The 72,089-nt window shown below is 40.5% G+C and overlaps 1 protein-coding gene and 1 non-coding gene across 4 annotated transcripts; both read left to right on the top strand.

Annotated features, from left to right (window-relative positions):
* Window positions 1-30,975: 30,975 nt before the first annotated feature.
* On the top strand, window positions 30,976-62,147 carry NDUFAF6 (NADH:ubiquinone oxidoreductase complex assembly factor 6). Of its 3 annotated transcripts, XM_047783575.1 has the most exons (9): window positions 30,976-31,192; window positions 40,472-40,571; window positions 42,990-43,112; window positions 48,309-48,365; window positions 52,263-52,365; window positions 53,584-53,717; window positions 54,613-54,714; window positions 57,657-57,713; window positions 62,005-62,147. In XM_047783575.1, the coding sequence occupies exons 1-9, from the start codon at window positions 30,996-30,998 to the stop codon at window positions 62,131-62,133; spliced, it is 1,002 nt and encodes a 333-aa protein (XP_047639531.1). In that variant the 5' UTR covers window positions 30,976-30,995; the 3' UTR covers window positions 62,134-62,147. The 3 variants fall into 3 exon arrangements, with proteins under 3 accessions (XP_047639531.1, XP_047639532.1, XP_047639533.1); XM_047783576.1 differs by lacking the exon at window positions 30,976-31,192 and having other exon boundaries at window positions 40,472-40,575; XM_047783577.1 differs by lacking the exons at window positions 30,976-31,192; window positions 40,472-40,571; window positions 42,990-43,112 and adding an exon at window positions 44,110-44,228.
* Window positions 55,284-55,418, top strand: LOC125130162 (small nucleolar RNA SNORA14). Its single transcript, XR_007135663.1, has one exon. It is a non-coding gene; the product is annotated as a small nucleolar RNA SNORA14 (small nucleolar RNA).
* Window positions 62,148-72,089: the final 9,942 nt, after the last annotated feature.

The raw sequence follows: 72,089 nt of genomic DNA, 5'->3' as shown, positions 1-72,089 counted from the left end.
ATTCTACAAGATTACCAAGGCAAGTTAGTGACTTCAGACTGAGAAACATGCTTTAAAGGTGCAAATATTATATATTTTAGATATGCATCAATAGGCTGGAATGGTAAGACTCCTGGAAGTCTACAAATTCAGCACGGAGGAAAAACAAAAAAGGTATGCACCGAGTTTTCGTTTGATACATACAACTCATTCTTACAACTTCCATATTTCCAGATTTCTTAGTCCTAGTTCCTTGGGCTTATATGAAAATGCTCTCCTGCTACCTCATGGGAATATGTGCATTCTAACCAAATAATTTCAGGGCTTCTCAAAGGCTGAGGGAGATCCACGCTGCCTCCATTATTTTTGAGGTTCCCAGTTATATTAACCTTTTTAAAAATGCTAAAATAAAGTTGGAAAATTGGCAAAAATAAAAAAGATAGTTTACAAATTGGTTAAACATTTACATTTTAACAATTGATGCTTTTAACACACAAAAATTACAACACAAGACAGTTATGCTAGTCAATAGATAATTACAAGATTTAATTTAGGAGTCCCCCTCCTGGCTCAGTGGAAACAAATCTGACTAGTATCCATGAGGATGCAAGTTCTATCTCTGGCCTAGCTCAGTGGGTTAAGGATCCGGCGTTGCCGTGAGCTGTGCGGAAGGTCACAGACGTAGCTTGGATCTGGTGTTGCTGTGGTGTAGGCCAGCAGCTACAGCTCCGATTCCACCCTCAGTCTGGGAAGCTCCACATGCCATGGGTGTGGCCCTAAAAAAAGACAAAAAAAAAACAAAAAAAGAAAAAACAAAAAAAACGACTAAATTAAAAAAATCCATGGTACACTAAAGATGATGTAGTTTAGTCAGGGATCTCAATTTTCAATATCTAAGGGGGTGTCTTCTTTCAATCCCATCAGAATGTCTTTGTGTAACTTCCTTTGGAGGTATGTCAAAAGCCTAAATTTTAGGCCCTTTATAAATGTGGGGCCTGAGCCAGGGGGCCTTCCAGTTGTATTCCCTCTCCTCCTCCTCCTCTCCCTCAAATTATTATTTAGTAATACATCATGAAATAACGATGGCCATCATCAAGTCTTATCCGAAGCAGCGGTGTAAAGAAAAACTGAATAATCCTAGCTGGGGTAAATGCAATAAAGGGCAAATTCTAAGAGCAGTTTCTACCCCACATGCTGAAGCCTAGGTTTTTCTGAGCTAATTTTTATAGCTATCAGTTTGATATGTCTTGTTTAGATTTCAAGCTCCTTACAGAGAAACTCTATCGAGCTCTTGCTAAAAATGGTAATTGATTTGGTGATTCCTATTTAAACTGTTTAAGATTTATTATTATTATTATTATTTTTGTTTTTTTGCCGTTTCTTGGGCCGCTCCCGCGGCATATGGAGGTTCCCAGGCTAGGGGTCGAATCGGAGCTGTAGCCACCAGCCTACACCAGAGCCACAGCAACGCAGGATCCGAGCCGCGTCTGCGACCTACACCACAGCTCACTGCAACGCCGGATCGTTAACCCACTGAGCAAGGGCATGGATGGAACCCACAACCTTATGGTTCCCAGTTGGATTCGTTAACCACTGCGCCACGACAGGAACTCCCAAAACTGTTTAAGATTTAAACCGAAAAACAATTTCCATTTATGATAGGGGCAACATGAACGTTTACATATGCACATTTATAGACTGAGACTATCCTGAACTCCATGCTTTTGAACACAGGCACCATCGTTGTTAGCCAACATATAATACACATATACCTACAGACATAAGGAAATATCATTCACTCAAGTCTTTGATTTCAAAAATCTTGCCTTTGATTTCAAAAATCTTGTCTCAGTTTCAGTAGCACAGAAAAGACATTCGACCATCTGCATATGATTTGTAGCTGAAACCACTCTTTTGTGTAGACAAGTTGGCTGCTCCATGGTGTCAACTGAAACCAGACAGAGCTGGACTTGGAGCATCCAGCCGTCTTGCCCTGGGAACGACTGGGTCAGTGTGTCATGGAAGAGAGAGGGTGGATGGTGCCGCAAGACCCTCAAAGCGGCAACAGGAAGGTCTATGGATGGACTGTACTCTTTCTAAGAGGCAGGGAAATCTCACCATAACCTCATCTGCTTCAGGTCGGCCCAGCTGGAAAGTGGATTAGTGAAGGTTAAGCAGCCTGGGTCTGAAGGGGAGCTTCTCCTTTTTGTGAGCCAAGCAGAGATGTCATTTCAGCAGAGGTGGCAAAAGAGGGCAGGGAACGGAGTGTTCAGAGAATAAAGGGAATTGACAAATACAGTCTCCTATTAAACACACAGAAAAGCCATTTGAATGTCAGCTTTCCCCTTGATATATTTAACAGTTTATTAAAGTAATGGCTATTCATTAATGTTCCTTTTAAAAGTTACACATTTTTAAAACTTTTTTTGCTCAGAGTTTCTGTCGTGGCACAGTGGGAACGATCTGATTAGGAACCATGAGGTTGAAGGTTCGATCCCTGGCCTTGCTCAGTGGGTTAAGGATCCTGCATTGCTGTGGCTGTGGCGTAAGTCGGCAGCTGTAGCTCTGATTCGACCCCTAGCCTGGGATCCTCTGTATGCCGAGGGTGCGGCCCTAAAAAGCAAAAAAAAAAAAAACACACCCCAAAAAACCAACCATTTTTATTCTTCTTAACAAAACACAGAAGGCCCCTCCCCCAATAAGTACACTACACTGAATTCACATGACTGCAATTTCCCCAGCACACAGACCTGAAAGGCTAAGTGGCCTCATGTGTTGTTTTTCTGAAAAACTAAACAGTTCTTTTAAAAAATACAATTGGTAAGCTGAAAATGATGAAAAGAACAATATATCCAACTGAAAAAAAAATTAGTCCCTAAACAATGAACTTTATCATCTACTAATGACGTAAGTGCTAGTTTATCTGGATGGGTGTTACCACCTTGTGTTACAGGAACTCTGAATAATGCAAACATGAGTTGCAATTACTTGGAATGCTTTTTTTTTTACTAAGACAGTTGCAAAGTTTTTGTTGTTGTTGTTGTTGTCATCTACTGGTTTACTTTTGTAACTGGAGGTCTAGATTATAATTTTCAGGGGCTCTATGAACCAATCCTCTGATGCAAAGCTAGGGGTTTTCATTAGAATAATCCAGGAGGTCCTTTCTTATACTGAAATTAGGATTCCATGGCTCATAAAAGTTAGAAAGCTTTTGTATCAACATTTGCAGGTTTTCTCCCCTAGAATTTCTTTTGTTTCTCTTTAACAACAAAAAAGAAAAGGAATGCGTTCCTGACAGAATTTGAGATTGTTCACTCAAAGCCAGCCACTTAAACAGTGACTGCGTGGCAGAGAGAACAAACTGGCAATTATTTGGTTTTAATTCCTGAACTTAAAATTAAAATGAAGAATAGTTTATATCAGAATCTTTGTCTCTTTTTTTCTTTCTTTCTCTTTTTTTGGGGGGGTGGGGGTCTTTTTAGGGACACACCTGCAGCATATGGAGGTTCCCAGGCTATGGGCTAAATCAGAGCTGGAGCTGCTGGTCTACACCACAGCCAGAGCCGAGTCACATCTTTGACCTACACTGGTCACAGCTCACGTCAATACTGGATCCTTAATCCACTGAGCAAGGCCAGGGATTGAACCTACATCTTCATGGATGCTAGTCAGATTTGTTTCCACTGAGCCATGATGGGAACTCCTCCTTTCAGAATCTTTAAAAAAAAAAATCCCACTGGTGTGAAACTTTAGCAGTGGCAAATGAGGGTGTCTCTGGCTGTGCCAGTCAGGTTCTGGGGGCTGGGGCTGCTGACAGAGGAAGGGGGTGGGAAAGGTTTCTGGGGAGTAAAAGCGGAGAAGACAAAGGGGAGGGGGGAAGCTGGCTGGGCAGGGGGACCCAGGCCGACTTGACAAAGGCTTTGTCAAAACGAGGGGTGCTCAGGACCCAGCTTGCACATGAAGAAGTCCCCTATCTGGTGGCAATATCTGGGCCCTCAGTCACTGCTTGGGGGCTGCCCTGGAAAGTACCATATCTCTCCTCAAAGGCTGGAGGGCCAGGGAAGGAGCTATGAGCTGGCTGCTGTCAGCCCGCCATGATGCTCTGGGCCAGGTGGGCAGGCGCATCACCCCTCCCAGGTCTCCAGTATCCTAGCATCACTTTCACCACATTTCTTTTCTTTTCTCTTTTTTTTTTGTGTGTGTGTCTTTTTGCCATTTCTTGGGCCGCTCCCACAGCATATGGAGTTTCCTAGACTAGGGGTCGAATTGGAGCTGTAGCCACCAGCCTACACCAGGGCCACAGCAATGAGATCCGAGCCGCGTCTGCGATCTACACCACAGCTCACGGGAATGCCGGATCCTTAACCCACTGAGCAAGGCTAGGGATCGAACCCACAACCTCATGGTTCCTAGTCAGATTCATTAGCCACTGCGCCATGACGGGAATTCCTCTTTTACCACATTTCTAAGGAAGCCTTTCTTTTCACTCCCAAATCCCTCAAACCTCACCACCCTGACCCTCATCTCCTCCCTACCCCAGGGAGGAGACTAGATTCTTCTCACTTTTGTGATGTGGAGCACTGCAGTTAAGATAAAGAAAACTTTCCTTTCTTAGTGGGAGGAGTCACCTTTTCTATTCACAGAGGCCTACCTGGCATTTTCTTTGAAATATAAATATAAAACATGAAGCCACTCTCTTAGTATGAGGAAAGGTTGTGGCAATTTTTGTTCTTAGTAGCACTTTCCCCTTCTTCTTGTCTCTCTCTCTTTTTTTTTTTTTTTTTTAAGGGCCACACGTATGGCACATGGAGGTTCCCAGGCTAGGGCTCCAATCGGAGCTACAGCTGCCGGCCTATGCCAGTGCCACAGCAGTATCATATCCGAGCCTCATCTGCACCCTACACCACAGCTCACTGCAACACCAGATCCTTAACCCACTGAGTGAGGCCAGGGATTAAACCGGCAACCTCATGGTTCCTAGTCAGATTCGTTTCCATTGTACCACAATGGGAACTCCTCCCCTTCTTCTTATAAACAGAAACAACTAAGGATGGCGAGAGCACAGAGTGAAAGTTGGGAGCAAAAGCTGAGTCTTGTACAGCCCTAGGTACACGTTCATTTTTCGTTTTACCTTCGAAGCCCACCTTTGGAACTTTGGAGCAGGTTATACATATCAGAGACTATTTTAGGGTGGTTTAGACTGGTAGAAGCTGAGGAATTCTTTTCTTAAATATTCTTGACTCAACTCCTAAAGGGGAATTTTAGGGAATCAGACATCATCCTTGACTCCAAATGACATTTGATAAATGTTGTTCGTGCTATTTAATTGACAATTAATTCCGTAGAGAGCAGAAATTTTACTCCATACACTCAGAAGTACAAAACATATATTCTTGATTTGTTTAAAATGAAGTGGGCATCCCCTATGTCTTTCCCATACTGACATTCTGGAGCCTTATTGATATATATCATTTTTTCTGCTCTTTTTTTTTTTTTTTTTTTTTTTTTAGGGCTGCACCCATGGCATATGGAGGTCCCCAGGCCAGGGATCAAAATGGAGCAGTAGCTGCCGCCCTATGCCATAACAGACGTGGCAACTCCACATCTGAGCCACGTCTGCAACTTACACCAAGCTCATGAAAATGCTGGATCCCTAACCCACTGAGCAAGGCCAGGGATGGAATCGGTGTCCTCATGGATACTAGTCAGGTTCCTTACCACTGAGCCAGGATGGGAACTCCAATTTGTATCATTTTGAAGGCTGCATTCTTTGTAGGATAGATTCCTAAAGGTAGGATTTTTAGGTCAAAAGGGCAGTCTATTTTGAATTTGACCACAGAGTTCTACATACTGTCCCACAACCTGAAGTAAGAGGGTGACTGATTATCCACACCCTCACTTTTCCAGTTTCAACAAGCAGATGTGCAAATATTCAATTCTGTTATTATTTTAATTTGCATTTCCCTGGCTACTGGGAGGATTGAGCAACTTGTTAGGTTTACATGGCACTGCATTACCTTTAATTCAATGGGTCATTTGTTCTCTTATTGATTTCTAAAAGCCTTGTGTAAGTAAGGGTTCTACTCTTTTTGAGTGTGGCTGCCACAAATGCACGTATACTTATCACTTGTCTTTTGACCACCTATGGGTTAACAAGGACACACACCCTTACCTCTCAGCTCACATTCCAATGGGGGCATCAGATGAAAGACAGAAAATGACAATACAACTTGATAAAGTTGTGCACTGACAGTACTCTCAATAAATGCCAGAGGGGGCACTTCTAATATCTGCAGCAGGCAAATTTGTTTTCACATTAAAATTACCTTTCTTTGCTTTTTTAGGGCCACACCTGTGGCATATGGAAGGCCCCAGGCTGGGGTGGAATGGGAGCTGTAGCCCCCTGCCTATACCACAGCCACAGCATGCAGAAGATGAGCTGCCCCTGTGACCTACACCACAGCTCACAGCAATGCTGGATCCTTAACCCACTGAGTGAGGCCAGGAATCAAACCCAGATCCTCATGGATAATAGTTGGATTAATTATTGCTGAACCACAATGGGAACTCCCTAAAATTACTTTTTAATGGGAATGAAAACAGTGTGACTCCAGTGAAGGCCAATGGCATACCTTTATCATGAAGTCAGGCAAAAAGATCACTACTTTTAGATTTTGCCAGAGCTTGCCCACTCTTAACCTTATTCTAACTTCTACCACTCCTCACATGTCCTCTCTCAACCTACCACTCCCAAATTCCATTCTTCCCCAGAGTGTTTCTATCTACCCTTCTATTTTCAAAGGAATGGTATTTGTTAGTTTGTGACAGAGATTTTTAAAAATGGATCTCCAGCGAGTCTTAGACTCTAAAGATGTACTTTAAAGATGTCTGAGAAGCCTTACATCCTTTAAATAGTTGACTAAGCAAAAAGAAGTTTTAGACTTTCTATTTTAAAATAGGAGAGCCCATAGTATTTACTCGTTTAACAAATTTTGATTGCATACCTCCTATATACTAGGCACTGTTTTAAAAACTGTGGATATAACATTACACCTAGGGAGTTTTCGTTGTGGCTCAGTGGGTTAAGACTCTGACTAGTATCTATGAAGATGCAGGTTCCATCCCTGGCCTCATTCAATGGGTTAAGGATCCCGCACTGCTGCAAGCTGCAGCATAGGCTGCAGATGTGGCCTGGGTTTGGCATTGCTGTGGCCATGGTGTAGGCTGGCAGCTACAGCTCCGATTCGTCCCTTGGCCTGGGAACTTCTATATGCTGCAGGTACAGTCTAAAAAACAAAAAAACAAAACAAGAACAAAAAACCCCACCCCAAACCAAAAAATAAAAACCATTACACTGGAGTTCCCATTGTGACTCAGTGGGTTACAAACCCAACTACTATCCATGAGGACACCGGTTTGACCTCTGGCCTCACTCAATGAGTTAAGGATCCAGCATTGATATGAGCTGTGGTATAGCTTGCAGATGAGACTCAGATCTTGCATTGCTGTGGCTTTAAATGACCCCTAGCCTGGGACTTCCATATGCCATGGGCATGGCCCTAAAAAGCAAAACAAACAAACAACCCTTACCAAACCAAAAAAACAATAAAGAAAAAACATTAAACCTACGTGTTCATAAAATTTACATCCTAGTTGAGGGAGACAAAGAGATTAAATCAGTAAAAACGTGAGTTTATAATATGTCAGATGGTAATACATACTATAAAGAAAAATAAGACAGCAATAGTGGAGTGTTATGGGTTGAACTGCATGCCCCAAAAGATGCTGAAGTCCCAGTACCTGTGAATGTGCCTTATTTGGAAATAGGATCTTTGCAGATGATCAAGTCAAGATAAGGTCATTGGAATGGGTCCTGATCCAACATGAATAAAGTCCCTATAAAAAGGGGAAATTAGGACACAGTGACAGACACACACACAGGGAGGATTCCATGAGAAGATGAAGGCTGAGAACTGGATGATGCTTCTATAAGTAAAGGAATACCAGCAATTGCCAGCAAACCATTAGAATCTAGGAACAAGGCATGGAAGAGATTCTCCCTCACAGCCTTCAGAACAAACCAACTCTGCCAACACCTTGATAGACTTCTAGCCTCCAGAATTGTGAAACAATAAATTTCTGTTGAATCAGCCACCCAGTTTTGGTACTTTGTTATGGAACCTTTAGGAAACTAATACAGAGAGGGGAAAGTAAGATTTTTAGATGGGGTGATGAAAGAAGTTCACAAATAACAGAGAATAGAACACAGGCAGATAACTAACTAGGAGGTGCACATCAGGCAGAGGGAACACCAAGTGCAAATACCCTTTGGTGGGAGCATGCTTGGCAAGTGTAAGGATCACCAAGATCAGGATTCCTGATGCACAGTGGGCAAAGCGGGGAAAGTGGGAGGAGATAAGGTCAGACTCTGTAGGGACCTACTGGCCATGTGTGGACAGTTGGCTTTGTCTCTACAGGGTTAAGACGAGAAGCCATTGGAAGGCTAGAGGCAGACAAATAACATTATCATTGTTGCAAGTGCACATTCAGTGTTCTGTCAGGCAGTAAACAAAGTTCAAGTTCCTAATTTATGGGTTTGCTTGTGCATCTGTATTAGCCAGGACTTTTGGAGCAGCAAGTGACTCAGCTCCCAACTTCTCTCCTAAGTAAGGAAGGGAACTGATTAGCTCACATGGCCAAAAAGCCCATAAGTAGTTTAGGCAGAGCTGGGGAATCAACCTCTATCATCAAAAAAATCTGTTTCATTTTCTCCTTCTTTCAGTTCTGCCTTTCTCTATGCCAACTTCCTTTGCAAATATATTTTTATTGCTCTGCAGCAAAAGAACCCCTAGCAGCTCCAGACTGTCATGCTGCTTTTTTTTTTTTTTTTTTAAAGCCGCGCCAGAAGCATATGGAAGTTCCCAGGCTAGGGGTCAAATTGGAGCTACAGCTGCCAGCCTACACCACAGCTCACAGCAATGCCGGATCCCCAAGCCACCGAGTGAGGCCAGGGATCGAACCCGCATCCTCAGGGATACTAGTAGGATTCATTTCTGCTCTGTCATAACGGGAACTCCATAGACTGTCATGCTTCTCAATACTGGAACTCTCAAGAGAGATTCTTTCCTACCATTTACATAATTACCCAAGGGGTGCTGTTTGGCTTCCTTGGGTTTTGTGTCTAGTCCTACAATAAGCAATGGTGATTTCTAGAGATAGTTTTATGATTTACTGGCCTGGATCACATGTCTACTTCTTCAGTAAAGGAGCTGACCCACAGGTTGGATGATGTGGTGGATAAGGAGCGTTTACCTACGTCAGGGCCACCCTTTATACAGCTTCAGAACTGTAATTCATGTTACAGTGAATGTGAGTAGGACTTCCTGGAGTTTCGAGTGCGCAACCTCTGAGAGGCCATAGACGGTGGTCCTTGGTTCTGTAACCTAAGGAATTTGTGGAAAGGAAGTTGTGCAAGCAAAAACAGCAGGCATCCCCTACTACATCTAATTATAACCCTAAGTAAAGACTTATTTTTTAAAAGACTATTTATGGCAAGGTCTTGGCTGGGCTTTTGCCTTCCTGGAGCAAAACATGACTCATAAAATGCAAATCTACAGTAAATATATACATATATTCATTTCAATTTATCCTGGCAACAATATTCAATAGCCCTATTTGAGACATACTCATAAGGGAAGCAAATAATTCACCTTTGATAACAGTATTATAAATGGAGTTAGAATTCATAAATGCAATGGCTCTTCCTAAGAACTTTGTGCCTTCACTTATTTTGTGACTACTGGCTAGGCCCCTAATATTGATAGGCACTGTGGTAGGAATTGCGAATACAGTGGGGGAACCAAACAAACCTGGTTTCTGTCCTCATGGGTGAGATGGACATTGGACAATGAACACATACACAAATATACTTTATATTGTGCTAAGTATGGAAAAGGAAAAGGACTAGGTTCTATCAGGAGGTGGGTGGTTATTTTAAACTGAAATCAGGGATTTATCTGAGGTTGTGACATTAAAGCAGAAGGCTGAAGAGTGGGAGAGGCAGGGAGAGTGCTCCAGGCAGAGGGAATGGTATGGGTGAAGGCTTTAAAGAGTTTCAGGTGTCACCAGACATCTCTGGCTAGGCCCAGGGACATTATTATCCCAGACACTTATATATATATATTTTTTTATTTTCCCACTGTACAGCAAGGGGGTCAGGTTATCCTTACATGTATACATCACAATTACATTTTTCCCCCAGCCTTTCTTCTGTTGCAACATGAGTATCTAGACAAAGTCCTCAATGCTATTCAGCAGGATCTCCTTGTAAATCTATTCTAAGTTGCCAGACACTTATATTTCTCATTGCTTTTTGTTTTCCATAATATTGCAAATTAACTAAATCACACACACTTCCCTTTTCCTTTTTTAATTTTATTTAATTACTCAAATGAATTTATCACATCCGTAGTTGTATAATGATCATTCACAGGATTACCATCCCATAACCCAAGCACATTCCCCCACCCCCAAACTGTCTCCTCCGGAGACCAAAAGTTTTTCAATGTCAGTGAGTCAGCATCTGTTCTGCAAAGTTCAGTCTGTCCTTTTTTCAGATTCCACATGTCAGGGAAAGCATTTGATGCTGGTGTCTCATTGCATGGCTGACTTCTCTTAGCATGACAATTTTCTAGGTCCATCCATGTTGCTAAAAATGCTGTTATTTCATTCGTTTTAATGGCTGAATACTATTCCATTGTGTGTATGTACCACATCTTTTTTTTTTTTTTTTGTCTTTTTGCCATTTCTTGGGCCGCTCCTGCGGCATATGGAGGTTCCCAGTCTAGGGGTTGAATCGGAGCTGTAGCTGCTGGCCCACGCCGGAGCCACAGCAACGCCAGATCCAAGCCTTGTCTGCAACCTACACCACAGCTCACAGCAATGCCAGATCCTTAACCCACTGAGTGAGGCCAGGGATCGAACCCGAAACCTCATGGTTCCTAGTCGGATTTGTTAACCACTGAGCCACAACGGAAATTCCTGTACCACATCTTCTTGAGCCACTCCTCTGTCGATGGACATTTAGGTCGTTTCCATGTCTTGGCTATTGCAAATAGTGCTTCAGTGAACATCAGAGTACATGTGTCTTTTCGAGTCAGGGTTTTCTCTGGATAGATGCCCAGGAGTGGGATTGCTGGATCAAATGGTACTTCTACGTTTAGTTTTCTGAGGAATCTCCATACTGTTTTCCACAGTGGTTGCACCAAGTTACAATCTCACCAACAGTGTAAGAGGGGTCCTTTTTCTCCACACCCTCTTTAGCATTTGTTTGTAGACGTTTTGATGATGGCCATTCTGGCTGGTGTAAGGTGGTACCTCATGGTGGTTTTGATTTGCATTTCTCTAATAATGAGCGATGTTGAACATTTTTCATGTGTTTCTTGACCATCTGTATGTCTTCTTTGGAGAACTGTCTGTTTAGATCTTCTGCCCATTTTTTGATGGGGTTGTTTGTTTTTTTCGTATGGAGCTGCAGAAGGTGTTTATAAATTTTGGAAATTAATCCCTTGTCATTTGATTCACTTGCAAAGATTTTCTCCCATTCTGTGGGTTGTCTTTTCATTTTGTTTAGGGTTTTCTTTGCTGTGCAGAAACTTTTCAGTTTGATTAGGTCCCGTTTATTTTTGTTTTTATTGTCAAGACCCTAAGAGGTGGATCTGAGGAGATGATGCTGCTGTTGTTTATGTCAGAGAGTGTTTGGCCTATGTTTTCCTCTAGGAGTTTGATAGTGTCTGGTCTTATATCTAGGTCTTTAATCCATTTGGAGTTTATTTTTGTGTATGGTGTTAGGGAGTGTTCTGATTTCATTCTTTTCCATGTGGCTGTCCAGTTTTCCCAGCACCACTGACTGAACAAGCTGTCTTTTCTCCATTGTATCTTCTTGCCTCCTTTGTCACAGATTAGTTGGCTGTAGGTGCATGGGTTTAATTCTGGTCTTTCTATCCTGTTCCACTGATCTGTATTTCTGCCTTTGTGCCAGTACCATGTGGTTTTGATGATTGTTGCTTTGTAGTATAGTCTGAAGTTCTGGGAGCCTGATTCCTCCAGCTCCATTTTTCTTTCTCAGGATGTCTGGCTATTTTGGGTCTTTTGTGCTTCCAAACAAACTTTAAAATATTTTGTTCAAGTTTTGTGAAAAATGTCCTTGGTAATTTGATAGGGATTGCATTGAATCTGTAGATTGCCTTGGGTGGTATAGTCATTTTGATAAACATTTCCCTTTTCATCATTACATGGTAGAATGAATGTTTAGATGGCCCTCTCTGATTATTATTTACATATACTACTATATTAATGTATGAAGATCACAAAGTGGCTAAAAATGATCAGAAAGTGGAATTTATTACAGGATGATTATAATTATTTCATACTGATGATAGGTCTCCAAAATTGGAGCTATAGCCGCCAGCCTACACCACAGCTCACGGCAATGCCAGATCCCCAACCCATTGAGGAGGCTAGAGATCAATCGAACCCACAACCTCATGGTTATCAGTTGGACTCGTTTCCACTGCACCACAATGGGAACTCCTAGCAGTAATTTAATATTTCAGTTTCTACAACTTTGTGGTAGGAAAGAAAGGTGAAAGGATTTAGAAAGAGCTGAGAACACCAGGTACAGACAGGAGTTTGTGTTTAAAGACAATTTTCTGAAGTTCTCTTCTGACAGCTGCTAAGTTAAGGACAGAAAACCTGGGTGCTAAGGTAAAGCTTGAACATCATGGTCCCAGCCCTTTTTTAATCAGTATTCCAAAAGAAAACCAATGACATCAAAGAAGAGGCTAGTTTGCAGTGTTTTATATACAAAGGGACTGTTTTTTCTTTTTTCTTTCTTTCTTTTTTTTTTGTCTTTTTGCTGTTTCTTGGGCCGCTCCCACGGCATATGGAGGTTCCCAGGCTAGGGGTCCAATCAGAGCCATAGCCGCCGGCCTATGCCAGAGCCACAGCAATTCAGGATCCAAGCCGCGTCTGCAACCTACACCACAGCTCACGGCAATGCCGGATCGTTAACCCACTGAGCAAGGCCAGGGATCGAACCCACAACCTTATGGTTCCTAGTCAGATTCGTTAACCACTGAGCCACGACAGGAACTCTACAAAGAGACTGTTTTCAAAGGTGCATATGTGCAGGCATTGGCGTTTATTAATGACAGATGAGGAGAAGAGATGTTTCCTGGACCCAAGAGACAGGGAGAGAGACAGAGACACAGAGTCGTGTAGAGGAACAATGACCTTTAGTTAGGAACACAGTCAGCTGGAGGCAACTTCATAGGAAGGGAACAAAGGGATTAAGCAACCTAACCTCCCCCCCGCCTTCTTCCCTTTCTTTGACTTCTAAGTGATCCCAACTAGAAGGCTGAGTCATGAGCATCCACTGATGTGGTCCTTGCAGGTCCATTCCAGGAAGAGAGTAGGATGGAGAAGAGGAAGAGCAGATCTGACCCAAAGGAGCAGAGATCTTTTGCTCTCAAGAAGTTTTTTACAAACCCCCAGGTATTTAGTGAGCCAAGACCATGCTGCCTAAATTCATCCAGTTCTTCTTGACCATATTTCCTAGTTCACAGAGGCTGGATATACATTAAAAAAATACCAAAGTGCTTATCTGCTGATTCTGAGGATACCCTGCAAACCTGGACAAGTTGTGTCATCTTCTGCTTTTCCAAGTTTAGTTATATGCTGCTTTTTTATAGCTAGTCAGTCAACTCTGAAAAATGTACAGCCCAGTAGACCTCTACAATCATTGGAACAATTCTTTAATTAAATGATGAGATCCTTGAAGAAAGGCATTTTTATCATATTGCTACCACCTTCATTACTCATTTTGGTTTTTAAATGTTACCAAAATTTTCAAATACGAAAAATTGTATGGAGACTAAGATAATGAATACTCATACCTACCACCCTGAGTTAGAAAATCTTAATATTCTGACATGTTTGTTTCAGATTTTTTTTTTCTTTTTTTGTCTTTTGAGGCCTGTACCCATGGCATATGGAGGTTCCAAAGCCAGGGGTCCAATCAGAGCTGTTGCTGCTGGCCTATGCCACAGCCACAGCAACACCAGATTTGAGCTGCGTCTGTGACCTACACCACAGTTCATGGCAATGCCAGATCCTTAACCCCCTGAGCGAGGCCGGGGATCGGACCTGCAACCTCATGGTTCCTAGTTGGATTCGTTTCCGCTGAGCCATGAGAACTCCTGTTTCAGAAATTTTAAGTAAACGATGTATTTACCAGGGGTAGGCTTGTTACCTCCATTCATTCACTAATGCTTTCATTAACTTTCATTTTAAAAGATGCATTGAACAACCACTTACTCTACTATACATCCAGGGAGTAAAAACAAATAAAATCGAGACTTGTTTCCTTTCCTCAAGATGCTCCCCATCCGGTAATGTGGGAGCAGATAAGGAACACCTGAGAAGAAGGTGCGTGGGCATTCAAGAGACATCCAGATAAAAACACGTGTAAAGATGCTCATTAAATACAAATTCTAGGAGTTCCCTTGTGGTGCAGCAGGTTAAGGACCTGGCGATGTCACTGTAGTGGATCAGGCTGCTGCTGTGGCATGGGTTCGTCCCTGGCCTGGGAAGTTCCACATGCCTCAGGCATGGCCAAAAAAAAAGTTGTAGGTGACAACCCAGTGTGGGTGCCAAAAGAAGAAAGAAGAAAAGAAACAGGAGGAGATGAAGAAAGAAGACAAGAAGAAAGGGAAGTGACATCATAAATCCTTGAGCTCCTAAGCTTTTCCCTCTACAACACACACAGTGGGCGCTGTTCACTGATATGCAGTTCCCCCCAGGGTGCTTGACTTAGGGGCTGTGGCCTAGATAAGGTATTTGCAATTTCTGGTGCAAAACCATACCATTCTTTTCTCTTCCACATTGGAAGGCCATTGTCATAGAGAAAACCTGGAGTCATCTCTAATATATACGAAAAGCAAACTATTTTCAAACTTTGGTTCTTCAATTCCTATTCAGAGCAATTTGCACAGAAGTAACTCACCATAACCACATGACAACTATGACAGGTCTTGTCTGTGCCTCATGCAGGGGCCACCATCAATCTTTCTTCTTCACAGACGTGATTTTGTGGAGCATTTAGCAGTGTTATCCCCAGCATGGTTGATGGTCTATTTTTGGTAGGTGAGTGGCAACAGAGAGAAAAACAAACTCAAAAATCAGCAGCTTCTGCATTCAAAAAATTGGCAATACAAGACCAAAGTGGAAAGTGGAGACTAAAGAGTGAAAAGAATAAAACTGCAATTGTGCTAACATAGTGACTACTGTGCTTCTTCTTGTTTCCAATAGAAATGTATGATAGATCCCTTTTAGCAAATAAGAAACCCACCACCAGTTAGATATTTCACATTGGCCAGTTTTATTACAGTTTCTAGGGCTTAGCCCATACTCAAAGCCAGTATTATAAGAAAAAAAAAAATCAGTAGCTAACTTTCTTTCAGGTCTAAAACTGTATACTTGTGTATTTAGAAAAACAGTAATTGAGGATAAGTACACTACACTGAAAAGCATGATGCATTCAAGTTCTTCTCACTCATAAATTGACAATAAGTTCTCCAAAATCAGGTAACTGGGAGGCTTGGCTGTTAAATGAATAGTGGAAACTTTTCATGAGGGGAACTATTCCTTTCAAGCTTGAATCTCTTCACATTCTGCCATTCTTAAAGTGGCTGGTTTGCTCTTCCAATAGGGTGCAAGCCTAATACAACATCTTGGTGCAAATTAGGAAGGGCCCCTTAGGGATCACGCAGCCCTGCCAACTTGTGGCTCTGTGTGAAAAGGAAGGATCCCCTCACTCTGGGCCCCAGGCCACCGAACAGCAGCCCTACTCACCCCATGGGCACCCAGGTGCCTTGATTCCAGTGCCAAAAAATATGGCTTCCCAAACAATACACCGAACACCTCCCAATGCTGGGCACTTGGCCAGGCACTGGAAATAAAAAGAGGAATAAAACAGAGTCTACTTTTGGAGCCTGGGAAGAGGGCCATGTAAACAGATTACCACAATGAGAAAGAACTAGTAAAGTGATCAAAGAGAAGCACACACAAGTTGCTACTGAATCACAAAAGAAGGAACCACTCATTTCTCTTCGATGTGGCCTGATCAAGGAAAATTAGAAAGGAAGAGGTATTTGAACTGGGGTTCAACGGGTGAGGAGTAGAAGTTTATGAGGCAAGAAAAGGGTAGTATGCCTTTTGGTGACAAGGACAAGCTCGAGAGTTTCTTCCGGTACCCCAAACTCAGGGAAGCTTCAGTTGCAGCTTTATCACTTTGATCTAGGTCTTGGGTCCCCACCATTCTGTTGGGTTTGTCTATGTCTCTTTTTAACTTTGAAGTGATGCAGACGAGCTCAGCAGTGGGGCTTGTATAAACAGAGTAATAAACAGTGTTCACTTGCCAGAACTGTCCCCCTGCATAGCTCTCTCGGGAGTCTGAGGAGGCAGGAGGTGACTGGTCAAAGGCTGGGGATTTGGGACTGCGGCCAGATGGCCTCCTCGAAGACACAGCACACAAGGACATTCCAGGAAGCGGGAGCAGAATAATCCCACAGTATTTTGTTTGCCAGATGGAAATATCCTCAGCGACAAACATTTAATTTGCCTGCAGGTGTGACCTTTGGTTATGCAACAGAATTGTGGATTAGCTAGAACTGACTTTTTGAAAGACCTAGACTGCTTATTTCCCTAGAAGGATCAGTTAGTTTTGCTCAGAAAAGCTGTTCTAAGACCACAGGCTGCATTCCTAACTCTAGTGAACCTTCCCCCTTGTTGGCCCGTGTGACTGGTTGCTAGAAGACTCAGGAGGGAGCATGTGCATAGCACAGGCCACATTAGCCACTATCACTCTCAGATAAGCAACTCTGTGTGTGTCCTTCTGGCAGGAAGTCAGATACGTCTTTTCTGGGCTGTTAAGGGAGAGCAGTCACATGCAGGCTTCCGATACACAGTCCTGGGGCGCAAGGGTCAGAGGCAATGAACTTTATTTCTTTCCCTAGAGGTAGGCACTCTGACACTGCTGTTATGTTCTGAAATGTTGGTGTCCTCTGAACTTATTTGTGGAGTTCAAGATGGACTAGAAGCTTCACTGGGCACTGTTCTGCACAACAGCAACATCAAAAACAAACCTGCTGACTGTGTTTAGTTCCAAACCAGCAGTTCCAGATCACACACTCATAAACCATTCTCCTTTGATAACCCTGATGTTGAAACAAAAGGTAGTGGTGACTTATGCAGCATCGGCCCCAGGAACTGCCCGAGGGCCTCGTTGCAACAATCTGATAACCACAGAAAGCACTGGGGGGGGGGGCGGTGAGTCGTGGCTCCCGCCCATGTTTGTGAGTCTCTGGTGCCCAAAACACTCCTTCAGAAGCTCCCACTGAATGGGGAGTGGAAAACTCTAGCCCACATTAGTACCGAGGAAGAAATCATCGCAGAGAATGCGTGACAAACTCTAGAACGCTTTGTAAACACAAAAAGAACATTCCCACAACAGGCACATTTAAAACATGACAGGTCAAAAATAAAGACCAAGGGCAGCCACAGAGTCAAGGGGTGTGTCAGCCCATATTTAAGGATCCTGCTAAAGGGGATCACATGTTGAATATCATTGGGAAAATACCGTATACCAAGATACCTTCGATCACCTTATAAAGACCACATTTTTCAGTTCAGGAATGTGAAAAAGATACCCCCAGTCCACTAGTTGCATATGCCAAAAATCTAGGCCATCATTTATTTCTCTTTTCTCCGTCACCTCTCCTCATCACTATCTGTCTGTTAAGCCAACCTCCAAATTATATATTGAGGAGTTCCTGCTGTGGCTCAGTGGAAACGAATCTGACTAGTGTCCATGAGGATGCAGGTTTGATCTCTGGCCTTGATCAGAGGGTTAAGGATCTGGTGTTGCTGTGAGCTGTGTTGTAGGTGGCATATGTGGTTTGGATCTGGCATTGCTGTGGCTGTGGCACAGGCCAGCAGATACAGGCGCAGCACTAAAAAGCAAAAAAAAAAAAAAAAAGCAAATTATATATTACCTGTCCACCTCTTTTTATCTCTATTCCACAATTCCAGTCCAAGCCACAATAATATTTTGCCCAGACAACCTCAACAGCCCACGTACTGGTTTCTCCATATTTGCTCTGTCTCTTCTCCACCTCTGACTTCTGTATGGGAAGGTCTTTCTAAGTCTTTCCAAACACATGGAAGAAATTAAAAAAGGAAAAGTTCTGTATATTCAACAACATAAAAAGTTTAAATTTTAAATGTCAAGAGAATCACCACACATACCCTTATCAGTATGAGAGGGTTTATTACATATATATTTAATATATACATTTAATATATGTGTTTATGTGTACTCAGTATATATGGTCTTGTATTACTTAATTTTTTCAGTGAATATATACAGCTTTTAAAATAAAAAACTACATATAATAAAACATGTTATTAATAACTAAAAGTAAACAACAAACTGGAAAGCCATTTGACAAAAGTATGACAAACACTTAAAACAGATTTGATAGATGGAGTATATATAAGCTCACAGAGCTCAAAAAGAAAAACATTAAGAACATTAGCATTAAAATGGGTAAGGAGTACTTAGAAAAAGGGAAACGATTCAAATTAAATGTAATATAAATTATAAAACATATTTTCCAGTAAGCCCCAAATTTCTTAGGTTTCTCTAGGGCTTTTTTCTTTAAAGGAAAATTAGTGGTAGCGGGATATTTGTATACGTCTTAATACTCAAAACACTGGCCCAGACTTAGGATTCTGGAACATACACAACACAAAGCAAATGAACCCTTCAGAAACTGAATCAAACATTATGACAAATAAAAAAAAAAAAAAGGAGTTCCTGTCGTGGCACAGTGGTTAACGAATCCAACTAGGAACCATGAGGTTGCGGGTTCGATCCCTGACCTTGCTCAGTGGGTTAAGGATCTGGTGTTGCCGTGAGCTGTGGTGTAGGTCACAGATGTGGCTCGGGTCCCGAGTTGCTGTGGCTCTGGCATAGGCCAGAGGCTACAGCTCCAATTACACCCCTAGCCTGGGAACCTCCATATGCCACGGGATCAGCCCTAGAAAAGACAAAAAAAAAAAAAAAGTAAATACTGGTAAGTTTGACTACCTAAAAATATATTACAAATTTCTACAGCAAGATACTACATGAAAAGTCAAAACCAAAAACAAACTGGGAAAAATCTGTGACCTACCATCATAACTGTTTTCAAGCATATAGTTCTACAACATTCACATTGTTGTGTAACCTTCATCCATCTCCAGAATTCTTTTCATTTTGCAAAACAAACTCTGTACCCATGAAACAATAATGCCCCGTTCCTCCCTCTCCATTCTACCTTCTATCTGTATGAATTTGACTACTCCAGATACCTTATGTAAGAGGAATCATATATAGTATATCCTCTTGTGCCTGGCTTATTTCACTTAACATAACGTCTTCAAGGTTCACCCATGTCGTAGCTTGTGTCAGAATTCCTTTTTATTTTGTTTGTTTGTTGTTTTTTGTTTGTCTTCTTAGGGCTGCACCCATGGCATTTGGCGGTTCCCAGGCTAAGGACTGAATTGGAGCTGTAGTTGATGGCATACGGCGCAGCCACAGTAATGTGGGATCCGAGGTGTGTCTTCGACCTACACCACAGCTCACGGTAACGGCGGATCCTTAACCCGCTGAGCAAGGCCAGGGATCGAACCTGCGTCCTCATGGATGCTAGTCAGATTCGTTTCCACTGAGTCACAATGGGAACTGCTCCTTTTTAGTTTTTTGGCAGCACCCACAGTGTGCAGAAGTTCCCAGGCCAGGGATCGAACCTGCACCACGGCAGTGATAACTCTGGGTCCCTAACCCACTAAGCCATGCGGAAACTTCAGAATTTCCTTTTTAAGGCTGAATAACAATTCCATTGTGTGTGTGTGTGAGTGTGAGTGTGTATACACACACCACATTTTAAATCCATCCATTAGTCAGTGAAGATGAGGATTGCTTGGCAATTTTGAAAGATGCTGTTCTGAACATGGGTGCTCAAATATCTCTTTAAGTCCTCACTTGAATATTTTTATATTTAAAATGTTCTGCTCCATGGAAATTGCATTAGTAATCAACTGCTGTATAACAAACCACCCCCAAACTGGATGACTTATAACAACAATGATTTATTATTTCTCCTGGTTCTGTGGGTTGGCTGGGTTGTTCTGCTGCTTGTTTACCTGGCCTCAGTCACATGGCGGAATTCACCTGGGCTATCTGGTGGGCACGAAGGTCCAAAGGGACTTCATCCACATGTCTGGTAGTTGGTCTTGGCTCTTGTCTAAATTTCTTCCACATGACCTCTTATCCTCCAGTAGGTTAAACTAGTTTCCTTAATGGCAGATTCAGAGACGTCTTCAAGAGGGAAAAGCAGAAGCTAAGGTTTCTGAAATGCAGGTTCTGGAACTTGCACAATGGCACTTCTGTTATCTTCTACTGGTCAAAGCAAATGTTAAAGACAGCTCAGATTCAAGGGTTGGGAAAAAGACTCCCACCTCTTGATGAGAGCAGCTATAAAAATAATCTGTGGTCATATTTAATCTGCCACAGGAATATATTACCTACTCAAACATATTAAATAAAATGTTTACAAATAAATCTTAATGATATAGGAAAACATAATATTTTCAAAAGCAGAGGACCAAGTTAATATGTGAATTATGATTTATATCTGTAACACCACTACTTCCTGGCTTCCCAGCTACCTCCCTGACTACTCTACTCTATTTTCAATCCTTTTTCCTGCCTCCACTAGAGATAATGGCTCAACTTGAAATCTCTTAAATTGTAAGATATACGGATTATGTCACACACAAAAAGTTCTGAGGAAGGGCAGCTCGGGTGGTCAAAAACGCATCTACTCACTAAGGTCAGCGGGAACCCAGAGCCACGTCAGCATTTTAGCTTGATCCTCAGTCCAAGCTTCCTCACCGCTGCTTCAGTTACAGATGTCACATTCAGAAATCCAGAGAAAGAAGAGGGGTTGGTTTGAAAAATTGTAAACATATTGAGAAGTTCAGAGTGGTGCAATGACTAACCATATATCTTCCACCTAGATTTAGCAACTGAGAACATTTTGCCACATGCCAAAATTGCTTAATTTCTTGCCTTTACTCGGTGGTTGACACAGGCACTCTTTCTTTTTTTTCTATCTTTCTTTTCTTTTCTTTTCTTTTCTCCCTTCCTTCCTTCCTTCCTTCCTTCCTTCCTTCCTTCCTTCCTTCCTTCCTTCCTTCTTTCTTTCTTTCTTTCTTTCTTTCTTTCTTTCTTTCTTTCTTTCTTTTTTTCTTTCTTTCGGCTGCACCTGTGGCATATGGAAGTTCCCAGGCTAGGGGTGGAACTGGAGCCACAGTGGCCGGCCTACACCACAGCCACAGCAACACAGGATCCGAGCAGCGTCTGCCACCTACACCACAGCTCACAGCAATGCTGGATCCTTAACCCACTCAGCAAGGCCAGGGATCAAACCTGCGTCCTCCTGCATCCTAGTCAGGCTCGTCAACTGCTGAGTCATGAAGGGAACTCCCTATGTACACACATTTTTATTTTGTTTCCTGTATCATTTGAAAATAAGTCGCAGATATCACATCACTCTCTCCCTACACAATTGAGCCTGTATTTCCTGAGAGTAAAGCTGTCTCGTAAAATGACAATATCATCACACTTAAGAAGAACTAAGAGTAATCCCCTAACATCACTTAACCTTTGGTCCCAAATTCAAGTTTCCTCAGCTGACCCTAAAATATGTTCAAAAGTTTATATTTTGAAGCCAAATCTAATCAAGTTTCATACAGTGCACTTGGTTTTATATTTCTTTGGTCCTTTTTAATTTAGAACATTCCCCCAATTTGTTTTTTCATTGAATTTTTCCTTTGAATTATTCTTTTTTATTACTCAATGAATTTATTACATTTATAGTTGTACAATGATCATCACAATCCAATTTTGTAGGATTTCCAACCCACAACCCCAGCACATCCCCCCCACCCCCCAAACTGTCTCCTCTGGAGACCATAAGTTTTTCAGTGTCTGTGAGTCAGTATCTGTTCTGCAAAGAAATTCAATCTGTCCTTTTTTCAGATTCCACAAAAGCATTAGATGTTGGTGTCTTATTGTCTGACTTCACTTAGCATGATAATTTCTAGGTCCATCCATGCTGCTAAAAATGCCGGTATTTTGTTCATTTTAATGGCTGAGTAATATTCCATTGTGTATATGTACTGCTTCTTCTTGATTCACTCCTCTGTCGATGGACATTTAGATCGTTTCCATGTCTTGGCTATTGTAAATAGAGCTGCAATGAACATCAGAGTACATGTGTCTTTGCGAGTCGTGCTTTTCTCTGGATAGATGCCCAGTTGTGGGATTGCTGGATCAAATGGTAGTTCTATGTTTAGTTTTCTGAGGAATCTCCATACTGTTCTCCACAGTGGTTGCACCAAGTTACAATCTCACCAACAGTGTAAGAGGGTTCCTTTCTCTCCACACCCTCTCCGGCACTTACTGTTTGTAGACTTTTGGATGATGGCCATTCTGGCTGGTGTCAGGTGGTACCTCATGGTGGTTTTGATTTGCATTTCTCTAATAATGAGTGACACTGAACATCTTTTCATGTGTTTCTCGGCCATCTGTATGTCTTCTTTGGAGAACTATCTGTTTAGATCTTCTGCCCATTTTTTGATGGGGTTGTTTGTTTTTTTGGTATGGAGCTGCAGAAGGTGTTTATAAATTTTGGAGATTAATCCCTTGTCATTTGATTCACTTGCAAAGATTTTCTCCCATTCTGTGGGTTGTCTTTTCATTTTGTTTAGGGTTTCCTTTGCTGTGCAGAAACTTTTCAGTTTGATCAGGTCCCATTTGTTTATTTTTCTTTTTATTGTCAATACTCTGATAGGTGGATCTGAGAAGATGTTGCTATCGTTTATGTCAGAGAGTGTTTGGCCTATGATTTCCTCTAGGAGTTTGATAGCGTCTGGTCTTATATCTAGGTCTTTAATCCATTTGGAGTTTATTTTTGTGTATGGTGTTAGGGAGTGTTCTGATTTCATTCTTTTCCACGTGGCTGTCCAGTTTTCCCAGCACCACTTACTGAACAAGCTGTCTTTTCTCCATTGTATCTTCTTGCCTCCTTTGTCATAGATGAGTTGGCTGTAGGTGCGTGGGTTTAATTCTGGTCTTTCTATCCTGTTCCACTGATCTGTATTTCTGTCTTTGTGCCAGTACCATGTGGTTTTGATGATTGTTGCTTTGTAGTATAGTCTGAAGTTCTGGGAGCCTGATTCCTCTAGATCCATTTTTCTTTTTCAGGATGTCTTTGGCTATTCTGGGTCTTTTGTGCTTCCAAACAAACTTTAAAATATTTTGTTCGAGTTCTGTGAAAAACGATATGCTTTTCCACAGTATCCTCTTTTTTTCATTTATAATTATTTTTATTTTCTCCACTATAGCTGGTTTACAGTGTTCTGTCAATTTTCTACTGTACAGCAATGTGACCCAGTTACACATATATGTATACATTCTTTTTTCTCACATTATTATGCCCCATCATAAGTGACTAGACATAATTCCCAGTGCTATACCTCATTGTTTATCCATTCCAAAGGCAACAGTTTACATCTATTAACCCCAAATTCCCAATCTGTCCCACTCCCACACAGTATCATTTATCTTATTCCTCTTTATATTTCTTGTAAATGCAAAATTAGATTTATAAGCTTAATTATATTGATGTTAAACCTTTTTTTGGCAAGAGTGTTTCACAAGTGTTTTGTATGTTATGTCTCCTTTTATTAGTGAGGAATTTTTCTGAGAAATCCCATAGCAAACTTCCATGGGTGACCTTGGCCAGGGCAGGGCACATGCAAAGCCCTGGACCACTCTAGTGATGGGACTGGAAACACCATGCTTGGCTCATTGGTTTTACCTCTGTGGGCTGAGGATGGTGCCCAGCTCTTCCCATACACACACAAAAAGGTGGAGAAAGCAAGAAGCATCTTTTTCCTGATCCTTCTGTGCATCAGCAAGTTCTGCTGCTGAAAAGTGTCTGATATGCACCCACTTTTCTCCATCTCGACAACTACACCTGTCCAAGTCACCTGTCCAACAGCTCTGGCCATCTGTAGCCATGAACTCCTAACCCCTCTCCCTGTTTCAAATCTATTGTCTAAACAGTCATTAGAGTTGTCATTTAAAAATCTAAGTTCCTGCTTTAATTCTGTCAGTGGCTTCCCAGTGCCTTAAAATCCTCCAATCTCAACCTAACCTCAAAATGTTACATCATCTAGTTCCTGTTTACCTCTCCAATCTCAGATGGTCCACCCTCTTACATACTCAGTAAGTACAGTTACACAGGCTTTCACTTTGTTCTTTGAGTGTGCTGAACCCTTTACTGATTCAGGCCTTCTGGACATGCTGTTCCCTCGGAATACCACCCCACCCCCACTGGCTGGCAGTAGAATATAGTGGTTGTTACAGGCTGAGTTGTGCACCTCCCCCTCATTCATATATTGAAGTCCTAACCTCCAATACCTCAGAATGTGACTGTTATTCAGAAGGAGGATCTTTAACAAGGTAAGTTGAGATAAAACGAGATCATGAGGGTGTGCCCTATTCTGACCTGCATCCTCATAAAAGAGAAAATTCTGATCCAGACACCCCCAGAGGGAAGACCACATGAAGATACAGGGAGAAGGGGGCCATCTACAAGAACGGAGGGAGGCCTCAGAGGAGATCAGCTCTGCTAACACCTTGATCTTGGACATCCAGAATTGTGAGAAAATAAATTCTGCTGTTTAGGCCACTCTATCTATAGGGTGCAAACTAACACAACAGTTAAGCAGGTAAGTTGTGGAGTAGCCTTCCTAAGTGTAAATCTTTTCTCTGCTCATTACTAGCAAATTATTTGAACTTTTCATGCCTTAGATTCCTTTTCTATAAAATGGGGATGCTAACAAGAGTACCAATAGAGTGAAACCATCCAGTTTGCCATAGGCCAAGGGGTTTCCTGGGATGTAGGACTTTCAGTGCTACACTGAGTATGGTTGTTGTGAGACTGAATGAATACACACAGTATACTAGAAGAATATCTAGCACAGGGTAAGCTCTCAATGAATAACAGGTATTGTTACTATTATTAATAATATTTCAAATCTCAGCTTAACTGTCACTTCTCAGAGATACTTTTCCTGATCTCATGATCTGGATTAGGACTCTCTGTTAAATTCTGGTATCTTGTTTTTTGTTTGTTTGGTTGGTTTTTTAGAGCCACATCTGGGACACATGGAGGTTCCCAGGCTAAGGGTCGAATCAGAGCTGTAGCTGCTGGCCGACACCACAGCCACAGCAACACCAGATCCAAGCCGTGTCTGTGATCTACACCACAGCTCACGGCAACGTCGGATCCTTAACCCACTGAATGAGGCTGGGGATCGAAACCTGGTCCTCATGGATGCTAGTCGGGCTCGTTAACCACTAAGCCATGACGGGAACTCCTATCTGGTTCTTTTTTGTTAATGTTTCCCCAATATCCCTTCTCCTCATTTTCAATAATAATAGGGTCCTGATTTCTAACTAAGCTCATGGCTGCCTGGAATGAAGACTATTTCAAGCTTCTACTGGAGAAAACTAAGTTCTGACCAATGGGATATGAGCACATGTGATGGGCAAATTCAGGGTTGTGTCCTAAAAGCAGAGGGCTTTTAGATCAAGGAAGCTGTGAACAGAATTCATGGGGTGGAGGGGGGTGTCTGTGACTTTGAATAGGAAAAAAAAAAACTATGTATTTTCACTAACTGCTAATTAAAACCTAGCATTAGCTTCAATTATGAATATAGCAGGAAGTATTAGGAGTAACTGTGATCTTGTCCTCACATGAAATCACAAACAGTTTTTTGCTATTGTTTATGGTCATCACCAAACTTGAAATCTGACTCACTGCTAGATCTTACTATTTAACATTTAGAGAAGCACATATATTGTTATATGCCATGCACAAAAATGATGAAGAAATTCCTGTCTGAAAGAGAAAAGCATCTTGCAACTTCCCCTTACACTATTGCTGCTGGCTGGCCACTAGCAATGGGTCATCTTGGACACGCAGGTGAGGACTACACCCCTTAAATGATGGAACAAGACTGAAAGAGCTTAGATCTCAGGTACCCTGGATTCTTCCTCCAACCCTAGACTGCTGACACCCAAACTGCGACTTGAAAAAAGAACAAATGTCTACTTCGTTTACAGCAGTGTTATTTTGTGTCTTGAACCTATATCCTTATTAATCTAACAATAGTCATCCCACTTTATAATCATATATTTAGTTGTGATGATTTTTGTGTGTTTAAATATTTTTACCACTAAGGGGTAAGTTCTTTGAGGACATGGAGCATATGTATTTGTTCTCTCTGGAATCCTAGCAACTGGTACAGGGCAGGCAGAGAGAAGACTTCCAATAAATGTTTCAAAATGAATGGAATAATGGCTTAAGAAAATGTGTATGACCATGTTAGGGGAATCAAATTACAGTGTACAGGCCATGTGTAAAAACAAGCAAAGAGCCTATGCACGGAAAAAAAAGTATGGAAGAAAATATAAAATGTGAACAGTAATTCTTTGAATTACAGGTTTTAGCATGGTTTTTTCTACATCTACCAGTACTTTCCAAATTTCCTTTAATGAGATTAAAAAATGGGTTTGGTATTACACTCTTTTAGTTTTTGTTTGTTGCAAAAATTCTTTATTTCTCCTTCTATTTTAAATGATATTCTTGCTGGGTAGAGTATTCTAGACTGCAAATTTTTCCCTTTTAGAATTTTGAATATATCTTGCCACTCTCTTCTGGCCTGTAGTGTTTCTGCAGAGAAATCAGCTGATAGCCTTATGGGGGTTCCCTTACAATTAATGCTTTGATTTTCTCTTGCTGCCTTTAGAATCCTCTCTTTAGCTTGAAATTTTGCCGTTTTTATTATAATATGTCTTGGTGTGGGCCTGTTTGGGTTTAACTTGTTTGGGGCCCTCTGTGCTTCCTGTATCTTGATATCTATTTCCTTTAGATTTGTAAAGTTTTCAGCCAGACTTTCTTCAAATATATTTTCTTTCTTTCTTTTCCCTTTTTTTTTTTTTGTCTTTTTGCCTTTTCTAGGGCTGCTTTCCATGGCATATGGAGGTTCCCAGGCTAGGGGTCCAATCGGAGCTGTAGCCGCTGGCCTAAGCCAGAGCCACAGCAACATGGGAGCCGAGCCTCATCTGTGATCTACACCACAGCTCATGGCAATGCCGGATCCTTAATCCACCAAACAAGGCCAGGGATCCAACCTGCAACCTCATGGTTCCTAGTTGGATTTGTTTCTGCTGTGCCACAACGGGAACTCCTGCTTATATTTTTCTTATTCTGTGAGTTTAGGGAAAACAACTACTATAGTCCTGGAGGGCTATTTATATGCAAGAGTGCCCCTGGGTATTTTGTGAGGGCTTAATACTTATTTCTGGTGTGAGAGCTACTTTCGGTTTGTATGCTTGCAGTCTTCTTCCTCAGTGTGTGCAGGCTGTTATCCCCTTGATAGGGTGCTGTGCATGCTTCCAAGGAGATGGAGGCAATGGGCAGGGCTGGTAGCCAGTGCCCAGTTGCTGGACCCTTGACAGTGGCAAGGACCCGCCAGAAGGTGGCACTGGCTGCTTCTAGTTGCAGGGCCCTGGGAAGTAGCAGTGACCCTCAGGCAACTGTAGGCTGTGCAGGGAGTGTTTCGTAGTGGCAGTGGCAGGGCATGTATGTTCCCAGAGGAGTGAGAGCAACAATGGGTGGGGCTCGACTGCAGCACCCTCCTCTGTACTGATCTCTGAGGTGACTGGAGCCACAGGTGGTAGCACAGGGAACTATATCTAATCACTTGTGATGGAACATGATGGAAGATAATGTGATAAAAAGAATGTGTGTATGTGTGTGTATATACACACATATATAACTGGTACAGCAGAAATTGACAGAACATTGTAAATCAATTATAACAATTTTTTTTTAAAAAAAGTAACAAAACAAAATGAACTTATGAGAAGTTAGCTGATCCCTGAACTCCATGGCAAAGCTGGAGGAGTATTCCTGTGTGGGGAGATTTAACCAGCTGTGGTCTTGGTGCAGAACCTCTCAGATCCTTTAGATACTCAAGGTGTCATATAAAAGCCAACAGGCTAGCCTGACTCTTAACATAAGGAATGAAACTCACTTCCAGAGGCCATGGAAAAATAAGAGGTGGAGAAGTATTCTGGAACAATAATGCATAATTCTTTATAATATAGCAATGAACCATGAGACAATATTTATTGGGCTAAAGCTTGGAAGCAAACGTTATTATATCTCATGACACAGATGGATCAGTTATAATTACCATGGAGAGAGTCATATACTCAAAGAGGATGGAGTAAGCAACTACAACATCTAAAGTCCAAGTTAACAAACCATACTTGTGTGGTCATTTATTTCTCAAAGTTAATTTTCTGTTTAAGCACTGAGCTTCTGCCTTAATTATAATGCTAACTGAATAAAAGTGTACACATATTTCAAATATACTGGGGTTTTTTTGGTGGGGGGGGCCTGTGCCTGCGGCATGCATTAGTTTCTGGGCCAGGGATCGAATCTCTGCCACAGTGGTAAACAGAGTCTCAGCAGTGACAATGCTGGATCCTCAACCCACTGAGCCACCACGGAATTATTTTGATACCAAGAAGTTACATTAAGGAAATCATTTCATGTGCTCATAATTCTAAAAAAATTAACTTAAAGATTAGCAAATAATAGCTATTCAATAAATGTTAGCTGGTGATAGTGTGTTATCCATAGAATAATTTTAAAAGTTCTTAATTTTTCCTCTATTGCCATTAAGTGAAATTCTGTCTTCAGGCTCATAACACTTTTAGTATGCATTTATGATTACTAGAATTACTAGATATGGCTGTATTTTTTTTATATATATATAGATTGACTGGCCTAGAGACAATAAAACAAAAGAAACAGACCCATCAGAAAGATGTGAAACTAGGTATTAGAAATAAAACAAAAGAGAAGTTAATAATAACTAACGACAGCTGTTAAAAAAATAATTTTTAACAAAACTGTACAGTCAAGACTCTCATACAGAAGTAAAAATCAACATATGTCAAAAATTTCATTGAACTCATTAGTTAGTGGGGGAACCAGTAAAATATTGCAACCAATTCAAAGAAGTATTCAAACTACTAGACTTACACAGGCGGTCAAGAATGCTTAAGTAAATCTGCTTAAAAGATATGAAAACTTGCAAAACTGGTCAGTATCCAACAGACAATAATCAACTGGCTCACCGAAGGATATAATTTGCATATTTATGGACAAGAATAATTTGCATTATTGTCAATAGTCTACCACTTATAGAATTGTAAAATAGTTCAAAGACAATGAAAGGCACAAAGACCCCACATAATTAGATAATGTGGACAATGTCTAAGGTTCCATTGAGTACCCAACAATCTTTTTGGTTATTGTAAACTATCTTTCTAAATGTTTTTTTCCTACATGGCTGACTTGTTTTGAGTGCTATTTATAGGCCAGGCACTACCTTAGGTGCCTTAAATGTATTAATTCATTTAATTCTCAACAGAACTTTATGAGAGAGGTTCTACTATTATTTCCATTTCATAGCAGAGGAATTTGAGGCATAAGAAAAAGTAAGTCTGTCACCTAAGGTCACAGAGATAGGAGGCAGAGCTAGAATATGAATCCAGATAGTGCTATATCAACTATGCTGCCACAGAATGGAAAAAAAAAAAATGATATGATCTGACCAGTTAGGTATAGAATATGAAAGGATGACTCCATAATGTTTCCCCTAGTTATGAGAAGGGGGACAGTGCCCAGAAAAATGAAGAGACTAAGAAGATTAGTTAGTTTGATTTGGTTTTTAGACATACGGACTTTGAAATGAAGGTAGGATGTTGAGATGGAAAAATCCAGATAGGCAGAAGACCAGAAGTAGAGATGTAGATACGTGATTTTTTTTTTTTTTTTAATGGAGCAGGTTCAAACTTTGGTATCAGAAAGACTAGTGTGTAACTGTCAGAGCTAAAGGACAGAAGCCCAGGGAAAAAAGAGATGCAGCAGGGACTGAGGTCCCGCATTGGCGGAAAAGAGGCAGTCTCAGGAAGTAAAATCAGAGCAGGATGAATTGGCTAGAGCTCTTAGGTCCAGACTCCAGGTCTAGCTCTTAGGTCCAGTTTGAGGGGCAAAATTAAGCTGGAGTCACAAATGCTAATAGTTAGGGGTGGGGCTGAAAGGTAAAAACAGGCTTTGAGAGGTTTTATCCAACACGCAGTAAAGTGTGTCAAGCAGGTAAGAGTCATGATCAGAGGTATATTTTAGAAAGAACTTGCGTGGCTGCAACAAGAAAAGTTTGAGCAAATCTGGAGGCAAGAGGTGTCACTGAGATCGAGAGGCAGGAAGCTGCCGGCTTGGACCAGGTCAGTTCGTGGCAACTAGACCCACCTGTAACATTTGAGGGGCCTGAGTGTAAGAGTACCAAAGAAGGCTCACATACCATGTGAATAAATATTTAAAATTTGCAAATCAAGCTAGTAAACTGTCAATTATTCTCTATCCTCCTACCTTGATAAATATATCTTCAGAGGGACCTGGAAGGGATGAGGAGAGGCCAAGATCCGTCTTAGGCGGGGCTTTCCTGGAACATATAAGGCCGAGGAGTGCGGCGGCGGCGCGTTTGTAGAGGACCACAGCGACACCTGGCTCTTCTCCGAGCGGCATTCGCAGTTCGCCTTCTAGCAACTAGGAGAAGCTAGGCAGGACCTGCTGGGGGCGTGGCGTGGCCGGGCGCCAACAGCCTGGGGTCAAAGGGCACGCGGCGTCGGTGTCATGGCCGCCTCCATGCTGGGCTCGGCGTGGGGCCCGCAACGGCTTGGCCTCCCGGGCCTGTGCCGCCGCCGGCAGCCCCGCGGCTTGTGGGCCCGCGCACGGCGGCTGCCGGGGTCCGAGGGGTCAGGGCGAAGCGTGGCCGCGGCGAGCGGATCGGGTGCCTCGGGCACGGACCGCTACTGCATGGAACTGTTGCGGTGAGCGAGCCCGGCCTGCCCCTGGTGGGAGGTAGGGGAGCAGCTGGAAGGGGCCTTGGTGGGCTCTGTGGGCCTCCGAGCTCTCCTGGACTAGCGGACCTGCACCTTCCTCGCATCACTCGGCGAGTGTGCTCGGGTTGGCCCCGGTGGGATGTATGGGGGGGAGTGTGACAACGAGAACTTTCACACCGGTGACAAAATTGTGGCAAAATTCCTCTGGCTGTCACCTTGCCTGAACCTTAGCTTTTACCTAATCGTGCACAGCTTTTGTAAAATTTGAGAAATGACCAGTAACTGATTTTAATGACAACAGTAGCTAACTTGGAGTTCTTCCTTATGTCAAGCACTATGCAAAATAGTTCACAAATAACTTATTTAATCTTCGTTATAAGGTATGACAGACAGATGTAGACCTACCACTTAAAGTTATGTGGATCAAAGCATTTAGAAAGTGCCTGGCACAAAGCAAGGGTACAATGAGTACAGTATAAAGTTTATTTCATTTAACAGACATGGAAACCAGGATTTAGAGAGATTTGGGAATTTACCTGAGTTCGGTAGAATAGCCTTATAAAATCAGAATCTTGATGACAGTTTTGTTCCTGTAACACCTGAAAGCCTGGCACCTTGGAGCACTGTTAGTCATTTGTGAAGAGAATTGAATGAATCAGGTTACCTGGCACATCTGAGGTCCAAGTCTGACTGCAGAGTTGGATGGCTTAGTTTCTTTTTTTTTTTTTTAATTTTAATGATTTTTAAAAATTTTTTTCCATTATAGTTGGTTTACAGTGTTCCGTCAGTTTTCTACTGTATAGCAGTGACCCAGTCACGCATATACACACACATATATGTATATATACATTATTTTTCTAACATTATCTTCCATCATGTTCCATCCTAAGTGACTAGATATAGTTTCCTGTGCTATAGAGCAGGATCTCATTGCTTATCCACTCTAAGTGCAATAGTTTGCATCTATTAATCCCAGATTCCCAGTCCATCCCTCCACTCCGCCCGCCCCCCGTCAGCTACCACAATCTCTTCTCCAAGTCGGTGAGTTTCTTTTCTGTGGAAAGGTTTATTTTGCCATATATTACATTCTAGATATAAGTGATATCATATGATGTATTTGTCTTTCTCTTTCTGACTTCACTTAGTATGAGAGTCTCTAGTTCCATCCACGTAGCTGCAAATGGCATTATTTTTTTCTTTTTTATGGCTGAGTAGTAGATGGCTTAGTTTTCACTTTGCTTCTCCTGTCCTTGATTTATAACAGTGGTATAAAGACTCAAAAGTACCTGGTCCCAAGGACTTCTGAGAAGTGCTAGAATAATTAAACTACCTTGGATTTGATTGGGCTAGTAAATCCAATTTTTAAAAATTCTATTTTAGCAAAATGTAGCATAACGACAAAATTCCCATGCATTTCAGTATTTTGTTTTTAACCCTTATTTATTTAGTTAGTTAGTTTTTGGTCTTTTTAGGGCTACACCTGTGGCATATTTAGGTTCTCAGGCTAGGGTTCAAATCGGAGCTGTAGCCGTTGGCCTACACCATAGCCACAGCAGCGCCAGATCTGAGCCACGTCTTCGACCTGCACCACAGCTCATGGCAGTGCCGGATCCTTCACCCACTGAGCAAGGCCAGGAATGGAACCTGCGTCTTCATGGATCCTGGTCGGGTTCATTTCCACTGAGCCATGATGGGAACTCCTTTGACCCCTTTTTATTTTTTTAAAATTTTATTTATTTATTTATTTATTTGTTGTCTTTTCTAGGGCTGCTCACGCGGCATGTGGAGGTTCCCAGGCTAGGGGTCTAATCGGAGCTGTAGCCACTGGCCTACACCAGAGCCACAGCAACGCGGGATCCGAGCCACGTTTGCGACCTATACCACAGCTCATGGCAACACCGGGTCCTCAACCCACTGAGTGAGGCCAGGGATCGAACCTGCAACCTTATGGTTCCTAGTCGGATTCGTTAACCACTGTGCCACGATGGGAACTCCGACCCCTTTTTAAGATAGTGTTCATATCCACCTTATTTACTTGCTGATTACTTGTAGGAGAAACAGGGTAGCATTAATGGAGATTGATGCATTAAGAATTGTGAAAGCAAAGTTCCCATCTTTTAGCTTCTAATTATCCATTAATCTTTGTAAGACTTGGCCTCTGAAATGATGTATGCAGAGCTGTTCTAGACAGGTTCTTATGCAAGGCTTCCAAATATTATGAACGACACCAGGCCATAACTTCAGGCTAGCCAAGCATAGCTCTTCTAGGAATCAAGGTTTGTGGGAAAATCTCAAACCTGATTTACATAGTTCTTAGGGTTTGGTTTTGAGGATCGCTGCCTCAGGCTTTGGGTTTAGTGCTGTTGTGAGATGAGGGCAGTTTCCTCATAGCTTAGTGGGTTGAAGATCTGGCATCACTGCTGTGGCTCTGGTTACAGCTGTGGCGCTGGTTCAGTCCCTGGCCTGGGATGTGTTGGACAAACAAAAAAGAGGGTGGAGGATGAGGAGGTGGTAGTGGTGATGATGTGTGGAAGTGCAGTTCTCCAACCACACTGAGGAACCACTTCTTACTTTGTGCCTCAATTGCACAGGTCCATGAAATAAGCACAGCAATCCTAGCATAACATATGCTTGTTTCTCATAGTCTGCCTCTCCCTACTAGACTGAAGTCTGTAGCTGTCTTCAGTATCTAGCAGTGCCTGGCACATAGTAAGCACTGAATAAATGTTAGAGTGAATAAATGAATGACCAAAACGTTGTCATATAAAACTGTTGCTGTATAAAGCTGTTGCTATATAAAGCCATCATAATATGGCATTTCTCACTGTTTGGGACAGTTCTCAGGTAACTGGACCTCGGTCAACCACTTATAGGATATCTTTGTACACCAGTAATTGATATTTATAACTGTGATCCTGATTGATGAGGAAATGGTTAAATAGTCAGTATATCCTATTTAATGTAAAGAAGTGGATGGTATTGTTTAGAATAATATCCAACCAAAATATTTTAAAAATTGTTAACAGGGCAAACCCTAAGCTGTGTAGAATATCTTATTTCCCAAAGACTGCTATGGGTTTTGTTATGTCTTAATTTCATTTTTCATTTGCCTGTAGGAAACTTGAAGTACTTCACATATTGGTTATTTTTTAGGAGATATGAAATACGAAGCTTCATTTTGCAAGTTAGGAAATAGATATGACTGATATCACTTCTGTCAATAACTAGTAGAATGATGGAAAGTAAGAGTGTAATTTTGATTCCTATTCGGTGTTTTCTCACTGTTTCATATTAATTTTAAGATGTTTTAAACACTTGAAATTTAGAGACTTTTTGTAATGATATCAAATTTAGAAATATTTACATTTATATATTTGTTTAAAAGTATAAGCTATAAAGCCATCTTGTCTCCATTTTCTCGCTGAAACCACATGCAGTGAGATTTTTCAGTAGAGTTTTTTTGTGATGCCAGGGTTACTATTTATGATCTCTTCCTTTTGTTTATGTGGAAGTTGGGGGAAATCGTGAAGGTTTAAGTTCTCTGTTAGCCACACAACAAAATGTGAACCAGTTGAAAAGTGGGAGTAGTCGAAATTGCAGAACCTAAACTCCATGGATTGAGGTTGGATCCATTTTATATTGAATACTGTTTTATAGGAAATACTGTTATAATAAGGTTCCGGTATGTATGTGTATATATGTATATGTATATATGTATGTGTGTGTATATATATATATAAATATATATAATTTGTCTTTTCCAGGGCCGCACCCACGGCATATGGAGGTTCCCAGGCTAGGGGTCTAATCAGAGCTGTTGCTGCCAGCCTATGCCAGAGCCACAGCCAACACCAGATCCGAGCCGCGTCTTTGACCTATACCACACTCACGGCAATGCCGGATCCTTAACCCACTGAGCAAGGCCAGAGAGCGAACCCACAACCTCATGGTTCCTAGTCGGGTTTGTTAACCACTGAGCCACGAAGGGAACTCCAGGTTCCAGTATATTAAAATGAAAAGTAGCCTTGTCAATTGGCAGTACTTTATTTTTTTAAATTTTAATTTAATTTTTTTAATGATTTTCATTTTTTCTATTATAGTTGATTTACAGTAGTCTGTCAGTTTTCTTTTCTTTTGCTTTTTAGGGCCGCACCCGTGGCATATGGAGGTTCTCAGGCTAGGGGTTCAATTAGGTTACAGATGCCAGCCTGCACCACAGCCACAGCAACTTGGGATCCAAGCTGCATATGCAGCCTACACCACGGCTCACTGCAACGCCAGATTATTAACCCACTGAGCAAGGCCAGGGATCAAACCTACAACCTCTTGGTTCCTAGTCAGATTCATTTTAGCTGCACCATGATGAGAACTCATGTCAGTTTTCTACTGTAAAGCAAAGTGACCCAGTCACACATACATATATACATTCTTTTTCTCACATTATCCTCAATCATGCTCCACCACACATGACTAGATATAGTTCCCTGTGCTATACAGCAGGATCTCACTGCTATCCACTCCAAATGCAATAGTTTGTATCTGTTAACCCCAGACTTCGGTCAATCCCTCTTCCTCCCCCTCTGCCTTGGCAACCACAGATCTGTTCTCCAAGTCCATGAGTTTCTTTTCTATGGAAAAGTTTATTTGTGCCATATATTACATTCTAGATATAAGTGATATCATATGGTATTTGTCTTTCTCTTTCTGACTGACTTTACTTAGTATGAGAGTCTCTAGTTCCATCTGTGTTACTGCAAATGGCATTATTTGTTCTTTTTATGGCTAAGTAATATATATATATATGTGTGTGTATATATATATATATATATATATATATATATATATATATACACACACACACCACATCTTCTTAATCCATTTATCTGTCAGTGGACATTTAGGTTGTTTCCACACCTTAGCTATTGTGAATAGTGCTGCAGTGAACATAGCGGTGCATGTATCTTTTTCAAAGAAAGTTTCGTCTGGATATATGCCCAGAAGTGGGATTGCTGGGTCATATGGTAGTTCTATATTTAGTTTTCTGAGGTACCTCCATACTGTTTTCCACAGTGGTTGTGCCAGTTTACATTCCCACCAACAGTGTAGGAGGGTTCCCTTTTCTCCACACCCTCTCCAGCATTTGTTATTTGTTGACCTGTTAAATCATAGCCATTTTGACAGGTGTGAGGTGGTACCTCATAGTAGTTTTGATATTCATTTCTCTAATAATCATTGATGTTGCGCATTTTTTCATGTGCTTGTTGGCCATCTGTATATCTTTTTTTTTTTTTGTCTTTTTGCTATTTCTTGGGCCGCTCCCGCAGCATATGGAGGTTCCCAGGCTAGGGGTCGAATCGGAGCTGTGGCCACTGGCCTGCGCCAGAGCCACAGCAACGCAGGATGCAGGATCCGAGCCGCGTCTGCAACCTACACCACAGCTCACGGCAACGCCTGATCGTTAACCCACTGAGCAAGGGCAGGGACCGAACCCGCCACCTCATTGTTCCTAGTCAGATTCGTTAAGCACTGTGCCACGATGGGAACTCCCCATCTGTATATCTTCTTTGTAGAAATGTCTATTCAGATCTTTTGCTCATTTTTCAATTGGGTTGTTGTTGTTGGTTTTTTTTTTTTTTTTTTTTTTTTTTTGCTGTTGAGTTGTATAAGTTGCTTGTATATTTTAGAGATTAAGCCCTTATCAGTTGCATCATTTGAAACTATTTTCTGCCATTCTGTAGGTTGTCTTTTTGTTTTTTTTAAATGATTTCCTTTGCCGTGCAAAAGCTTTTCAGTTTGATTAGGTCCCATTGGTTTATTTTTGCTTTTATTTCTGTTGCCTTGGGAGACTTTTGGCCTAAGAAAACATTTGTAAGGTTGATATCAGAGAATGTCTTGCATTACGTTCTCTTCTAGGAGTTTGATGGTGTCTTGTCCTACATTTAAAGTCTTTAAGCCCTTTTGAGTTTATTTTTATGGTGTCAGGGTGTGTTCCAGTTTCACTGATTTACCTGCAGCTGTCCAGCTTTCCCAGCAATACTTGCTGAAAAGACTGTCTTTTTCCCATTTTTTTATTCTTGCCTTTTTGTTGAAGATTAATTGACCATAGGTGTCTGGGTTTTTTCTGGTTCTCTATTCTGTTCCATTGGTCTGTGTAGCACTGGGAGCTATGTCTAGTCACTTATGATGGAGCATGATAATGTGAGAAAAAAAATGTATACATGTATGTGTAACTGGGTTACCATGCTGTACAGTAGAAAAAAAATTGTATTGTTCCATTGGTCTGTATATCTGTTTCGGTACCAGTCCCACAGTCTTGATTACTGTGGCTTGGCAGTACTTTATACTTAAGATATTCTAGAATGAATCTAATAAGGACTATATTTTTTTCAACTTTTCGTGTTAAAGTATTTTCAAATTCACATAAAAATTACAGAAATAGGAGTTACCGTTGTGACTCAGCAGTAATAACCCTGACTAGTATCCATGAGGATTCAGGTTTAATCCCTGGTTCCACTCAGTGGGTTAAGGATCCGGGGTTGCAGTGAGCTTACGTGTAGGTCACAGACATGGCTCAGATCTGGTGTTGCTGTGGCTGTGATGTAAGCCGGCAGCTACAGAACTGATTCAACTCCTAGCCTGGAAACTTCCATATGCCATGGGTGTGGCCCTAAAAAGAAGAAAAAAAATTTACAGAACTAGTACACAGAGCTCCAATGTACTCTTTACCAAGATTCCCTCATTGTCAACATTCTGAACCACTTGAGAATAAGGTGTATACCCTATTATCCCCCTTAATATTTTAGGATGTTATTATTCCATTATAACATATGTAATATATATATGTTATAATGGAATAATAATATTATATTTATATATAATAATATACACATAGCCAATTTCTTTGTCCTTTTGACACATTATTTGGAATACTATTTGGAATATTTAATATTTCCTAATATACAAGGATTCTCTCGCATATAACCATAGTACAGCCATCACAGTCAAGATTTTAAAGTTGATCCAGTATTACCATCTAATCCATAGGCTCCATTCAAGTTTTGCTGATTATTCTAGCCTGTCTTTCATACATCCAGGATCATGTGCTACATTGAGTTGTCAGATGTCTTTAGTCTTCTGCAGCCTGGAACAGTTTCTTAGTCTTTATCTTTTATCAACTTGACTTTTTTTTTTTTTTTTTTTTAAAGAGAACAGACCAGGTTACTTTATAGACTCTCAATTTGGGTTTATTTAATGTTTCCTTATGATTTATATAATTTTTGCAGGAATATTACAGAAGTTATGCTATGCTTTTCTCACTATCATATCAGGAAGCACATGGAGTTGGTTTATGAAGTAACTGTGGGGTGACTTTTTTGTTGCTTGGTTAAGAAGGTGTCTTTCAGTTTTCTCCCTTATAAATTTAATTAATAAGAATGTTAGTAAATAATGCTTATTTTGTGAGGAGATATGTTAACACTATGTAAATATCCTTTTTCTGTCAAACTTTCACCTGTTTAACATTTCCAGACATTTATTGATGGTTTCCTTAATCCAGTATTACTTTGATAGTTTTAAAATGGTGATTTTAAAAAATTCAATCATGTCTTCTAGATTTATCAAGTAGCATTGTACTGGTTGTCAAATTTTTCCTTCTCTCTGTATTTATTTATTTATTTATTTATTTATTTATTTATTTATTTATTTTGTCTTTTTGCTATTTCTTGGGCCACTCTCGCGGCATATGGAGATTCCCAGGCTAGGGGTCTAAGCGGAGCCGTAGCCACCAGCCTACACCAGAGCCACAGCAACGCAGGATCCGAGCCGCATCTGCAACCTACACCACAGCTCACGGCAACGCTGGATCCTTAACCCACTGAGCAAGGCCAGGGACTGAACCCGCCACCTCATGGTTCCTAGTTGGATTCGTTAACCACTGCGCCACGACGGGAACTCCTCTCTGTATTTATTTATTTATTCATTTATAAGGGTATGCACTCATGGAGTCCTGTTACAATCTGTTACTATAATTTTTTAAATTTATTTATTTGTTTTTTAGGGCTGCACCAGTGGTATATGGAAGTTCCCAGGCTAGAGGTCGAATCAGAGCTGCAGACACCACAGCCACAGCAACTCAGGATTCAAGCTGTATCTTCGACCTACACCACAGCTTAAGGCAACCCTGGATCTTTAAACCCACTGAGCGAGGCCAGGGATCAAACTCGTGTCCTCATGGATGCTGGTTGGGTTCATTACTGCTGATCTACAAGGGGAACTCCCATTTTTTTGATGCTCAAATTGTCCCAGACTTGGCCAATGGGAATTTTGTCAAGCCATTTTCTTTGTGCCTTTGACAAGTCCGTCTATTCTTTAAACATTGCTTTACTTTGTGCTCACGAAGATGTTTCAGGCTTATTTTATATTGTCCCTGCACCAGCTCTGGAGTCAGTCATTCTTCCAGGGAGCCTTCGTTTCTTTCTGTAGAGAAATCATGATCTAGGTGTTAGGTGTGTTCACTGACCTTGGAGGTCTGGGGGGATATCATTGCACCTAGGCTTTCTCAGCAGACACTGGAGGGAAACGCAAGTAAGTGTGAGTGTGTGTGCATACACATGAGCACACACCCCCATCCCTGAATTGTTCTTCTGTCTTTATCTTATCTATGTATTTATCTATGTATTCAAAACCATGTGTTCATATCAGTACTTGCTGGAACTGTTTTCTTGATTTTTATATCTGTAGCTCATTTAAATTCTTACTAAAACCAAAATGATTCTGAAACAATTAAAATGATATAATTATGTAAAAATAAATTAATAGAGATGGATTATTCTTTTTAACTGGTCTGAGCTTGGGGGCAGATACATTTTTTTGTAATTGAAGAGAAATAAAATATAAGAAACTTCAGGCCTATTTTGAATTGAAGCCTTGTTTTCAGTTCACTTTGGTCAGGTTTTTTTTTTCTTTTTTTTTTCTTTTTTGGGCTGCACCCATGGCATATGGAGGTTCCCAGGCTAGGGGTCTAATCAGAGGTACAGCTGCCAGCCTGTGCCATAGCAATGCCAGATCCCGAGCAATGTCTGCGACCTACACCACAGCTCATGGCAATGCCAGATCCTTAACCCACTGAGCGAGGCCAGGGATTGAACCCACAACCTCGTGGTTCCTAGTGGAATTTGTTTCCGCTGTGCCACTCCTGGTCAGTATTTTTATGTGTGCAGTTTGTAAAGTGAAAAGTAATTATCTTTTTTTTTTGCTTATTTGTTATAGGAAACGAGATTATGAAGGCTATTTATGTTCCCTGCTATTCCCTGCAGAATCCAGAAGCTCTGCCTTTGCACTGAGAGCCTTCAATGTGGAACTGGCTCAGGCTGGTATTAAAATATCTTATTTAAGTGATATAGTATGCATAGTGATATAGTATGTTTAATGCTGCACAATAAAGAAATACAGCTGTAATTCGTATGTTAGATGTGTTTAAGGTCTGTGCTGCTGATTTCTTTCTCCTGCTACTTAGGCTTAACTGTTCAGTTCCAAAAATAAAACTAGCTAATGAACTTAATGTTTCTGGAAATACCATTCTGGAATTTCTTTTTTATGGATATTATAAAACTATACAATTAACATTACATATTTGTCTGCTAGTTGAATAGGTTAATCAGAGTATTCTGCTTATCCTATCCCACGTTTGCACAATTTACATGTATATAGCAGTTTTTCAGAGCACTTTTTTTTTTGTCCTTTGAGGGCCGAACCCTCGGCTTATGGAGAGTCCCAGGCTAGGGGTCAAATTGGAGCTGTAGCCACTGACCTACGCCAGAGCCTCAGCAACTCGGGATCTGAGCCGCATCTGCAACCTACACCACAGCTCACAGCAATGCTGGATCCTTAATCCAGTGAGCAAGGCCAGGGATTGAACTTGTGTCCTCATGGATACTAGTCAGATTCATTTTGGCTGAGCCATGATGGGAACTCCCTCAAAGCACTTTTTAAATTAAGCTTTTAGCTTTAATGTGAAATAGAAAACAGGAGCAATTATAGCATACCTGAGTATAGGTATAGCATACCTAATACCATATCATATTAACTCATTTTTGTCTGAAGAATTACAAAAGAAGAGACCCCATTTTTTCTTTTTTTTGTTTAGGGCTGCACCCGAGGCATGTGAAATTCCTAGGCTTGGTGTCGAATCAGAGCACCAGATTCAAGCTACATCTGTGACCTATGCCACAGCTCGGGGCAAGAGCAGAACCTTAACACACTGATTGAGGCCAGGGATTGAACTTGCATCCTCATGGATACTAGTTGGGTTCTTAATCTGCTAAGCCAGAGTGGGAACTCTGAGGCCCTTTTTTTCTTTAAAATGGAAATAATGTGTGTAAAATTAAGATAAATTGAAATAGAGGGTGGTAATGAGGGAGTTGAAATAGAATGGCCTTGGTCTTCTCAGTAAATTAAATGGAAAGGTCAGTTACTAAGAAGTGAGAGAGCATGGGAGGGTTTGGAGTCTTGAAGAGAGTGGCAGGTTTTGACAGAGCCTCTCTAGTGAATATGATAGGAAGTGAACTAGGCACAAATAAAAGGATGTGAGTTATAGTACTGAGGCACGATTGAGGTTGGACGCCATGAATCTGCAGGGAGTGTAATAGAGTCTGGCCATTTGTCCTTGCAGACTGCTACTACTTAATGCCCTATCCCTGTTTTGCCCCTCCTCTCATCCCTCTTCTCACTGGCAGCCTCTACTTTGTTCTCTATATTTGTGAAGTCTGCTTCTCTTTTTTCTTGTTGTTATGTTCATTTGTTTTATTTTTTTGGATTCTATGTATAAGTGATAACATACAGTATTTGTCTTTCTCTGACTTAGTTCACTAAGCATAATACCCTACGGGGCCATTCAGGTTGTTGCAAATGGCAAATTTTCATTCTTTTTTATGGCTAATAGTCCATTGTATAAATATACCATATCTTTTTTATCCATTCATCTGTTGATGGGCACTTAAGTTGCTTCCATACCTTGGCTGTTGTAAATGATGCTGCTATGACCATTGAGGTACATGTATCTTTTCAGACAGTGTTTTTGATTTATTTGGATGTATACCCAGGAGTGGAATTGCTGGATCATATATGGTAGTTCAGTTTTTGGTGTGAAGTGGGTGCACCAATTTACATTTCCAGCAACTTGGGCTCCCTTTTCTCCACATCCAAACCATATTTCTTAATTTGTGGTCTTTTTTTTTTTGGCTGTGCCCATGGCATATAAAAATTCCCAGGCCAGGGATTGAACCCAAGCCACAGCAGTGACCCAAAATATCTAAAAGATAATTCACTTAAATAGTACCATTATTATACATTAAAATTTTAAATGTAATTCGTTAAACATAATGGCATTAAATATAATGACATTCAGATTCCCCAGTTATGTCTCTCTCTTTAAAATCAGGATTCACTAGATCTACATGTGACCATTTGATCTCTCTCTAAAATTTCTCTTAAACTAAATATTCTCCCTCCCTTTCTTTGTTTTTTCTTGCAATTTTTTCCCCAGAAGAATCTCTTCTATTTTTGAATGCAGATCTTGAAAATATTTTTGAATAGGCACCAAATAATTTGCAGCTTTTACTTAGGAAACGCATGATGATGACAATTTAACTGATGTATAACTTCAAGGAAGAATTAAAACAAATATATAGAATTAGTTTTTGGCTGAATCATATAATTATGCAGTTGCAAATACTAATTTTCGAGACTATGAACAGTGAATTTATTAGTTTTTAAACCCTATTTACAGGTTAAGGACTCAGTCTCTGAGAAAACAATTGGACTGATGCGAATGCAGTTTTGGAAAAAAACCGTGGATGATATATACTGTGACAGTCCACCACATCAGCCTGTGGCCATTGAACTATGGAAGGTAAAAAAAAAAAAAAGCTGCTTTTCATTTATGATAATGTTATTTCAGCATTCTTTTGGTATATACTATTTGGATAGTGGTAATGGGGAATCTATCCTGAAAATATTGTTAGGCTCATGTAATGTTCAGATATATGTTAGTTTTGACAAGACTTTAAAATCATCCATGAAAAATTTGCACAGATCTTTGGTGTATTTCTTTCTTTTTTTTTTTTTTTTGTCTTTTCTAGGTCCGCTCCCACAGCATATGGAGGTTCCCAGGCTAGGGGTGGAATTGGAGGTGTAGCCACCAGCCTACAACAGAGCCACAGCAACGTGGGATCCGAGCCACGTCTGTGACCTACACCACAGCTCACAGCGACGCTGGATCCTTAACCCACTAAGGAAGGCCAGGGATTGAACCCACAACCTCATGGTTCCTAGTTGGATTCGTTAACCACTGAGCCACGGTGGGAACTCCTTTGGTGTATTTCTTTATTAAAGGAGAAAAGAGGAATCTGGTCTCTTTGTGTTATAAATTGTTGTCCACATACTTGGTTGCAGAATTTAAACTCTACAAATTTTGAAGCAATGGCAGGTACATTTTCTGTTCTGTCTGCCCAGCAGCTCTTTATTCCAGTGCTTTAATCTGTACTCTGGGTATAGAAAAAGATGCACTGATCTTTTGTGAAGGGAGATGTGCTCCTATCTTTGTCCAGACAAATCTAAAACTACCTTGTCTAGTCTGATGCCTATTTGTTAATGAATTTTAAGTATCTGAGAATGGAAACTTATGGGCTAGAGTATTATTTGTAAACTAAGCGTATTTAGTAACTAGTTTTTTTAAAGCAGCTGTACGGATTCCTCATTCACAAACAACCGTGCACAGTTTAGGAATATGCTGAACTATGAACAGAGGAGGGAATGTCTCCACTGTTAATATGGTGAGTGCCAAAAGACAGGTTCTGTAACGGGAGCCACCGACAGACCTGACAGTGGTACGCCTCTTCTCAGGTCTGCGCCCCAGCAGAGGCAGGCCCCGTTTCTGGGCTCCACATTGACCTCACAGGGCCTCAGCAAGGATGGAAAGCCAGGCCCCACCACCAGGGTCTGAGAAGAAAGAGTGGATGGGGAGCTTGTGAGTATTAGATTAGTTGTTTACTTCTGTTCATCCCACTTTAAGAACCTCATCCTAGATGACTCAGTTCAGAGAAAAGTTTCTTTAAAGTCCAGAAACTCTTACTGATTGTGTAGAAAAACCTGACTGCATTAGAGGTTTATGTTAAGACTCGCATTGAAGATTCCAGCCTTTGTTGGGAAATAATGTGACAGATCAGAGAGTTCTTTAACATAAGTTTATCTCACCTTGGCTTCTCTTTAAAAAGTCCGGAAGGCATATCTGAATTACAGAGTATTTACGTGTATGCCGACTTGTCCAGTTTTAACAGCTGCTTACATTTTGACGATTAGTGTTGACCAGCTTTCTGATATGACAGATTTTGATGGTTAATGGGAATATTTGAAAGAAGCAGGTAGTAATGGAGTTCCTGTCATGGCTCAGTGGTTAATGAATCCAATTAGGAACCATGAGGTTGCGGGTTCGATCCCTGGCCTCGCTTAGTGGGTTAAGGATCTGGCGTTGCCATGAGCTGTGGTGTAGGTCGGATCCCGTGTTGCTGTGGCTCTGGCGTAGGCCAGCGGATACAGCTCTGATTCGACCCCTAGCCTGGGAACTTCCATATGCCACAGGAGCAGCCCCAGAAAAGGCAAGAAGAACCAAAAAAAAAAAAAAAAAAAAGCAGGTAGTACTAAGAGCATGTCTTGGCTGCATGTTCTCTATGCCACCCCATCCTGCTGTCCAATCAAACTTTCCATTGTTTTTTTTTTTTTTTTCTTCTCTTTTCTTAGGGTCGCACCCATGGCATATGGAGGCTCCCAGGCTAGGGATTGAATCGGAGCTATAGCTGCCAGCCTATACCACAGCCATAGCCACACCAGATCCAAGCCATATCTGCAACCTATGCCACAGCTCACGGCAACGCCAGATCCTTAACCCACCGATCAAGGCCAGGGATCAAACCCACATTCTCACGGATCCTAGTTGGGTTCGTTAACCACTGAGTCATGAAGGGAGCTCCTTTCCATTGGTTTTTTGAAGTTTCAGATTCTTTAGAAGATTAAATAGGGATACAGTGGTGTGCTGTCTAGAGAGTACATTCCTTCTGTGCTGTTTCATTGGTGCTTTTAGGGTATAAAAAGGTTGACTATCTGTAATTTCATATATATATTTGGCCACATCCATGGCGTGTAAAAGTTCCTGGGCCAGGGATCAAACCCACACTGCACCTGTGGCCTGTGCCACAGCTGTGGCAACATCAGATCCTTAATTTTTATAGCCAAGGTATTTATTCTATTTGGCTTTTATTTCCAAAGTTTTGATATTTCATTGAGCAGGTTTTTAGCTTCTTATAAATATTTTTTATTTTGATCTCTGATTTCTTTCAGAATCAGACAGAACTCTATTTTGTGGTCAGGGAACTGCAGCTGTTAAAGCATCAGCCTTGAGTAAATAGGAGTCTGACTTTTCAGTGGTTAAATGTTTTTTGAGTACTTTTATGTGTCAGGAGTGGTGCTTGATGGTTACCGAGATCAAACAAGCCCTGCCCCACTCAGACATGTACCAAATAAAGAAACAGGACTCTGTAGTGACTGAGGTCTCCCAGGTTGATTCCTGGGACTGGGGAGAGAGGCCTGTGGGAGTCCTGCTGTGTAATTTTAGTAACACGAGCAAAGTGGGCTCCATTCTCCACCCTTCCACCCTCTGACACATAAATGTGTATTGCTGAGCATGCCAGCCTTTACATTTTAGTATCAGTGACAGCTTAGTGCTCAGTTGAAGTGTAGGATGTTCCTAAGACTTTATGTTTCACTACTATAATTATTTATTGTGAAAATATATCATACTTAGTGTTGACTTGGCAAGAAAACAATGTTTTATAAGTTTACTGGCAATAACTTCAAATTTTCAGAAAGTTAATGAAATTAAAAATAGTATAGGAACACTTCTATATCCTTTACTCAGATTTACCCATTCTTAACATTTTATCCCATTTGTTTATCATTTGTATGTGCTTATTCACGTGTGTGTACTAGCATGTTCTCTCTATATATGTATATTTTCATACTCATAATTTTTTTTTTGTCTTTTATCCTTTTTAGGGCCACATCCGCGGCATATGGAGGTTCCCAGGCTAGGGGTCAAATCGGAGCTGTAGCCACTGGCCTATGCCAGAGCCATGACAACACCAGATCTGAGCTGCATCTGCAGCCTACACCACAGCTCATGGCAATGCCAGATCCTTAACCCACTGAGCGAGGCCAGGGATTGAACCCGCAACCTCATGGTTCCTAGTCGGATTCGTTTCTGCTGCGCCACGATGGGAACTCCATAATTTTTTTAAGTCATTTGAGTTTATGTTACATATATCATGGCCCTTTATCCCTAAATACTAGTAATTCCTAAGAATAGGAACATTGTCTTCTATAATCAAAATAGTTATAAAACTTTAGTAAATTTAACTTTGATATAACACTTTCATCTAATTTTCCATTTATATTCCAATTTTGTCAGTTGACCCAATAATATCCACTAATGTGTTTTTTTCCTCTTCCAGTGTAGGATCTAGTTTAGGGCCGGGTATTTTTTGTCATGTCTTTTTTGCTTACTTTAATCTGGAACATTTCTGTAGCTTATAACCTCTTATTTCTTCCTCCCTTCCTCCCTCTCTCCCTCCCTTCCTCCCTTCCTTTCTCTCTTTCCTTGCAATTTCCTCATTTTGAATTTGTCTGATGTTTTCTCATGATTAGATGATGCATTCTTGGCCAGAATACTGCATAGGTGATATATTATCAGAGTAGCCATCCAAAGATACATTTTGTCCATCTGTTCTTTATTGGCATTGTTCATTTTCATTAACAGTCAAGATGTCACCTAGTTTTCCAATGTGTAATCTACTCTGTAATTATAATTCCCCTTGCAACTGATCAACTTTTTTTTTTTGGCTGCCTGGCAGCATATGGAGTTCCCAGGCCAGGGATGAGATCCAATCCACTGTTGCAACCTGTGCTGTAGCAACACAGGATCCTTTATCCCATTGTGCCGGGCTGGGGATCGAACCTGCATCCCAGGGCTCTGGAGACACCACTGATCCTGTTGCACCACAGTGGAAACTCCCTAGTCAGCTTTAAGACAATGCAGATATCCTCTTCCTCATCAGCTTCCCATGAAATTTAGCATTCATTGATGGTTCTTGTCTTATCTTAATCTTTACTATTATGGTTGCAGAATGATAATTTCCCAACTCTGATTCTCTGTTCACATTTATCACTTGGCACTTTGCTATAAACAAGTGCTCTCACTCTGCTATAGTATTTGTTTATTAATTATTGGTATAGACTCATGAATTCTTATTTTTTTCAGTAGTTCATGACTCATTACTGTACGTAATTATTTGGTATTCAAATAGTCCTAGATTTGGATAGTGGGAATACCTTCCAACTAGCTCCTGTGTCCTGACATGCCTCCCATGATTTTTTTGAGCACTTTCTATTTTCTGGCACAATAAAATAGTCTAGAATCATCTTGAATCTCCTTTGTCCCAGCTCTGGAATCACTCATTCTTTTAGAGTCCTGTTTCCTTTTCGGGGAGTGGCATTAGAGACCCAGGTCTGAGCCCTAGGTGTTGTTTCCTACTGGAGTGTCTTTACTTGTAAGATAACACTGCACCCTGCAGATTCTTTTCTTTGGAGCTTTATTACTCTTCTCTTTTTTGGAAAGTCATCACTTTATTAAATAGAGTCTTCATTTTATGGAAAAAAAGTTTGTATGTAACAGTTACATAGTAGAGAAGCTCAGTATTCTTGTTTTGTTTTTGTTTGAAAAGTGGAATCTCTTAATTACTAATAGTATAAGAAAAACAAGACCAATTAGTGGAAAAGTTTTGGACATGTTATCATCTTTACTTGGAAATGTTTTGGAATGTTTTCTAGGGATATTTTCTTTTTTCCTAGTCTTTTAACATAGCTATCTATCTGATGATGAGTTATTACAAATGTTCCCTTACTTAATGTTATATTTGGCTTGTTTGTTTTATTCACGTCTACAGAAGTCATTTCTAGTATGTTCTGAAATGTTACAACTCTTTTTTTTTTCTTTTAGGCTGTCAAAAGACATAATCTGACTAAAAGATGGCTTATGAAAATCATTGATGAAAGAGTAAGTTGAAATTGCTCAAGTCCTAAGTTTTTTCTTCCTTTTTAATCCTTAAGCTAATTCTTCAGGGGGAAAATGTTTTAATATGTGTATTAATATTTTGGAGGCAGGAAACTTTAGAGAACTATGCCATTTTATCCATTCTCTGTCACTGCCTGCCATCCACCTCAGTCCCCGACCCCTGCACCCTGAGACAGGCAGGCAGAGCCAGGCACCAAGGCAGAGGCATTTGTGTGCACACCACACTCTACTATTATGCTTTTAAAAAAAAAAAAAAAACAACCAAATTTTGGAGTTCCCGTCATGGCTCAGTGGTTAACGAATCTGACTAGGAACCATGAGGTTGCAGGTTCGATCCCTGGCCTTGCTCAGTGGGTTAAGGATCCGGCATTGCCCTGAGCTGTGGTGTAGGTCGCAGATGCTGCTTGGATCCCGCATTGCTGTGGCTGTGGTGTAGGCTGGTGGCTACAGCTCTGATTGGACCCCTAGCCTGGGAACCTCCATATGCCGTGGGAGCGGCCCAAGAAATGGCAAAAAGACCAAAAAAAAAAGAAAGAAAGAAAGAAAAAATAATATGTATGTATTAAAAAAAAATCAGAAATTTTCAGACTTATATAAAAGTAGAGAGAATAGATACTTTCACTTATCTGTCACTTAGCTTTTATAGTTATAAACACATGTCCAGTGTTATTTCGTCTATATTCTACTACCTTCCCTCCCTACACTCTATTAGATTATTGTAAAGTAATCCTCAGACATGTTATCATTTGATCTGCAAATACATATGTATGTTAGATTGGTAAAGACTTAGTAAAATATAACTACCGTAGGATAGTTTGGATAGTTCTATAATATCATCAGAACTTGAGTAGTTGTACACATATCCTGTATACCCAGTGCTTGGATCTTTATCCAAATAGAGGGAATAAAGAAAGTCTAATGGTTCTAGCAAATGGAATTCTATCCTAAGTTCTTAGAACTCAGTTCTAGTTCCAACCAAGCATGCAAATTGCTTGATGACCTGACTTGTGTAATCTTTCTTACACCTTGTTGGCTAGGTGTCCTCATTGGCCTGGTATTTATCACATACTATTGTCTTGAAAGTGTAAGTTTACTTAATTTAGATATATTTGATTAATAACCATAGGCTATAGTAGTAATAATATAAGCCAAAATGAAATAATTGCTTTAACATTTAAAAAATTGCTCACTTGGCTTATAGAGTTAATTGGCACTAAGAAAGTCTGTTTTTCAGGGGTGTCTTCTGTTTTCACGAGGTAAAGAAAATTAGAGAACTCAAGACAGATAATGGAAAATCTCTTTGTCTCACTCTCTTTTTTGAATGGAAAATAACACTTTTCATAAGAAAAATAATAACATTTTCCCAATTGTTTAATGGAAAATAACATTTGGCATTTGAATGGAGGGATATTGAAAAGTAAAGGACTGGGATCAATCTCCCTGAATCGATCTAAAGATTAAATTCAGTCCCTATAAAAATTTCAGTTGCCTTTTTACAGAAATTGACAAGCCAATCCTAAAATTCATATGGAAAAGCAAGAGACTTAGAATCACCAAGATAATCTTGAAAAAGAAGAACAAAGGGGACTTAGATTTCCCAATTTTGATACTTAACTACAAAGTTACAGTAATCAAACTATGTAGCATCAACATGGCATAGACATAGAAGTAAATATATAGTGATCATGTAGCTCACATGGAATAGAATCAAGAGTCCAGATATGAATCTATATATTGATAGTCAATTGATTTTTGACAAGGATATAAAGATAATTCAATGGGCAAAGAAGAGTCTTTTCAAAAACAATGCTGGAATAACTGGATATCCAATGCAAAAGAATGAATTTAGACTCCTACCCCATACCATATACAAAAACTAACTCAGAACAGATCAAAGACCCAAATGTGAAACTTTTAGGAGACAACGTAGGCATAAATATTTTAAATTTTATGCTGGGCAGTGCTTTCTTAGATATGATGCCAAAAGCACAAGCAATTAAAAAAAAAAGATAGTTGGATTTCATCAAAATTAAAAACCTTCAAGAAAATGAAAAGGCAATCTACAGAATGGAAAAATACTTGTGGCTTATATATTTGATAAGGGACTAGTATTTAAAATATTTAAAGAACTCTTATAATTTGACCATAAAAAGAGAAATAACCCAGTTTAAACAGGGGCAAAGGATTTGAGGAAACATTTCTCCAAGGAAGATAGCCAAGTGACGCATAAGTACCTAAAAAGATGCTCAACATCTTTTCACTAGGGAAATGGAAATCAAAATCACGATAAGATACCACTCCACACCCATTAGAATGACTGTAATGAAAAGGATGAACAATAATGAGTACTGGTGAGGATGTGGAGAAGTTGGAACCCTTCATACATTGCTGGTGGGAATATAAAATGGTGCAGCTGCTTTGGAAAAACTGCTTGGCAGTTCTTCAGAAAGTTAAACACAGAGCTTTCCTTCACCCAGCAACTTCACTCCTAGGTTGACATGAGAAATGAAAATCTGTCCATACAAAACTTGTACATAAACGTTCATAGCAACGTTATTCACAAGAGCCCCCAAATAGGAACACTCATAGTTTGTGAAGGAATGAATAAACACATGTATATCCATGCAGTGGAATATTATGCATAATTTCTTAAAAGGAATGAAGTACTCATAGATGTGCCAACACGAATGAATCTTGAAAACATGCTAATTGAAAGAAGCTAGAAACAAAAGGCCACTTATTGTGTGATTGCGTTTTTATAAAATGTTCACAACAGGCAAATCCATGGAGACAAAGTATCTTTTAGTAGTTTGTCAGGAGATAAGGAGAGGGAGAGATGGGAAGTGACTGCTTATGGGATTTCTTTTCGAGGTGATGAAAATATTCTGGAATTAGATAGTGGAGTTACCTGCAGAACTGTGAATATATCAACTGCTATACCCACTGAATTGTATACTTTAGAAGGGTACATTTTATGGTATGTGAGTTATGTCTCAATTTTTTTTAAATGTTAAAGATCTAGACATAGGTTTTTTCCTGGGATCTTTGCTGGTGCCAGTTTTTCCTGGCCATCAAATCTTTGTAAATGTGTTATTATGAGTCGCTAAATGTTCTTATTCTAAGATTTACATATTTCTGTTTCTTTAATATAATGTGTTCATATAATCAACTCTGTTACTTTATTAAGCGTGGTTTCTTTGGGGGGGGGTGCAGGGCCTGATTATCATCTCCTTTCTTTTCCAGGCACCTTTTCCTTATTAAGAGCATGGGCTTAACAGTCAAGATATGTGGGTTTGAATCCTTTTCTCACCATTTATTTGCTGTGCAATCTTGAGCATATTCCTTAATATGTCCATAATTGTTCTTTCATCTGCGAAATGGAAGAAGTATTAATTCCTTAACTTTTGAGGGAGTTAGTAGACTTAAGAAGATCATGTCTGCAGAGTTCCCTGGTGGTGTGACGGCACTTTCATCCCCGCAGCTCAAGTTCAATCCCATATCTGGGAACTGAGACCCCACATCAAGCTGCTCCATGGCTAGGCAAAAAAAAAAGATAAAGTCTGAAGTGCTTAAGTAAGAGCTCAGTTAAGTCAGTTTCTCATGATACTAATGGCTTTAATTTAGAAGGAATTAAAAATTAGGACAACTCCATGTCCATGGCAATTTGTGCATTGAGATTATTCCTGAGGTATTTTGAATATTGAATGTATTAGGACTTTCGTACTTGAATTTTATTTTAATCTTATTTTATTGGATAATAATGTGTACTAAAATTTTTTGTTCTTTATTATTCTGTTTTTTTGGACAAAAAAATTGTGCCTTTTTAAAATAAAATGTTGATTATTCATCAAGCAAATAAACCATTTTGTTTGCCTATAGGAAAAAAATTTGGATGACAAAGCATATCGTAATATCCAGGAACTGGAAAATTATGCTGAAAACACACAAAGCTCTCTTCTTTATTTAACACTAGAAATATTGGGTGAGTTTTTTTTTCTATTTTATACTTCTCTTTTTTTTTTTTTAAAGAAAATACCTTTTTTAAAAAAGTTGAAGTATAGTTGATTTACAATATTGGATTAGTTTCAGGTATACAGCAAAGTGATTCAGCAACACATATATATATTTTTTCAGATTCTCTTTTATTATACATTATTACAAAATATTAAATATTGTTCCCTGTCCTTGTTTTTTAGGAGTATGGGAATTTAATATATACCTTTCTTTGGAATGGAATGCAGACTACTCAGAATAACCAGGCTCTCATAAAAGTACTGTAGTTATTACCTGATGGGAGTACTATAATTAACCTGATAATTGCGGATGATTTTACCTCATTACATGTCTCCTACAATTTGGGAGACCTGTGGCTTGATTCCTCCTTCTCCGTCAGTAATATTTCTCCTTTTTTTTTTTAAGGTAGAATAAGTAAAACCCCTATCTCTAAGTTTGAATGAGATTTTTCTTTAAAAAAAATAAACTATGCCATTTAGATGGTATTTTTTACTCTTTTTTTTCTAAGTTGGTGAGGTCTTGGTGTAATGCAGATTGGAATGAGGAAATTATTTGTGACAAGGACAATATACCATCCCATTGAAGAAGGTACTATGTCTTTATGTCACCTTAATAGAATAACACAAGCCCCTACAGAATTTCCCAGGCCTGTTCTGCCTCCACATTCAGTGACATGTTTGCCAACACAATGAACGGAGGGAGCAGAGAACAGAATGTTTTAAGCATATACTTCAAATGAGGTCATATGGAAATTGCTCTGAGAAAAAAATGCAAAACTTGCAGTGTTTTTCCAGGATAGCTGATTACAATTGCAAATGTGCTCTTGGTGTGCTGGAGTCTGAAGAGAGCTGTTATTTAAAAGTTGGGAGTTTGGGAATTCCCACTGTGGCTCAGTGGGTTAAGAACCTGTCTGTAGTGGCTCACCTCAGTGAGGAGGTGTGGGTTCGATCCCTGACCCAGGAACTTCCACATGCTGTGGGCACGGCCAAAAAAAAAAAAAAAGATGCAGTTCAGAAACCCATTAGTGGTAAATGGTCAGCTTGTCTTTGTGTCCTGGTTTTTAGGTATAAAACATAGGATAAAAATCTTTTACGTGTTTAGGTGATTTTTCTATATTACTTCTATTGCCTCGTTACACTTACAAAGAGAAAAGAGCAGCCCTATTGTTTAATTTCTGAAACCATAGGTGTAAAGGATCTTCATGCAGATCATGCTGCGAGTCATATTGGAAAAGCACAAGGCATTGTCACTTGCTTGAGAGCAACGCCCTATCATGGTAGCCGAAGAAGGGTCTTCCTTCCCATGGATATTTGTATGCTGGTAAGGCCGTTATCTGTACCCTCTAGTCATTTACTTCAAGAACATGGGGACACATGTTCTCTCTTCGTTCTTTGCTTAGTCTAGTCAAGTAACTGCTTTGAAATGAATCCTTAATTCTTTTTTGCTCCAGAGTCACCAAGTCAGAATTGTATCTGTCAGACATTTCAGGTGGACGGTAAGAAGGTCCAGAGAGCCTTGCTTGGTGTGGCTTCATGTTGATGCCATCCTCTCTCCCAAGCAATTACAGTTCTTATTCCTAGTGTTCATCTTAGCCTGTTCCTTATTTTACTTTAAAGGAGGGTAGTAATCCATTAAAAAAAGAATGCAGTTTATGACAGCGAGTTTTCTGGATGAGGTTCATTACTGACTGTTCTTTTAAATTTCTGATCTGTTTGTTTCTTGCTCTGTTTATTTTGTCTTACCTACAACTGTCATTACTTCTTGTATATTCTTCTGAGAGTGTGTGCATGCATGCACGTATGTATGTATATCTCTAGACACATATATTTTTAAAAACAAAATAGGCATTTACTGTACATACTGTTCTATCACCTGTTTTCTTTCTTTCTTTTTCTTTTTTTTTTTTTGGTCTTTTTAGGATTGTACCTGCAGCCTATGGAAGTTCCCAGACTAGGGGTCGAATTGGAGCTGTAGCTGCCAGCCCACACCACAGCCACAGCAATACAGGATCCGAGCCACATCTGCAACCTACACCACAGCTCACGGCAATGCCGGATCTTTAACCCACTGACCAAGGCCAGGGATCGAACCTGAGTCCTCAAGGATGCTAGTTACCGCTGAGCCTCGATGGGAACTCCTGTCACCTGTTTTCTTGAGCTAAGTGAGTTGTAAGTGTGCTTTTTGATTTCTATGTAACAGCCATTTTCCCATACAGCATGGTGTTTCCCAAGAGGATTTTCTGCGGAAAAGCCAAGATAAAAGTGTGAGAGATGTTGTGTATGACATTGCCAGCCAGGCACACCTGCACCTAAAGCATGTAAGTAGCCTCTTTTTTGCCAAAGCCCTTAGGAAACTACCCTTTCTAGCTGTGGCTACTCCTAGGCATGGTTGTAGTGTTCTCTATTTGGCAGTCGTCTTCCGTCTCTCATTGAAATCCCGGTAGGCTTATCTCAGGGACTATTGTAAACTTTTCCCCCTTTTGAAAAATCCCCTTGTCTTCTCAGCTTCCTTGGGTTCCTCTCTGATTCATCCCCTCACCATTTCTTTCTCTCAGGGGACAGTGTGTCTTCCTGCCTTGTCTTTAGCTCTTCCAGGATCTTGTATCCTCAGCAGTTCCCAGCAGGTGTTTTCAGTTGGCTTTTCTGAAAACTTGCCTCTTTTATCTTCTGGTTTGTTGCTACTGTCTCTTGAAGTTACAGGCAGCCCATTGGATTGTTTTTTATTTTTCCCTCCCAATTAACCTTTTTTTTTGAATAAGTGTCCTGCACTCATTTTTACCTCAAGGCCCTCACCACCCCAGCACTGTTCACCTTGCTATAGTGTAGCTTTCATCCTGCCTATTCTAATAATAATCTCCTTCTGGCTACATTTGGAGTGTCTGATTTATTGCATTCTTAAACCCTCTTGGTAGCTTCACCTTAAGTGCTTCTAAGATATGAGTAAATGCTATAGAAATTGCAGGGGAGTCCAAAGGGCTGTGCTTCTCCTGTTGCCCAGTCTTATTTCATACCTGCAACATCTTTTTAAGAGTTTTACAAGAGGAAAATTGTGTCACCATTGTACTCTTTGAATTTTGGAGGTATACTCATTTGTAGCAATAGAAGAGCAAATTGTTCCAATAAGAAATAATTTTATGGAGTTCCCATTGTGGCTCAGCGGGTTAAGAATCTGGCTAGTATCCATGAGGATGTGAGTTCGATCCCTGGCCTTGCTTAGTGGGTCAAGGATCTTGCATTGCTGCAAACTGTGGCAAAGGTTACAGATGTGGTTCAGATCCCTAGTTGCTGTGGCTGTGGCATAGGGCGGCAGCTGCAGCTCTGATTTGATGCCTAGCTTGGGAACATCCATATGCTGTGGGTATGGCCCTGAAAAAGTTAAAAAAAAATAATAATAAAGTGTCTGATTAGAGAGGGTAGATGTTTGTATGTATGAATGTGAATGTATATCCTATATACATATGCACACACACATATAATAGAGAATCAACTAGACCTGATAACTGATTGGTTTGTGGCAGGATCAGGAAGCAAGAAAGTCAAAGGCTGCACAGAGCTCAAATATAGATGGTGATGGTACCAGTCAGAGACTCCAGTAAAAAGGCAGTGGTATGCTGGGTGCTGATCTGTAGACTTTGGACGAGCTGATAGACATCACTGAATTTAAGGGAATTAGAGGATGTTTAGGGAGGTAGCTAGAATGTACATTGTAGGATTGTGACTTTAAGAGGAGGTCCGAGTTAGGGATATAGACTGCAAGTCATCTATGGTTAAAGCTCTTTAGGTGAGGATGTGCTATTGTCCAAGGAGAAGGTACTTTTTTTTTGTCTTTTTGCCATTTCTTGGGCCGCTCCCGTGGCATATGGAGGTTCCCAGGCGAGGGGTCGAATCAGAGCTGTAGCCGCCAGCCTGCGCCAGAGCCACAGCAACGCAGGATCCAAGACGTGTCTGTAACCTACACCACAGCTCACGGCAACACCGGATCCTTAACCCACTGAGCAAGGCCAGGGATCGAACCTCAAACCTCATGGTTCCTAGTCAGATTCGTTAACCACTGAGCCATGATGGGAACTCCGAGAATGTACTTTTAGACCAGAAGACCAAAGGCAGAACCTTGAGCTCACCTCCGTTTCTCAGGTAGGAGGGGAAAAGGGCCATTTATTAGGAAGAAGGAAAAGGAAAGAATGATCCAAGAAGTAGAACTCAGAGTCAGTGCCTTGAAAACCAAGGGAGGAGCAAATTCCGGGAACAGGGAGTACCAAAGTTTTATATTCTGCAGAGAGATTAAGGAGAGAAAATGGGTATGATGGTTAGTATTTGTGGATGGTCTTGAAGAGAGCAATTTTAGTAGATGGGGGTAAAACCAGAGTATCTCGGGTGAAGCAGTGAGTCCAGGAGTAGAGGTGCTGTCTGACAATGTAAACAAAGACCTGTGCACAGAAGTGGGCTTGGTGAGGGCAGGGTGATGGGCATTAGCCTGAGTGGGTCAGGGCTCCCTAGTCCAGAGTAATAGGGAGTTAGGTTGTGCAGATGAGGTTGGATTCAAGATGGGGAGGGTCTTGGATTCCAATATGGATAGTTAAGATATGATCTATCAGGAAAATAAGTTAAAGAAAGTAAAATAAAACAATGACTTACATTAATTGGGCTGACTGCATAGAATGAATTAAAGGTTGAGGAACACAGAGACAGATCAGCCAGGAGGACCTTATATTCATCTAGACAGGAGGGAATGATGATCCAAACCAGGGAGGTGCTGGGACTTTTAATGCAACTTCACTTGACCCTTGACCAACCAAGGGAATTAGGGGCTCCAGCCCTCCTCGTAGTTAAAAATCCACGGATAATTTATAGGGTGGCCTTCTGTATCCAAGGTTCCTCAGTGTGGGTGGATTCAACCGACCAAGGATGGAGTAGTACATTTTCTATTGAAAAAAATCTGCACATAATGAACCCATGTTTAGACACTTACCCCTTACCACTGAGTTGGGGCTGGGGGGTGTCAAAGTTATAAGGCAGCTGAAGCCAATTGGTAAGGAGGAATGGAATTCTTCATTCAGTACCTTTTCCTGATTCCTGTAGGTTTGGCACATTAATCTCAACCGGCAGATGAGATGAGAGCTATTTTCTTGCTTTTGAGAGAGGCTCCAACTGTGCTGTTTTAAACTGCTGATGTTGCTCTGTGTTCACTTTCAGCGGCAGAGTGTTTATTTCCAGAAATATTTGTATTTCAAGCCAGTTTCCTTTTGTCTTCCTTTTTTAGGCTAGGTCCTTCCACAAAAGCGTTCCTGCGAAAGCATTTCCTGCTTTTCTTCAGACAGTAAGTAGATTAACAGAGACAGTGGTTTAATTAATGAAGCAGATGTGTATAATCTCTTTCTCTATTTTATAAGGTTCCTGATGCAGATCTTTAGTTTGGAGTCTTTGTTTTTGTTTTCCTCCCTTGGGGTGGGTTTTGTTAGTTACATTCTGCTTATGGTGACCGTCACAGCCTGTGTCCCCAGAGGCAGGTGAGTGGAATTGTCATCAGTGCTGACTGCGGCCAGACTGCAGTGGTTTGAATCTGCTTTGCCCCTTACTGGCTATGGAACCTTAAGTTCCTTAAACACTCTGTTCCTCAGTTTACGCGTGGGAGAAAACACCCTGTAGGAGTGTTAGGCTACTCCTAGCCTATAAAATTATAAAATTAAGAATTTCATTCTCTATAGTGACCATATTGTTGCTCTGGTCCCTGAAAATGGTTCACAGCCAGACCACAGGCTGGCTGCATCAGAATCATCTGGAAAGCTTCTTTAAAAATACAGATTCCTGAGGTCTTCTTACTAAATAAGACTCTTAGGGTTGAGAAGAAGGCTGTTCCTAAGAGGAGCTGTGATTTTTAAAAATTGCCCAGGTGATTCTGATTGTGTAGCCAGGTGCAGGAACCATTGTGTGTTTTTTTGTTTTGTTTTTGTTATTTTGCTTTTTAGGGCCACACCCACAGCATATAGAGGTTCCCAGGCTAGTGGTTGAATTGGAGCTCTAGCCACCGGCCTACACCGCAGCTACAGCAACACCAGATCTGAGCTGCATCTGCGACCTACACCACAGCTCATGACAACGCCGGATCCTTAACCCACTGAGGGAGGCCCGGGAATCAAACCTGCATCCTCATGGATACGAGTCAGGTTCGTTAGCTGTAGAACCACTCCGGGAACTCCAGGCACCATTGTTGTAAAATACATAAAGAAATGAGACTTGCTTCCAGTTAGTATTACCTTTTATGGGACAGATTCTGAGCTAGGTCATTTCACACATTCCTAGCTGTGGTTTACTTCACTTTGTAGCTCGAAAGCAAGGTTCAAAGGTGTGTGGTGTTTGAAAATGGAAAACTCATTCATTTTCTGCAGTACCAAACTCCCCCCCCCCTTTTCCCCTAAGATATATTTAAATATTCGTTTCTATCCCTTCACGTCGTCTCTCCAAGGTCTCAGATCTGAGTGTTTGAAATCACTTTGTTTCTTTACTGGGTTTGCTTATAAAAGTAATACATTGATATTTTAGGTGTTCGCATAAGAGGAGGCAAAAGAAGAAATTAGAATCTTTCCAGTTCTATCCTTTTCAGAAATAATGTCTGTTCATCTTTCTGGACTTTTTATGCTCATATAATTACATATGAGTTTTTTGTATAAATGAAGTGCTGAGCAGCTCTCTCTATGTCAACACATTGTTCTGTGTTACTGTTTTTAATGATTATTTATTTAGCTCTTTGGTCTAAATGGTTATTTGTTTAACTTAACTGAATTAAGCTCTATGAAGGATAAAGACTTTGTTTTGTTCACGTCTGTGAAAAAGGTTGTTCTTAACTCTAGTTGTCTATGAAAATCACTTCCAGAGCTCTAAAAAAAAACAAAAACAAAGCTGGGCCCCTCCCCAAACCAATAAAATCACAATATCTAAGAGGTTGGACTAGGTATTGATACTTTGTAAAAGCTCCCCCGGGGAATTCCCATCGTGGCTCAGTGGAAACGAATCTGACTAGGATCCAAGAGGACACTGGTTCGATCCCTGGCCTCGTTCAGTAGGCTAAGGATCTGGTGTTGTGACCTGTGGTGTAAGTTGAAGATGCACCTTGGATCTGGTGTTGCTGTGGCTGTGGTGTAGGCCAGTGGCTACAGCTCCAATTTAACCCCTAGCCTAGGAACATCCATATGTCTTGAAAAAAGACACACATATGTCACACACACACCACACACACACAAATAGCTCCCCAGTAATCAAGAAGTGCAGCTAGGCCTGAGCACCACTATCCTAGGCTACTGCTGTGGTTCCTATACCAGGAATATCTGTCCGAAATATTGTTAAAAATGCAAATCTTGGGCTCCACTTACGGACCCAATGAATCAGAAACTCTTGGGGCTAAAGCCCAGCTTTCAGTTTCTGTTGTGTGTTGGGAGAAATTAGGGGGACTACATGGCAATTCCTGTACACCCTCATTCCAGCCGGGGCACATCTCTTCTCATTTGTTTTGTATATGGGACATTTGTTCAAAGAAAAGGTTTTGCTGTTTAAAAGTGATTTGAAAATGACTAGTCTAGGGTAGAGTGCGTTGTTCTCTATGCTGCAATTTTAAGAAGCTATATTCAGAAATTGTAACATCTTCGAGAATTTCACAGTGAATTTTTTATCTCAAATAACTTATCATTAGCCAGACTTTGCTTTGAAACAAACCCTAATTTGCGAATGCTCAGTTGAACTCTAATTTTGAAGTCATGTTTCATCTGTATTTTAATGGAATTTTCTCCTAATTGTAAAAGCAGTACATTCTCATAATAGAGAGTTGGACAATAGAATAAAAATTAGAAGAAAATAACCATCACTTATAATTCCCAGACCCAGAGCTAAATGCTATTTATTCTTTTCTTCTTTTTAAAATGAAATTTTGTATATAAAGTCATATTTTATGTCAGTATCCTGTTTATCAAGCATTTAACCATGTTATTTAAAATAATTATTAATACAATATTTAATGACCATATAATATTCAGTCATGTGTTTGCATCTTAATTTCATTAACTGTTCTATATAACTGGATATTATAAGATGATTAAAATGAACATAATTAGAGCTGGAAAGTTAATCACAGTATATTAAGTGATAAAAAATCAGGTTACAGCACATTATGAAAAACATGAACTTTTTCCAGAAAAAAAGAGAACATGTGAAAGAAAGCACGCTAGAATACCTTCAAAGTTTTTACTTTCATTCTCTTTTAAAATCTCTTTGTTTTTGATGTCTATATATGTATGCAGTGTCATAACCCATAACATGAACATAACATGAACTCACCGCTCCATCCAGAAATTAGAATGTGGCCATTAAAATTGTGTTTTTCCCATCTCATCTCCTTGCCTCCCTCTTCCTCTTCCCAGTAGCAATCCTGAATTTTATATTTATTATTCTCTGGCTTTTATTCTGAAAAAAACTTTCCCCCATTTTTATGTATTTCTAACCAATATGTTGCTTAGTTTTGTTTTTGAACTTTATAAAAATGGGTCATTGTTTCTTTATGTCTTCTAAGTTACACACACACACACACACAGTTTCTTAGAATTATCCATATTATTGCATCTAGTTACATTCATTTTACTGTAGCAAAATATTTCATTGTGTGAACATTTCATTTATCTGGTTTTTTTTTAAAGAGCTTCTGGGTTTCCAGGTTTTTTACAGTTGTGCACAGTGATGCACTTCTACCTATTGCTATAAACATTATGCAAATTAAGGGTTTAAAAAGTGGAGATCAAGTTCATTTGCATGCACTCTCATCTGTTTATAGTGTGTAGAAGAAAAGCCTGGGAGAAAAAAACCCACCATCCTTTGGATAAGCATGATCTCTGTTGGATCGCACAGGTTGTGCTACAGAACTCTAGGGGGTGCTGTGCACATGGGCTTCACGCCTCAGCACTGGGCAGTGCAAAAACTAACACTTCTCTAATGAACAAATTATCAAAATAAAATAAAAATTCACACATCCATAAAATAATTGAAAACCATAAAGAGCCCATCATCAGTGTTTTTCCATCCTGCCCCCAATCCTAGTGAAAGCTTTGTCAGGTTTTGTGTGATGGGTGACGTTTATAAGGACCTGTGGTTGTGCTCCCTGGTTGCAGATTGTTTTCTGGCAAGGACATGGAGAAGCTTTAAACTTTTTCACAAAATAATTTTTCAGACAAACAGCTTGAACTCCCCTTGTGGCACAGTGCATTTCTGTGGGTGGGGACGGGGTGGTGTTCATCTTCCTTAGCTGAAACACCGATTTCATGTTCTGCAGAGTCTAATAGTTAGACCTGGACAATAATTTCTCTCCTACATTTTGACCAGAAGACTATAACTTATGATCAGAATTGGCTTGATATCTGTAGTACTGTCTCGATGATATGGTTACATCGGTCTAGTAGAAACTTCTTAGAAGATGATCTCTTTTTTAAAATTCTCATTTACATTCTTAATGTCTAGAACACCATCTCAGGAAAACTAAAAAAGCCTTAATACTTGCTGGGTTTTGTTTTTTGTTTCTTTTAAAGACGTCATCATTCTATGATCTAGTGACCATTATTCTCTTTTCCCAGGTTGCTCTGGAGGACTATTTAAAGAAAATTCAACAAGTGGATTTTGATATATTCCACCCATCTTTACAGCAGAAGAATACGTTACTTCCGTTATCTTTGTATATTCAGTCATGGAGAAAAAGATATTAAAATAATTTCCAGCACTGATACTTACTTTTATTAGTTTTACAAAAGCAGACTTTTTGTATTAGTTTTACAAAAGGGTTCTTGTTTATAAACAGCAGGAACTATTTAAGGAGAAAATTAATTTATTGAATGAGTGTGTAGGTCACAGGATTGATGAGAGGTTGTTATGGGGCCAGGGTGCCAATTTCTGTCGCGGCCACCGCCATCGTCACCACTAGCCCAGACAGTGTCTGCTCTGCCATCGCTGTAAAGTCAGAGCCCCAGAAGGGAGCATCGTTTTTGCTGTGCTCAGACTGCAGGCCACCAGAGGGCTTCCGCCAGCAGAGGGCAGGGGAAGGCGGGTCTCCTCCCTTACTCACCTTTAAAGAAGAACAGGGAAGGGGGCTCAGGTTGTGCTAGTTTTGCATGCTGAGCAGCCAAAACTCAGGCATCCAGTAAAGCCGGGAAGTGCATTTATTTAGGAATCATGGAGAGTGAAGTTAATACTTGAGTGTCAGTTGCTTTGTTCTGGGCTCTATATCTCTCTAACATTTAAGCTTTACCACCCTGTGAAAATTTGTCCATGATGATAAAATGACTTCTTTCAGGCAAGGCAACTGGCTATCAAGAACTTGAACCTTGGAGTTCCCCGTCGTGGCTCAGTGGTTAACGAATCTGACTAGGAACAATGAGGTTGCGAGTTTGATCCCTGCCCTTGCTCAGGGGGTTAAGGATCCAGTGTTGCCATGAGCTGTGGTGTAGGTTGCAGACACGGCTCGGATCCCACGTTGCTGTGGCTCTGGCGTAGGCCGGCGGCTACAGCTCTGATTCGACCCCTAGCCTGGGAACCTCCATATGCTGCGGGAGGGGCCCAAGAAATGGCAAAAAGACAAAAAGCAAAAAAAAATATGTATAAATGTAAATTAACAAAATTGTGTTAAATAGTCATTAAGGGGATACTGCATTTTTAAAAACGAGTATACTAGTTGAGTTTCCCAATAATAAGCACTGTATTATATCCTTTCATCAGCGCTCTCATTTGATCTTAAAAACTCCATGAAATGAAGATTTTATTTTTTTGATTTTTAGGGCTGCAACCTGAAGCATATGGAGATTCCCAGACTAGAGGTCTAATAGGAGCTATAGCTGCTGGCCTACACCACAGCCACAGCAACGCCGGATGCTTAACCCACTGAGCAAGGCCAGGGATTGAATCCGCAACCTCATGGTTCCTAGTCAGATTCATTTCCGCTGCGCCATGTCAGGAACTCCAAGAATTTTTTTGGTGATTAAAGTTTTTCAACTGTAAAATATATACTAGTTATAGAAAGCCAAGATTGTTTGCATTGCTAGTAATTCCTAGTCCAGATACGGACTTGGAATGAATGTCCGACTCCCAAGACTAAGGTTATGCCCTAGTTTCCTTTTCCTGCCTTTTCCGTCGTCTTGTCTCCTGCCCATTCCCTCCTCTGTTCTACCATTTCTCCATCCCATCTCAAGGCTCTGGTTCAGTGTCCCGCCATACCACCCTGAACACGCCTAATCTCCTCATGCCTTTGGTTTCAGCTATGAATTGGTGCCTACCTCAGTTGTGAATTAATGATGACTTAAAATACTACATTTTTGCAAATAAAACTGAGAGCTGCCTAAGGACAAGAATACATTGTTTTATTCATCTTGGGATTCCCCCAGTACCTAGAGTGGATTCTAATTTAGAGCAAATGGAGATTAATAAATGTGTAAATGAATGAACATACAATGCAGTTGTGTATGTTCATGTACTTTTGGCTTATGCTGGTGCTGAAGGAATATCACCTTGTTTAACCCTGTGGCTTTACAGATCTAAAGCTTATCTAAAAGAGGCAAATCCAAGGAAATAAGGCACATTTCCTCTTGGGATTTTGCATAGTCCAGAGTGAAAAGTTCGTTAGAGACAGTCTTTATTAGTAAGCATTGTCTGTGGGTCTTAGCAGGTTAAATCTGGCAACAATTATCTGCTAAGCATCTTAGTTCCTGTCTAAGAAGGGTTTAAACACTCAGGGGTTACTGGAATCTTCACTGGCTCACAAGCCAATTTACTATTAAGTAAATAACTTTAAAATACTGTCTAAGCTGTTTTAAATTTGATGCATAGAGATTTAGATGAACTGAAGTTTCCCATCTCCAAGAGATTAAGATAGGGTCTTATTCAGTGACATTTACTATACTATTAATTTCCTGGTATAAATGATACTCCCTTAGATGGTGCCACTATTGTTTTTTGTTTTTCAGCTCTCTTTTTTTATTAGAATATTTAAAGGGATCAGATACATTTTCGAATCATTTAAGATGTATTTTGATGTTGAATAGGTGGAAAGCAACAGATAACAAATGTTAAGTATTGATCTCAATGTAGGTAAATTTGCATATCCTAAAATACATCTGGGGCATTCTCTTGCAGTGCAGCCAGTTAAGGATCTGATATTGTCACTGAAACAGCTTGGGTCAGTGCTGTGGCACGGGTTCGATCCCTGGCCCAGAAACTTCCACATGACAAGGGTGCAGCCAAAAATAAGAAATAAAGTACGTTTGAGTAGTCCCAATTAGCTGGCAATATTTTTTCTGTCCTTTTGGTTAAATCTTTCCTCTTGATGAAGTTAAGATATACAATAGCAGTTACCACTTAGCTGAACTCGAACAGGTGATGTGCTCTGTACTCTTATTCTTTAATCTTCATGGAGAAGTAGGTCTTTATTTTCCTAATGATAAAACTGCCTCAGAGATGTTAAGTTCAAGGTCATTCAGCCATTAGAACTAGAACTGGATGCCAAACACACATTAGGTCAATACTAAAGCCCACAACACATGTATTTTTACCATTCTTGAGATTGTAAAATAGTGAAGTTTAAAAGCTGAAGGGCACAACTTTTTTCAGGACTATGTATAACTACATAAATTTTAGGTACAAATTAGGTTAAAAAAAGTATAAATACTACAAAAATTCCAACTACAAATTAAATGAAATAACTGAAGTAGATATTAGATGCTGGTCACTGGGTGTCTATACAGGAGGGACACATAACCACTTTGGAGATCAGTTTCCCCAGAGGAGAGACCATGTGAGGAGTGACAGGAAGGTTGAGTGGGAGGTGGGGTTTGGGAAGGGGGTGCCAATGTGGGGAGGTCCTGGATGAGGGAGCAGTAGGAACAAAGGCAGTACCCATAGCCTGTATCAAGACTCAGTAAAAGAAGATCATGTGATAGCCAGAGCTCTTAGGAAGGAATAAAAAGTGGCCACCTCTCCCATTCAAGTGAAACTTTTGGATTAAGGTCAAAGAATTTGTGGGTTTTTTTTCTGGGGGGGTGGACACACCCATGGCATATGGAAGTTCCCAGGCTAGGGGTTGAATCAGAGCTGCATCTATACCACAGCTCATGGCAATGCTGGATCATTAACCCTCTGAGCAAGGCCAGGGGTCGAACCCTTGTCCTCATGGATGCTAGTCAGGTTTGTGACCCACTGAGCCACAATGGGAACTCTCAAGATCAAAGACTTTCGAGTTTAGAATTCCTACTGTGGCACAATTGTGTTAGGCCATCTCTGTAGCACCAGGACGCAGGTTTGATCCCAGCCCGACACTGGGTTAAGGGATTGCACAGGTTGCAGTTGTGGCTCAGATCTGATACCTGGCCTATGAACTCCATATACCATGGGGCAGCCAAAAAAAAAAAAAGACTTTGGGCTTTATATTTTGTCTGCTTCACCAAATCCTAGGTGTCCTTGGATTTGTTTTTGCTCATATAAATAGGATTTCTCTGAGGGCTTTGTCCTGATCGATTGCCTTGTCCAGAAAGGCCACAGAGTTGTAAACATACAGACAATTATTCAAAACAAAACATTATCCTACTGTTTGGAGGGCTAATAAGCCACATCCCCTCCAGAAATGGGAGGGATGGAGGAGGTGAATTGGAAGGAGGGGAAAGGAGACGTGGGAGTGACTGCGAAAATACCTTAAGATACCTCACTCTGCCTTTCTCCATGAATGAACATGTGCTTTTTGGGTATAAACTGCAAAGTTGTATCTAAAGAATTAGGACCACTTCAACTGAGAACCATGGTGGTAAACGGAATATGATGCAACTTAAAGATATAAATTTTTACATCGATCTGTATATACCAGTTAAAAGAGTTCAACAACAAAAAGGAAGAGTATTTGACACATTATTAAATATGTAGCTCATTCTGTAGTATAAGCTGAATAAAGGAATTTCAAAGTTTAGATGCAGGAGTTACCTGACAGCCTAGTGGTTAATGATTCAGCGTTGTCACTGCTGTGGCTCATTGTCACTGCTATGGCTTGTGTTCCATCCCTGGCCTGGAAACTTCCACCTGCTGCAGGTATGGGCAAAAACAAACAAACAAACAAAAAACCCAGTATAGTTCTATGAAGGATTTCATTTAAGAATGTGGGCTCTGGCTCAGCGGTTAATGAACCCAACTAGTATCCATGAGGATGCAGGTTCGATCCCTGGCCTTGCTCAGTGGGTTAAGGATCCGGTGTTGCCGTGAGCTGTGGTGTAAGTTGCAGACACGGCTCGGATCTGGCATTGCTCTGGTGTGGCGTAGGCCAGCAGCTACAGCTCTGATTGGACCCCTAGCCTTGGAACCTCCATATGCTGTGGATGCAGCCCTAAAAAGACCAAAAAAAAAAAAAAAAAAAGTGTGGGCTCTGAAGGAGCCTGACTGTCTGGGTTCAAGTCCCAGTTCCACCACCCTAATAACTGTAACCTCAGCAAGTTACATGAACCCTCCGGTGCCTCAATTGCTCCATTTGTAAAATGGGCAAAATCATAATAGTAGCCTCAGTGGTTGTTGTAGGAGTGAGTGCATGCACATAAAGTACCTCAAAGGGGGACCCACATCTAGTAAACATTAGATGACATTGTTAAACTTCGTACAGAAGTCACAAACAGGCAGCCCAAACCAAATCAGGCCTGCAAGTATATTTTGGTTTGGGGGCATGATATTCAAAAAAGTGAGAAATTGAATGAATGGCTTTAGACAAACAAGTATTCTCCATTGCACAGGTCTCAGCATGATAACAGTCTCACACCCAACCTGACTCATATGTGCATGTTACCTGCTTACTCTATGAGCATTCAAGTTCACAAGCAGTGGTTTAGGAGAATTTGTGGAAGATGGATTAATAACAAGTAATTGCTAACTAGAGGCTGGCTTCACTAAGCATAGCCATGCTTTCTCCTCACAAGCCTACTGTATTTTAACAATTGTTTACAAGTTCTGCCCCTCACTCAGCCAGAATTCTCTGCATGTAAGACAATGTTTTGTTTTGTTTTTGTTTTTGTTTGTCTTTTTTGGGGTCACACCCACAGCATATGGAAGTTCCCAGGCTAGGGGTCGACTTGGAGCTACAGCTGCCATCCTACGCAACAGCCACAGCAATGCAGGATCCCAGCCGTGTCTGCAAACTACACCGCAGCTCATGGCAATGCTGGCTCCTTAACCCACTGAGCAAGGCCGAGGATTGAACCCATCTCCTCATGGATACTAGTTGGCTGTGTAACTGCTGAGCCGTGATGGGGACCCCCAAGACAAAGCTCTATTTGTCTTTTCTTATCTCTAGAACATGTCATAGATCCTGATGCTTCTCCATGAAACTTTGTGGTCTGAATGAACATGCTATAGTATAAAGTAGGCTAGTGGGCTCTGAAGAAGTATTAATGGGTTGGGGCTGGTATATGTAAAGGACAAACTGGAAGTTCATGTCAAAGATGTGATAGATAGGGTAGGAGTTTCCTGGTGGCTCAGTGGGTTAAGGATCCAGCATTGTCACTGCTGTGTTACGGGTTCAGACCCTGGCTTGGGAACTTCTGCATGCTGAGGGTGTGACCCCAGATTTAAGGAGCTGTTTTGATATATCTCACATTTGTTCCCCTTCTCCCCCAAAAAGTTGTGATGGGTAAGCGGTGTATATGGTGTTCAACACACTAGGTTTGGGGTACAATGGAAAGCAGGGTGTGAGGGAAAAAAAGTAGGCTGAAAAGATAGCTCAGAGACACTTTAAGGTGTTTGAAATGAAAAATGGTGTGAGATTTGGAAATAAATACTTCACAAATGGTCCATAATACATATATTTGGTGTATATGCTCATGAATATTATTTCTAGTGTAATCATTACCTAGATAGTCAGTACCTTTTGAATCAGGTATGAGGTAGAATAACTTTATTCTTTTTTGGAGGGGGTTGGTCAGGGTGTGCAGCAGCTTGATGTGGGATCTCAGTTACCCGATCAGGGATTGAACCTGGGCTGCAGTGGTGAAAGTGCCAAGTCCTAACCACTAGACCACCAGGGAACTCCTTGAATACCTTTATTCTTATTTGATAAGTTTGTGGGTTGACTTTTTATTACCCTGTACAAATACAGTTTTCCTTTGAGTCACCATTCTCTCATTAAACAGTCCTGCCTTGGTGTTCTGTGTGTTTTCCCTTTTATTTTTAATCATGATTAATCTTCCCAGCTGCTTAGTTATATAATAATATCCTGTGTATTTAAACACAAGCCTACAGATTGAATTTCTCAGAAAGTTCAAGAGCTTTTTAAAACCACAAGATCTCTCTTATGGATGTTACAAAGATTCCTTATGAACTCAACATTAATCATTTAAGAAGCTGTTTTGCTATATCTCACATTTGTTTCTTGCTGCTGTGGTTTTATCCTATGTTAATCTTTAAGTGGACTAATAAGTTGAGAAAGTTCTCACCGAATCAGTATAAAGACACCTCCTCCACTCCTTTCTTGTAAACTATTTCATGTGGTTGTTAGAATAGATCTATTTGAATCTTGGTTTTGGGGGGGAATATATTATATAACATATACATATTCCATTAATATTAATATATTAATATTGCTATGTTAATATATATAATGTTATATATTATTATATATTCTCTCTTCTCTGAAAGATTATTTTCTAAAATTAATGTATTTCTTAAAAGGAATCCAACTTGGAAAGGAAGAAGTAAAACTATCCCTATTTGCAGATGACATGATACTATACTTAGAGAATCCGAAAAACTCTACCAGAAAACTATTAGAGCTCATCCATGAATTTGGCAAAGTCGCAGGATACAAAATCAATACACAGAAATCAACGGCATTTCTATACACTAACAATGAAAGAGCAGAAAAGGAAATTAGGGAAGCAATCCGTTTACCATCACATTCAAAAGAATAAAATACCTAGGAGTGAACCTACCTAAAGAGACAAAAGATGTGTATACTGAAAACTATAAGCCACTGATGAAAGAAATCAAAGATGACACAAATAGATGGAAAGATATACCATGCTCATGGATTGGAAGAGTTAATATTATCAAAATGACTATACTACCTAAGGCAATCTACAGATTCAATGCAATCCCTATCAAATTACCAAGGACATTTTTCACAGAACTTGAACAAAATATGTTAAAGTTTGTTTGGAAGCACAAAAGACCCAGAATAGCCAAAGACATCCTGAGAAAGAAAAATGGAGCTGGAGGAATCAGGCTCCTGGACTTCAGACTATACTACAAAGCAATAATCATCAAAACCACATGGTACTGGCACAAAGACAGAAATATAGATCAGTGGAACAGGATAGAAAGACCAGAATTAAACCCACGCACCTACAGCCAACTCATCTGTGACAAAGGAGGCAAGAAGATACAATGGAGAAAGGACAGCTTGTTCGATCAGTGGTGCTGGGAAAACTGGACAGCCACGTGGAAAAGAATGAAATCAGAACACTCCCCAACACCATACACAAAAATAAACTCCAAATGGATTAAAGACCTAGATATAAGACCAGACGCTATCAAGCTCCTAGAGGAAAACATAGGCCAAACACTCTCTGACATAAACAACAGCAGCAGCATCTCCTCAGATCCACCTCTTAGGGTCTTGACAATAAAAACAAAAATAAACAGGACCTAATCCAACTGCAAAGTTTCTGCACAGCAAAGGAAACCCTAAACAAAATGAAAAGACAACCCACAGAATGGGAGAAAATCTTTGCAAGTGAATCAAATGACAAGGGATTAATTTCCAAAATTTATAAACACCTTCTGCAGCTCCATACCAAAAAAACAAACAACCCCATCAAAAAATGGGCAGAAGATCTAAACAGACAGTTCTCCAAAGAAGACATACAGATGGCCAAGAAACACATGAAAAATGTTCAACATCGCTCATTATTAGAGAAATGCAAATCAAAACCACCATGAGGTACCACCTTACACCAGCCAGAATGGCCATCACCAAAACGTCTACAAACAAGTGCTGGAGAGGGTGTGGAGAAAAAGGACCCCTCTTACACTGTTGGTGGGATTGTAAATTTGTGTAACCACTATAGAAAACAGTACGGAGATTCCTCAGAAAACTAAAAACAGAACTACCATTTGATCCAGCAATCCCACTCCCTGACTCGCAAAGACACATGTATTCCGATGTTCATTGCAGCACTATTTGCAATAGCCAAGACATGGAAACGACCTAAATGTCCATCGACAGAGGAGTGGATCAAGAAGAAGCGGTACATATACACAATGGAATATTACTCAGCCATCAAAAAGAATGAAATACCAGCATTTTTTGCAACAGGGATGGACCTAGAAACTATCATGCTAAGTGAAGTCAGCCATACAATGAGACACCAACATCAAATGCTTTCACTGACATGTGGAATCTGAAAAAAGGACAGACTGAACTTCTTTGCAGAACAGATGCTGACTCACAGACATTGAAAAACTTATGGTCTCCAAAGGAGACAGTTTGGGGGGTAGGGGGATGTGCTTGGGCTGTGGGATGGAAATCCTGTGAAATCAGATTGTTATGATCATTTTACAACTACGGATGTGATAAATTCATTTGAGTAATAAAAAATAAAATAAAATAAATGTATTTCTTTTTTCTTTTTTTTTTTTCTGATTTTAAATCTACACTGCAGCGAAAGTTTCCCAGGCTAGAGGTTGAATCAGAGTTGCAGTTGCAGTTTATGCCACAGCAGCTGCAACACCAGATCCGGGCCATATCTGACTTATGCTGCAGCGTCCGGCAATGCTGGATCCTTAACCCACTGTGCAAGGCCAGGAATTGAACTCGAATCCTCACAGAAACTATGTTGGGTTCTTAGCCTGCTGAGTCACAATGTGAACTCCTATTTACTCCCATTAACATTTTAGTCTAAAAAAAATGGGAGTTCCTGTTGTGGCTCGGCGGTAATGGGCCTGACTCGTATCAATGGGGAAGTGGGTTCCGTCCCTGGCCTCGCTTGGTGGGTTAAAGATCTGGCATTGCCGTGAGCTGCGGTGGTAGGTTGCAGACACTGCTCCAACCTGATGTTGCTGTGGCTGTGGTGTAAGCTGGCAGCTGTAGCTCCTATTTGACCCCTAGCCTGGGAACTTCCATATGTCATAGGTACAGCCCTAAAAAGACGGACAAACAAACAAAAACCCCAAAAAACATTTTAGTCTGTGTCCTTCCAATTTTTTCCTTGGAAAACATATACAAAATTGGTATATTTTACACAATATTTTTAAGTCTGCATTTTAGCTTAGTAATACAATTTGAAAAAGATCATATTAAAAAATTCTTAATTTTTATTCTAGAGGACATTATTTAATTTAATGGGAATACGTTCTCGCTCTTATTCTGCAATTGTAATCCAAACAAACCAAAGGCCTCAAGCCTTCTCGAGTCAAACCTTCCTTCAATAACCATATAAAGTTATTTAATCCCCTATTCCATGTAATGTTCTATCAAAAACCAGCATAATAACTTTTGTCAGTATTTATAAGGATTTCCTGGGTAGAAAGGTCTACAGGATTTATGTACTTACATCGCTTCTCAGAATAGTTTCTTGGAGTTTCCATCATGGCCCAGCAGAAATGAATCTGACTAGGAACCATGAGGTTGCATGTTTGATCCCTGGCCTCGCTC

The sequence above is a fragment of the Phacochoerus africanus genome, chromosome 6 (assembly GCF_016906955.1).
Source record: "Phacochoerus africanus isolate WHEZ1 chromosome 6, ROS_Pafr_v1, whole genome shotgun sequence".
In the NCBI taxonomy this organism is placed as follows: Eukaryota; Metazoa; Chordata; class Mammalia; order Artiodactyla; family Suidae; genus Phacochoerus; species Phacochoerus africanus.
This window is presented reverse-complemented; position numbering and strand designations above follow the sequence as displayed.

Coding starts and splice junctions, on each gene's coding strand:
- NDUFAF6 (XM_047783575.1), top strand. CDS start 30,996: ATGGCCGCCTCCATGCTGGGCTCGGCGTGGGGCCCGCAACGGCTTGGC. Junction 40,572..42,989: donor TCAATGTGGAACTGGCTCAG/GCTGGTATTAAA, acceptor CCCTATTTACAG/GTTAAGGACTCAGTCTCTGA. Junction 57,714..62,004: donor TTCCTGCTTTTCTTCAGACA/GTAAGTAGATTA, acceptor CTCTTTTCCCAG/GTTGCTCTGGAGGACTATTT.